We start from the raw sequence: 72,089 nt of genomic DNA, 5'->3' as shown, positions 1-72,089 counted from the left end.
AGCCTCTCCAAGGAGGCGCCAGATACGAAGCACCACGCCGACAACTTCGAGCCAGCTGAGACGGTTAAGTCCGTCCCTCTCGACCCCAGCAACGACGCCTCCAAGCAGATCCGGATCGGCTCCGAGCTCGACCCCAAATAGGAAGCAGTGCTCGTCGACTTTCTCCGCGCGAACGCCAAAGTTTTTGTGTGGAGTCCCTCGGACATGCCTGGCATACCGAGGGATGTCGCCGAGCACTTGCTGGATATCCAAGCTGGAGCTCGACCCGTGAAGCAGCCTCTGCACCGATTCGACAAAGAAAAGCGCAGAGCCATAGGCGAGGAGATCCACAAGCTGATGGCTGCAGGGTTCATCAAAGAGGTATTCCATCTCGAATGGCTTGCCAACCCTGTGCTTGTGAGAAAGAAAGGAGGGAAATGGCGGATGTGTGTAGACTACACTGGTCTAAACAAAGCATGTCCGAAAGTTCCCTACCCTCTGCCTCGCATCGATCAAATCATGGATTCCACTGCTGGGTGCGAAACCCTGTCTTTCCTCGATGCCTACTCAGGGTATCACCAAATCAGGATGAAAGAGTCCGACCAGCTCGCGACTTCTTTCATCACACCCTTTGGCATGTACTGCTACGTCATTATGCCATTCGGTTTGAGGAATGTGGGTGCGACATACCAAAGGTGCACGAACCACGTGTTCGAAGAACACATTGGTCGAACGGTCGAGGCTTACGTCGATGACATCGTAGTCAAGACGAGGAAAGCCTCCGACCTCCTCTCCGACCTTGAAACGACATTCCGGTGTCTCAAGGCGAAAGGCGTAAAACTCAATCCTGAGAAGTGTGTCTTCGGAGTCCCCCGAGGCATGCTCCTGGGGTTCATCGTCTCCGAGCGGGGCATCGAGGCCAACCCGGAGAAAATCGCGGCCATCACCAACATGGGGCACATCAAGGACTTGAAAGGAGTACAAAGGGTCATGGGGTGCCTTGCGGCCCTAAGCCGTTTCATCTCGCGCCTCGGCGAAAGAGGCCTACCTCTGTACCGCCTCTTAAGGAAGACCGAGCGCTTCACTTGGACCCTCGAGGCCGAGGAAGCCCTCGGGAACCTAAAGGCGCTCCTCACAAGCGCGCCCATCTTGGTGTCCCCTGCTGCCGGAGAAGCCCTCTTGATCTACGTCGCCGCTACCACTCAGGTGGTCAGCGCCGCGATCATGGTCGAGAGACGAGAAGAGGGGCATGCATTGCCCGTACAGAGGCCGGTCTACTTCATCAGTGAAGTACTGTCCGAGACCAAAATCCGCTACCCGCAAATCTAGAAGCTACTGTACGCAGTAATTCTGATGCGGCGAAAGTTGCGACACTACTTCGAGTCTCATCCGGTGACTGTGGTGTCATCCTTCCCCCTGGGAGAGATCATCCAGTGCCGAGAGGCCTCGGGTAGGATCGCAAAGTGGGCGGTGGAGATCATGGGCGAGACAATCTCGTTCTCCCCTCGGAAGGCCATCAAGTCCCAAGTCTTGGCAGACTTTGTGGCTGAATGGGTCGACACCCAGCTTCCAGCAGCTCCGATCCAACCGGAACTCTGGACCATGTTTTCCGATGGGTCGCTGATGAAAACAGGAGCGGGCGCGGGCCTGCTTTTCATCTCACCCCTCGGGAAGCACCTCCGCTACGTGCTGCACCTCCATTTCCCGGCGTCCAACAATGTGGCCGAGTACGAGGCTCTGGTTAACAGGTTGCGCATCGCCATCGAGCTAGGGGTCCGACGCCTCGACGCTCGTGGCGACTCGCAGCTTGTCATCGACCAAGTCATGAAGAACTCCCATTGCCGCGACCCGAAGATGGAAGCCTACTGTGATGAGGTTCGGCGCCTGGAGGACAAGTTCTTCGGGCTCGAACTCAACCACATCGCCCAACGATACAATGAGACTGCGGACGAGCTGGCTAAGATAGCCTCGGGGCGGACAACGGTCCCTCCGGACGTCTTCTCCCGAGACCTACATCAACCCTCAGTCAAGACCGACGACACGCCCGAGCCCGAGAAGGTCTCGGCCCTGCCCGAGGTGCCCTCGGCTCAGCCCGAGGCACCCTCGTCCCCCGAGGGTGAGGCACTGCGCGTCGAGGAAGAGCGGAATGGGGTCCCGCCTAATCGAAACTGGCAGACCCCGTACCTGCAATATCTCCACCGAGGAGAGCTACCCCTCGACAGGGCCGAAGCTCGGCGACTGGCGCGGCGCGCCAAGTCATTCGTCTTGCTGGGTGACGGGAAGGAGCTCTACCACCGCAGCCCCTCAGGCATCCTCCAGCGATGCATATCCATCACCGAAGGTCAGGAGCTATTACAAGAAATACACTCGGGGGCTTGCGGTCATCACGCAGCGCCTCGAGCCCTTGTTGGAAACACCTTCCGACAGGGTTTCTACTGGCCAACCGCGGTGGCCGACGCCACTAGGATTGTACGCACCTGCCAAGGGTGTCAATTCTACGCAAAGCAGGCCCACCTGCCCGCTCAGGCTCTGCAGACAATACCCATCACCTAACGATTTGTTGTGTGGGGTCTGGACCTCGTCGGTCCCTTGCAGAAGGCACCCGGGGGCTACACGCACCTGCTGGTCGCTATCGACAAATTCTCCAAGTGGATCGAGGTCCGACCGCTAAACAGCATCAGGTCCGAATAGGCGGTGGCGTTCTTCACCAACATCATCTATTGCTTTGGGGTCTCGAACTCCATCATCACCGACAACGACACCCAGTTCACCGGCAGAAAGTTCCTGGACTTCTGCAAGGATCACCACATCCGGGTGGACTGGGCCGCCGTAGCTCACCCCATGACGAATGGGCAAGTAGAGCGTGCCAACGGCATGATTCTGCAAGGACTCAAGCCACGAATCTACAACGACCTCAACAAGTTCGACAGACGGTGGATGAAGGAACTCCCCTCGATGGTCTGGAGTCTAAGAACGACGCCAAGCCGAGCCACGGGCTTCACGCCGTTTTTTCTAGTCTATGGGGCCGAAGCTATCTTGCCCACAGACTTGGAATACGGATCCCCGAGGACGAGGGCGTATGACGACCGAAGCAATCGGACCAACCGAGAAGACTCACTAGACCAGCTGGAAGAGGCTCGGGACATGGCCTTACTACACTCCGCGCGGTATCAGCAGTCCCTGCGACGCTACCACGCCCGAGGGGTTCGGTCCCGAGACCTCCAGGTGGGCGACTTGGTGCTTCGGCTACGACAAGACGCCTGAGGGCGCCACAAGCTCACGCCTCCCTGGGAAGGGCCATTCATCATCGCCAAGATTTTGAAGCCCGGAATATACAAGCTGGCCAACAGTCAAGGCGAGGTCTACAGCAACGCTTGGAACATCCGACAGCTACGTCGCTTCTACCCTTAAGATGTTTTCAAGTCGTTCATACACCTCGTTTACATACGCCAACAAAGTCTAACCATCAAGGAAGGGTCAGCCTTGCCTCGGCAAAGCCCGACCCTCCCTCGGGGGCTAGAAGGGGGGCACCCCCTCTGCGTCAAAATTTTCCTCGAAAAAAGTCTTCCACCAAAACGACCTTCGTGTCTCCCGACTATATCAGTAACAGAACCCCGAGAAACTAATAAGAGTGTATGTAAGTGGCAAGGCCGACCGAGCCGAGGGATTCCTACGCCTCCGGGATACGGATACCTCACTCGTCACCTACCACGAAAAATAACTCTTACTTGGGTAAGCAATTCTGCTACTGACGAACGAGTCCGGATACACGAAACAGGAGGAAAAGAGACACAGCTTTATATCACGACAACAAAGTGTTCAGGCCTCGGCGGGCACAAAAGACACATACATATTCAAAATAAACTGCCCCGGCGGAATCAGGCATTGCCCGGGGAAGGAGCTGCACCCTCAGCTTCGTTTCCACCCTCGGCAAGATCCGCCCCGCCCTTGGACAGCGGCGCAAGCGGAAGGATCTCCGCCTCGAAGGTGGACGCCAGCACCGCGCTCGGGCCCGCGGCGACCGCGTGGAGCCTCTGAACTTCGGCCAGGGCAGCCTCATCTTCGTCGGGAAGGTAGTACCCCTCGCTGACCCGCTCTAGGTCCACGTCGTAGTGGGAAGCGAGCACGGCGAAGGCCCGCCTGACGCCGTGATGCAGCGCCTCGCGCAGTCTGCCACGCGCGTGGTCACCCAAGGCCTGCAGGCGACTCTGAGGGGAGCTCCCCGAGGGGACGTCGTCAAGACCGAAGATCTGGCAGAAGGCCGAGATAGCCTCGGACATGGCCATGTGGTCGGCCTCCTTCTGCTCAGCCGCCTGGGCAAGTGCCTTGGCGGACTTGTCGAGGGCAGACTCGAGCTCTGCAGATAGCCAAAGCAGAAGTCTTCAAACACGAGTTGAAGAATGAAGCTGAATCAAAATCTTAAAACAGCCAAGACATACCTTCGGCTCGGGCACGCTGCTCCGAGGCTGCGGCTTGGGCGGACTGAGTAGACACGACGGCCACGGCTAGGTCCTTCGCAAGGGCTCCGGCCCGGGCAGACGCCTCGGCTAGCTGGTCTCCAAGGGCCTCAGCCTGGCTTTCAGCCTCGGCGGCCTGACCCCGAGATTGGTCTAGCTCGCCGATGACCTGGCCAAGCTCCAACTGCCGCCGCTGGGCCTCTGCGCGTGCCGCCTCTGCCTCTGCCCCCAGATCAACATAGAGCAACCGAAGGTCCGCCACCTCGGCGCTCCGTTGGGAGAGGCACTCGGCAGTCTCGACAAGCGTGGTCCTCAGGAACCGCAGCGAACCCCAGACATCGACCTCGCGGCGGATGAACGACGACTTGGCGGCGCTCAGATCCGTCAGATCCTGAGGAAAGGGAGCGAGACGTCACAAAGAATTCCTTGATCACGTGAAAGGTATGCCTGAAATCCTTACCTGGAGGATCTTGGGAACGTCCCTGCAAAGGACCTCCAAGGTCGACCGAAGCGACCCCACCGTTGCCTCGGCACACTCACGAAGCCCGTCCCAAGACTGCTCCTCTCGCTCATCGTCGAGAATGAAGAGGGGATCCGAAGCACCACGGGTCCAGAACCGGAGCGACTAACGCCGCCCGTCGGGACTGCGCCGCGCGAGGACGAGGTTGCCGCTCCCCAGGACGGGTCGCGGTTCTGTGCCCCCCTCCTCCGAGGCATCAAGTAGCGGCGCCTCGACCATCTCAGCGTCGGCGGCGATGGGTGGCTCCACGGCCAGAATGACAACAGCCTCGGCAGAAGCTGGTGCTAGCGCCGGCAACACGTCTAGTAGGCTCGAGGCCGCAGCCGCGCTAGTAGTCTCCCTCGGCACGACGGCCGCCTCGACGGAGCGGTTAGCCTCGGGAGCTCGCCCCACGGCAACTTGTGCCGCCTGAGCCCCCCGCTTTGGGGCATCTTGTGAGGAGGCCAGCTGGCCGGCGAGGCCCGGCGCGGCACTGGTTGCAGAAGCCGACGCCGTCTTGAGGACCTTCCGGGGAGCCAGACCGGTCGAACCGTGCCTCCGTTTGCTGGGAAGAAAGGGAAGAGCAGGATCAGGACACGCGAAGGAGGAGCCGGGACAAAGGTATCCTAAGATACTTACCCACTCCGGGCCACGACCAATCGTGCCTGCGGGGAGGCCCCTCGAGCCTCGGTCCCCGCGGGTACCACCGAGGTTAGCCCCGCTGCCGACTTCGGCACCATCCTTGCCTCGGGTGCCTGAGGCACCAGAGGGACGAACTGCCCAGGCGCAGCCACGACGACCCAAGGATCAGCCTCCTGTGCAGTCGGCATGGGCAACGACTCTTGGGGAACAGGCGGGTTGGCCTGACTCCCCGGGGTCATCTCAACTACCTCGGCCAAGGGGTCAAGTACCCCCTCGGCCTGCCCCTGTTCTTCGGACCGGGACCCTGATGTCCCGGCCCCGGATACCGGCGGCGCCAGCCCACTCGGGGGCTGGCTCGACGGCCCCAAGGCGGGCAGTCATGTCATCGTCTTCATCATCGTCATCATCGTCACTGTCGTCATCGTCAGGCGTCTCCGACGACGGCTCCCTCGGGAGCCCGTCCCTCTCCTGCCGCCGCCGACGCCTCTCCAAGGCATCCCGAGCCCGCGTCCGCTCACGGGCCTGAGCCTTTTCCGCGTCCTTCTTCTCTTTCTTCTTCTCCGCAGCGACCCTCCGTGCGGCTCGGTCCACCGCGTCCTCTGGGACCAGTGGCAGAAAAGGCTTGTGAAACCCCACCTCCTGGAGACGGACGGAAATCTCAGCTATGAGAACCCAGGGGGCAGTCTTACACAAGAAGGAAGAAGGAGCGGACACTCACCAGGGATATGCACCCGCGCTCGGGGCGCATCGAGGGCTGGGTAAGAGCACCGGCGTCTAGCTTTCCTACCGTGGATGCAACCCGCCTGTGGAGGTCATCGGCGGGGAGGGGGACCGAGGACATCTACGAACCCTCCAGGTCGACCCCCGGCATCATCTCCGAAAGCGACAGTCGCCGCTCCGTCAAGAGGAGCACCCTCCGGCGATGGATGGCGGCAACCACCCCTGCAGCGGTGAGCCCCCCATCTCGCAGCACCTGCAAGGCCTCCAGAAGGGGCTGGAGATTCTTCTGCCTCTCACGCGGGGCCCCGTAGCGCCAGTTGGTGCCGGAGGTGGTCACCACTCGTTGAGAAAACGATGGGAGCCTCCCATCGTCGTTTCGAAGGTAAAACCACCGGCGCTGCCACCCCTTGTTCGAAGAGGCAAGGATGGCGGGGATATACTGTTGCGCACGCGCCTGCCTCAACTGGAGGATGCAGCCACCGGCCCGCACCGCCATGCAAACTCTCCTCTCCCTCGTCGCCAAGGCAAAAGGCTCCGCGGAGAAGAGATGGGGCCACAGATCCCAGTGGGGGCCAATCCCCAAAAACCCTTCGCAAACCGCCAGGAAGATGGCTGCTTGCACGATGGAGTTGGGGCTGAGATTGTGCAGCTCCACCTCGTAGAAATGCATAATCGCCCGCATGAAACGACTCGCCGGCACTCCAAACCCCCGCTCGTGGAAAGAGACGAAACTCAGCACATACCCTGGCGGCATGGATGGGGCAGCTCCGCTAGGGGGACCAATCCACTCCGGCTGCGGGTCACCAGAGAGGGGACGAAGCAAGCCATCGGCAACAAGGGCCTCCAAATCGTCCATCGTGACGGTAGAGAAAGGCCATGGGTCGCGCGGAGGAATAACGACCACTCGGTCGGCCATCACCAAGCAAAGGAGGTGGTGGCGGAGCGAACAAGGTGCGCAGTTCCTTTCTCTGGCTATTCCCTCAGGTTGCGGAAACCTAAGCGGGAGACGAGCAGCAGAGTAAAGAACCGTCGCTGGTCCCTCTCCCGAATATATAAAGGCCCAGGCGAGACCCGTTCAACACTTCGCTCGAACCCGCCGCGAAATCCAAAACTCGGAGGCGAAACGCCCGTTCCTCGAACGGCTCGCGCACGCACAACGGCAGCCCCGCGAACCACTCGTCCCGTCGCATTAACTCTGCGGCGGGACAGGCGATACCTTTGGCAGGCGAAGCAGGCGACGCTTCACCTCCGCCATGATGACCGCGTCAAAAAGGTACGCCACGTCGTTCAAATTCATATCCCTTTTTCTCTTCCTATTTCTCTCTCTTGCTACAGGGATCGGGAAAGGGGATACTTCGAAAGGGATCCTTCTCCGTGAAGGAAGCGGGCCCCGAGCCCCCCTACTGATCAGAGGTTCGAAGGCTGGCCCCTCGGAAGGGTTCGACAGCCGCCTCAGAGCACTCGGGCTCCGCGCCCACTACTGGTCAGAGGTTCGAAGGCTGGCCCCTCGGAGGGGTTTGACAGCCGCCTCAGACCACTCGGGCTCCGCGCCCACTACTGATCAGGGGTTCGTAGGCTGGCCCCCGAAGGGTTCGACAGCCGCCTCAGAGCACGCAGAGCGAGGGATGACTCTGGGTACGTCCGATACATGGCCGAGGCTCGGGATACGCTCCCGAGGTACCCTAGGACATTTCCGAGACCAGCAGCAGCGATTCTGTAACAGAATCCCATCAGAGGGAGGCATCGAGCCCTCGGACCCTATCAAACGGGACCGGGTCCGGCAAATCACCTGCAGGTACTTTTGGAGCGCGCCTCTGGGCCACTAGCCGACCCTTATCGAACGGGGCACGGGCGTCCACTCGAATCACCCGTTAGCAACTCACTGGAGACACCATGTTTGGCGCCCTCCGAGGGCAACATGGCGCTTTCCCCCCTCCTCCTTGCGGAAAGGCGACGCAGGGGCGTATGAAAAAAGCCGAGTCTGTCCTTGACCGTCCTCTCGCTCTGTGCGGAGGCTCGGGGGCTGCTCTCGCAAACCTGGCTCCGGCCAAACCGTTGACAGCGTCAACATACCAGCCCGAGAACTTGGAACCTGACTATGCACCCGGGCTACGGCCAGTTCGCATGAGGGAACAACCAGACCGGCCGAAGCATCACGAAACGCGCTAAGACCTCGAAGGAGACAAACCACTCCTCCGAGGCCTCGGGGGCTACACCCAGCGGGTGCGCTCGCGCGCACCCACCGGAACGAAACGCAACCGAGAAAGGTCGGTCCCCTTGCAAAAAAGTGCGACAAAAGCCTCCAAGCGAGTACCAACACTCCCTTCGAGGCTCGGGGGCTACTGTCGGGGACCATAATTAGGGGTACCCCCAAGACTCCTAATCTCAGCTGGTAACCCCCATCAGCACAAAGCTGCAAAGGCCTGATGGGCGCGATTCAGGTCAAGGCTCCGTCCACTCAAGGGACACGATCCCGCCTTGCCCGAGCCCAGCCTCAGGCAAAGGCAGCCGACCCAGGAGGATTCACGTCTCGCCCGAGGTTCCCCTCAAGCAACGGACGCACCTTCGGCTCGCCCGAGGCCCAGGCTTCACGGAGAAGCAACCTTGGCCAGATCGCCACGCCAGCCGACCGGATCGCAGGAGCATTTAATGCAAGGATCGCCTGACACCTTATCCTGACGCGCGCTCTTCAGTCGACAGAGCCGAAGTGACCGCAGTCACTTCGCAACTCCACTGATTGAACTAACAGGAAAACAGTGTCGCCTGCCATGCTCCGACTGTTGTGCCACTCGACAGAGTGAGGATGACAGCAGCCAAGTCCAGCCTCGGGCGCCATAGGAAGCTCCGCGTCGCCCGACCCTAGGGCTCGGCCCCCGCCTCGACCTCGGAAGGCGGTCTCCGCCTCGCCCGACCCCAGGGCTCGGACTCAACCTCGACCTCGGACGACGATCTCCGCCTCTCCCGACCCCTGGGCTCGGACTCAACCTCGACCTCGGAAGACGGTCTCCACCTCACCCGACCCCAGGGCTCGGACTCAGCCCCGACCTCGGAGGAGTCTCTGCCTCGCCCGACCCTAGGGCTCGGACCGACCATGTCGCAGGGGGGCACATCATTACCCTACCCCTAGCTAGCTCAGGCTACGGGGAACAAGACCGGCGTGCCATCTGGCTCGCCCCGGTAAAACAAGTAATGATGGCACCCCGCATGCTCCTATGACGACGGCGGTTCTCAGCCCCCTACGGAAGCAAGGGGACGTCAGCAAGGTCCCGTCATCCCCAACAGCTGTGCTTCTACAGGGTGAAGCGCTCCTCCGACGGCCACGACATCACATGAACAGGGCTCCAACACCTCTCCGACAGCCACGTAGGCATGTACATAGGGCTCTGGCTCTTCTCTGCTAGACACGTTAGCACACTGCTACACTCCCCATTGTACACCTGGGCCTTCTCCTTATGTCTATAAAAGGAAGGTCCAGGGCCCTCGTACGAGAAGGTGGCCGCGCGGGAGAACGGGCTGACAGACAGGCTCCTACTCTCCTCTCTCTCTCTCCCTCGCGAACGCTTGTAACCCCCTACTGCAAGCGCATCCGCCCTGGGCGCAGGACAACACGAGCCGCGGTTCCCCTTATTATTCCCCTTGTGTTCCGTCTCGCGCCGACCCATCTGGGCTGGGACACGCAGCGACAATTTACTTGTCGGTCCAGGGACCCCCCGGGGTCAAAACGCCGACACTAACGTTTCCTTGCTAGTATTAATTTGAGTTGGCTCCCATACATCATCTGCATGCTTTGAGCAATTCTTAGCAAGAGAAAGATCTTTCGGACTTGAATTTAATTCTAACGCTAATCCCGGCCCTAGTGTGTGTTTAAGTTTATAAATTTCAGGTTTTGCCTATTCACCCCCCTCTAGGCGACTTTTAGCTTCTGCAGTTGAAAGTGCAACACAATTTTATTTCTTGTAACTCCAAGACACCAACGACCGCCTAAGAAATTAGCAAGTCCTTGTAGTGCTTTTCCGATCTACTTTGCAACCGGCATAATCTGAGTCAGAATAGCCAAGTGAATCGAAAAAGGAGCCTTTAGGATACCAAAGTCCTAGGTTTTGGGTGTGAACTAAGTATCTCAAGATTCTCTTAACAGCTACAAGCTGGCACACTTTTGGATTAGCTTGAAAACAAGAACACATGCACACACTTAACATAATATCGGGCCTAGATGCACACAAATAGAGTAATGAACCTATCATGGATCTATAGAACTTTTGATCTACAGGTTTACCTTCTTCATTGAGGTCGAGATGCCCATTTGATGCCATTGGGGTCTTGATGGGCTTTGCCTTTGCCATACAAACTTCTTCAACATATCTTGAGTATATTTAGTTTGGCATAGAAAGGTTCCTTCCCTTAGCTGCTTCACTTGAAATCCCCAAAAGAACTTGAGCGCACCCATCATAGACATCTCGAACCTATTTGTCATCACCCTACTAAATTCCTCACAAAATTTCTCATTAGTACTACCAAATATAATGTCATCGACATATATTTGGCACACAAATAATTCATTATCGACTTTGCGAGTAAATAAAGTAGAGTCAACTTTTCCTATCTCAAATCCATTTTAAGTAAGAAATATTCAAGACATTCATACCACGCTCTAGGGGCTTGTTTACGCCCATAGAGCGCTTTGTGGAAAAGGAACACATGATTTGGCTTTTTTGGATCTTCAAAGCCCGGCGGTTGCTCCACATAGACCAACTCTTGCAGTGGTCCATTTAGAAATGCACTCTTGACGTCCATTTGATAAAGCTTGAAATCATGGTTAGTAGCATATGCAATTAGTATTCTTGTTGACTCTAACCTTGCCACTGGTGCGTAGGTTTCCCTAAAGTCGAGTCCCTCTACTTGAGTGAAACCTTGAGCAACCAACCGCGCCTTATTCCTTGTGACTACACCATGTTCATCCTACTTATTTCGCAAGACCCACTTGGTTCCAATCACATTTTTCTTAGGTCTTTCCACTAAGGACCAGACTTCATTCCTAGTAAAGTTATTGAGCTCATCTTGCATTGCAATTATCCAATCCGGATCACCTAGTGCTTCTTCTACCTTAAGTGGCTCAAGAGAGGAAACAAATGAGTAAAATTCATAAAAAATTGCTAAACGAGATCTAGTTGTTACCTGGAAGTCGCCTAAAGGGGGCTGAATAGGCAAAACCTGAAAATTATAAACTCTGAGCACGCACTTCGCCCGGGGTTAGGGTTAGAAATAAATAATATTAAATTTAGAGTACGGAAGATAGTTCTTCTTGCTATGAGTTGCTCAATCAATGCACATAACTTTGGGAGCTAACTCAAAACAATGTGAGCAAGAGAAGTAGAGAACCCTTAGTGAGAGAGAAGAGGGGAGAAACAAATCGAATGGTGAATGATCAATACAAGTGAACACGATGATTTGTTTCCCGAGGTTCGCTTCTAAAGAATCTACTCCCCATTGAGGAGGCCACAAAGGCCAGGTCTATTCCAACCCTTTCCCTCTCTCAATCAGTCACTTAGACCGGTTAAGTGTTTCTTCTCAATCTCATGGGTCACTAAGACCCCACAAAGATCACTACACAATTAGGTGTCCCTTGCAAACTTTACAACACTTAGAGAGTTTAGAGAGAGATGAAGAAAGCAACCAAGCAACAAGAGCAACAAAAGAAACACAAGTCACCCTCTCTCAAGTCACTAAACATTTTTATCACTTGACTTGATTTTGGAACTTGGAGAGGATTGAATGCTTTGAATGTGTCTTTGGAGTGTATTCTTTGCTCTTGTATTGAATGAGGAGAGTGTGATGCTTGGATGGCTTGAATGGTGGTGGTTGGGGGGTATTTATAGCCCCAACCACTATTCTAGTTGTTGGTTGACTGCTCTGTCGATGGGCACACCGGACAGTCTGGTGGTACATCAACACAGTATTGTTCACTATCTGGTGCATGCCACATCAGCCGATCGTTGGAGTTTGGAGCTATTGACCGTTGAAGTCGTCTGTCCTTTTGCTGCACCAGACAGTCCGGTGGCACACCGGACAGTCCGGTGCGACCTGTCATCGCAGACTGTCTTCTGACGCTTCAGTCTGCGCACGTAGTCGCACAGTCGATCGTTGGGTGAAGTTGACTGTTGCTCGTTGTCTCACCGGATAGTCCGGTGGTACACCGGACAGTCCGGTGATTTTTAGTGAACGAGCGTTGAGAATTCCCGAGAGCGGCCAGTTCGGGAAGTGCTACAGCCAGGACACCGGGCAGTGTCCGGTGCGCCACAGGCTGCAGCAATTCTGTTTTGCTCCAAACGTGTAGAATTTCCCCAGGGTCATTTTCTTTTTATGTTTATGTGAACTTTATGCACCTAAGAAAAATATCCACTAGGTAAACTAGTTAGTCCATATGGTTTGTGATGGACGTCAAACACCAAAATCGATTATAGGAAATGTTGAGGCCATTTCCCTTTCATTACCCCTCTCTTGATGCTACCAAGAATAATATACATTGGATAATCTCTTTGGATGGTCTGGTGAACTCGAGGATGGGGCACCAACGGTTGTCTTTGTATTTTCCCAGCATCATCCTCTTGTTCAAGAGGAACTTCACTAACAACCACATCTTGCTCATCTTCCTCAATGCTTGGCATCTCTTGTGGTTGGACAACTTCTTCAAGAATTGGACGACTTCAGGTTGGTGTGTTTGCTTGGGTGGAAGATTTATCACCCACCACCTTTGCACCCACATCAATGACCTCATTTTTCATCCAAATTCTTCCTTCGTCATCATCCTTTTCTTTTGGCCTCACTTCACCTATTGCAAGCTTCTTTATGGCGTCACAAGGTGATTTTTCATTTCCTGCAATATCACTAGAAATATGCCCTTGTGAGCCATTAGATTCATCAAACGTCACATCTATCGCTATTTCAACAAGGTTAGTGGTATTGTTGAAAACACAATATCCGTGCGCATTTGATGCATAGCCAAGCAAGAAACCCACGTCCACTCTAGGAGCAAACTTCGAGCTCTTGACTTTCTTGTTAAGAAAAAAGTATTTGCAACCAAAAAACTCTAAAGTAATCAACTTTAGGTTTGTTACCAGTGAGAAGCTCGTAAGCAGTCTTCTTATAAATCTTATGGAGGTAGAGGCAGTTGATTGCATGATAGGCGGTGTTAACCGCCTCTGCCCAGAAGTTGTCAGGTGTCTTATATTCATCTAACATAGTTCTTACAGCTTCAATAAGTGTTCGGTTCTTCCTCTCCACCACACCATTTTGTTGTGGAGTGTAGGGAACCGAAAACTCATGTTTGGTCCCATCTTCGTTTAAGAACTCTTCAACACATGTGTTCTTGAACTTTGTTCCATTGTCACTTCTTACTTTCTTGATCTTTAATTCAAACTCATTTTGAGCTCTTCTCATAAACTTTTTCTATACTTCTTGAGTTTCACATTTATCACTCAAAAAGAAAACCCAAGTGAAGCGAGAAAAATCATCAACAATAACTAGTCCATACTTACTACCACTAATACTTATGTAGGCCACCAGTCCGAAGAGGTCCATATGAAGAAGCTCCAATGGCCTCTTAGTTGTGACCACATTCTTTGGGTGATGTGGAACGCCATGTTGCTTTTCTGCCTGACATGCACCACATACCCTGTCTTTCTCAAACACAACATTTGTTAGTCCAATGATGTGATTATCCTTTTGAAGTTTGGCAAAATTCCTCATGCCAACATGAGCTAGCCGGCGATGTCAAAGCCAACCTTGTCGGATTTTGCCACTAAACAAGTCTCAGGCGTCAGTTTACTCGTTCTGAAATTAACAAGATAGAGTTTGCCCTTCAAGCGACCCGTAAAAGCAACAGAGGAATCCTCCCTTCTAAGGATTTTCACATCAACATTAGTAAACAGGCAATCATACCCCATTCCACAAAGCTGTGAAACGGACAACAAGTTGTGACTTAATGAATCAACTAACAAAACATTTGAAAACGACTCATGGTCAGTGATGGAGATGTTACCAATACCAACCACTTCACTCTTGCCACCATCTCTAAACACGAATTCTTGTGCTTCTTGAGTTAGTTGCAAGGAGTGAAACATGTCTTTCTCCCCGGTCATGTGATTAGTGCACCCACTATCAAGCACCCAGCTTGACCCACCAGAGGAGTAGAACTACAAAACAAATCTATGATATGCTTTTAGGTACCCAAATTGAACTGGGTCCTTGAGTGTTAGTAATAGCCTTGGGTACCCACACACTCCTTTCCATAACCTTTTCTTAGTGTAGGCACCCACATATTTCACAACTAATTTGCCCAAATCCCATGTTAACATATAGTCACAAAGGTAGGAGTGAGAGATAGGAATTCTAGACTTCTCTCCATTTGTGGAAACAATATTCTTCATCTTATCCTTTGTGTTACTCAAGTTCACCTTTACTTGAGTTGACTTGTCATTGGAAGAGTGGATCCTCCCCCCAAGGCATCATATAAGGTAGTTCCTTCTATGAACTTAGGGGATCTCCACCCCTTATGCTCTATGCTAGGGTTCACCTTGTATGTGTTGTACCCAAGCCCCTTTTTCATTGTTGGGCTTCAAAGGTTTGTACTTGGGTTCAACTTCCTTGGACCCATCATTGCTAGAGCATTTCTTCAATATTTGCTTGACCTCTACCTTTGAGTTGTTCTTCCTTGCATGGTTAGTCAAACAACAAGAAGCATGATATTTTGAACAATGTTTACATGTACTAGAGTTGGAGGAGCTAGCTTTAGAATCTACCACTAAAGATGAAGTGCTGAAGTTTTTTGCATTTTTCAAGTTGCACTTGAAGTTCTTGATTTTGAACCATTAAGCTTGATAAGTTCGACTCAAGTGCTTCTTTTGCATTTGCAAGATTAACTATAGAGGTTTTAGCAATAGAATTTTCCTTTTCTTTATCCTCTATAGTTATTTTGACTAAAGACATTTCCTTAGTCAATACTTCTAGCATTTCATCCTTATTGGATAGCAACCCTTGAAGTTCTAGGTTTCTCTCCTTTTCAAGTATGAGCAAGTCTTCTTGAGCATCAAGGGTTGATTTTCTTTTCTCTAGCTTCTCCATTAGTTTAGTGATTACATTATATCCATTTAAGCCAAATTCTTTAATCATTTTATTTTTCATGCTAAGTTGATCATCAACATCATCATATGTAAAATCAACATCAAATAAATGTACCTTGTCCCCTTTTGTCATGAGACAAGTGGGAGTGAAGGAATCATCGGTGAGGTTGGTGAATAGTCGCGACGATGACGTGGATTGGACGACAATATTTGCACCCCTTCTTCTTCATCCGAGCTAGAACTCTCCTCATCGGAGTTCCATTCTTCACCAATATGAGCTTGACCATACTTCTTCTTGAAGTATCCGTTGCTCTTCCCTCCTTTCTTGAACTTGTCCTTTTTGAAGTCCTTCTTTGCTTCTTGTTCCTTGTTACTTGGACAATCCGCAATGAAATGACCGGTTTGGCCACACTCATAGCATGCCCTCTTCTTTCGTTTCCTTTGATATTTATCATTCTTTCTTACAAATTTCTTGAAAGTCTTGATAAACATTGTTGTGTCTCCATCGCTTGAACTTTCATCATCACTTGAACTTTAAACTATTTTCTTGGACTTGTGATCTTTGTCCATCGAACTCTTTTTGGAAGATTCTTGTTCATTTGCAACCAAGGCATGAGAATCCATTGTCTTGGTTGGAGCTTCCTCGGACTCATGTTGTTGGATCTTAGCAAATAGTTGATGAGGAGTCATCTCCTCATAATCATCACGATCCCTTATCATTCTTGCTAAGCTCTTGTCCTTTTCCTTGTAGGCTCCCATGAAAAGCCTAGTGACCTTAGAGTCACTCCAATACTCACTTCCTAAAACTCTTATCTTATTGACTAGGACCATCAACCGATCAAAGAGAGATTGGAGGGACTCACCCTTAATCCAATCATATCTAGCAAGCTCATTTTCCAAAGCTTCAATCCTATGTCTCTTCACTTTAGGATCTCATTCACGTGACATTTTGAGAATGTTCCAAATATCACGAGCATCCTCTCTGCCTTGGACTTTTCGGTACTCTTCCAGACATAAGCTTCCTTTGATGATGCTAACCGCTTGAGCATTGCGATGCACTTCTTGCATCATTTCCGGCGTCATCTCTTCTCCCTGGGCAAGCTTGTTCATACCTATGTTAACAATCTCCCAAAGACTCGGATGCACACCGATTAGATGTGACTTCATCTTATCAGCCCACTCATCATAGTTCAACTCACTAAGAGTCGGAAGCTTTCCGAGTGGCGTCGAAGAGAAGTTGGGAATAAAATTATGAGAGTAATCAAATTGAACTCTATTGAATTCGTTACCGTTACTTTTGGTGGATAACTCTTCGGTGTTGAGACTTACTGTTGGAACTTGCTCTCCCGGGCAAGTTGATCCAACGGGGGAGTGAAAGCAACGTAAACAAGGTTTCAACTCGAGATGGCAATTGCTCTGTTAATCCAGCCTCTCAAGGGCACTGTACGGGGGTATTTATAGGTGCCTGAGAGCCCAACGTCTCAATGTAAGGACGCATGTACCCTCAGGCACCTGGACTATCCCCGAAATATTCCTATAAAGGAGGGTTACAGACTGCCATTACAGAAAAGCCATTACAAATCGGGCCCGTAATACAGACTCTCCGTGCGGGGCCTGTTACAATGGGCCGAATCCCATGTGGGCCTCCAGGTCGGGTGAGGATGTGGGACGGGGCAACGTCGTCGTAGGCCTTCGTCTTGCAGTGTAGAGGACGAAGGGTGGACCTCGCCGGTCGTTTTGCTTCCGCTGGTGCAGCGAGATAGACGAAGGCTGGAGCGAAGGGTAGCGTCTTCGCCTTCGCCCCAACACTTACCTTGCTCATCACCTTTGACACCTAAAGCTCTACGAAGTCATCGTTGTATTCAATTTTTCCCTTTCCTTTGTCTTCCTCGGCCTTTCTTCTTGATTCTTCTTCTTCGCCCTTTTTCTTTGCATCTTCCTCTTTCACCTTGAGGAACATTTTCTCGGTAATCTTCATAGCGAGGTCAAGGATCTTAGGATCCACTTCCTCGCCGGTCGTGGTGACTAGCAGCTCCTCGAGAAGAGGATCTTCGTTGTTCCTGGGAGTCGACATGATCGTTTCCTCACGCGGTTAGGCGCTAAAAATGAGGCACGTGGCTCCGATACCAATTGAAAGTAGCCTAGAGGGGGGGTGGATAGGCTACACCTAAAATTTCTCACAAAAATTTTGAGATAGAGTCAAATTTCAAGTTGCACTGGTGCAAACTGGTTCAGCTGGTATTATTCCCGGCTGAACTGGTTTGAACCTGCTCAACTTATATTAGATAAATAGTCACACGAATAGCACGGAGTAATGAGACATTCTTTCTTATATCCTGCCCTGAAGAAGATCCACTAGAATGGGTGTCGAATCGATGTGAACCGAGTCCACAAGATTCACACATAAGATAAAAACAAAGATAGACTAACCAGCAATTTAAAACACTTCTCAAAAACACAACAAGAACACAAGAACACACGATTTCCACCACAAAGGTGTCCTACTCCTCATTGAGGAGCCCACAAAGGGCTGGGCCTTTTCCAACCCTAATCCTCCATAAGCCAACCACCAAGGTCAAGGCAATCTCTTCTTAACTTAGCTCAACAAGCGGGTAATACAAATTTCTTGGGGTTGTCCACAAATTTGGAGACTCCCAAGCAAGAGATGAAGAGAGGGAGAATAGAGATGAAATCATCAACAAGTTCAACAAACTTCACCTTACACCAAGGATCCTCCAAATGATTGAAGGGGATGTGATTTGGGGTGTGAGAGGTGAAGTGAATGCTCTTGTTTGAGTGTAGGTCAGCCAAGAATTTGTGGATGGGCATGAGTGAATCAAGAGAGAGGGGGGGCAAAGGGGTATATAAGGGAGCTCTAAAAAGTTGGTGGTTGTTGGACTTTTCTGACCAAAAACCGGTTGAACCGGTTTCCACCACTCTGTTTTCGGTTCAGTGGTCGGCTGAGTAGGTGGGTGGACGAAGCCAAAACCGGTTGAGCTGGTCCAAACCGACTGAGTTGGTTTTCAAAAAACTGAACACAACTTTTTGGCTGGCAGAGTAGAAAGGTGGACCAGGGCCAAAACCGGTTGAGCTGGTTTTCAAAAAACTGAACACAACCTTGGGGAAGGCTGAGTGGAGAATTCGACCAGCTTTTCAAAGAGCACTCATGATCAAAAATCAAGGTTTACTTAGAGGATTTTGAAGAGAATTAGACTGAGCTCATCACAACAACTTACTCATATTTTGCAGATCCCTCTTAATTGAACGGTGAATCCTACGACTCAAGATCTGTAAAATTTAAACGGTCGTCCTTCATAAACACTTGCAGATCCATATGATGTATATATTTAATCCTCAGTGTTTTACCCTTTGTATAAATATGGAATTTGTGATCCTCCTGTCTTTAAGATAACTGAATATGCTAGGAGCAAACTTGTTAGAAACTTTGTTTGTTTTGTCATTTAATCACCAAAACTCTCAGTCGGAGTTGATTGCACTTACAGTACGAAATAACATTGTCACGGGTGACAAATCATATAAAATGGCTTTTTCCGAGGGCATAATAATTACCCTCGAAAATTAAAATTTTAAATTATCTAAGCACCACTAAGTAAACTAAAACAAACTAAATTAATTATATAGTTAAATTTTGGCCGTCGAACATAACAAGCTAAACAATATTGAACATACAACAAATTTAATACTGAAAAAGACAACTAGAAAACAATATATACATTTATAAAATTATACAAAAAATTAAAAATACTCACTTAGCCGAGCCGGCGGCGGCGAGGCTAGTCCGGCTGGGCGGGGACCAGCGGGGGCGAGTCGGGGCCGCCGCCGGCGCCGCCGCGGCGGTGGGGGCGGCGGGGGCAGGTGTCAGGGTGGTGGGCGAGGGCGGGGGCCGTGACGGGCGTCGGCAGAGGGGCAAGGCGGCGGCGCTGGTTTTGGAATGCGATGGAAATGAAACAGCGTGGCCTAGCGTCCGGTGTTAAAATCTCTTATGCCCCGTGTTGGCGGTCGTCAGACATAAATTTATGTCCGACGGTTGTCAGTTAAGTCTTATGTTCATAGTCGTCGGATATAAGACAGGTGTGGAAGATGGGTAATTTTACTGTTGTGCAGAGAGATCTATGAAGCATGCAATGTATGGGGGAGCTAGAGGAAAGGCTGCCGGGACGGATATTCTGGTTTTTTTCTCTGTTGTTGTGCACTTCTTTGTCGACGTGAAAAGGAGAACGCTCTCTTGTATTGTGAGGTCAAGATCACGTTAACTCATGTCAGCCATTTGATGAGCTGTAAGCATCTTTCACCAGAGACGCGTCGTCTGGCGTTCGAGCATGACGGTCTCTAATACGTGCTTTGTTCCTTTTGTCGTCGGCAAGAATAAACAGCCTAAACTACCATATCGTAAATATATTTTTTTTCTAAGTTTTGGCTAAGGTTAAATCTTTTCGTTAAGCTCTGATGCTACTCCTGGCTGGCTGGCAGCTGAGAGCAACCGGAACACATCAGGTGCTACTACCGCTGCAGCGCTGGTAAGCCTTGGCTGGCTCGCATCCTTCCCTGACCATCATCAGCAGTGCCAGGAGGAGCTTCTGCTTTTAACGCCAAGACCACTCCTCGTTCCCCTCTCCCTGTCACTAAAAAAAGACATCGTCTCTCCATCAAGTGACAGGGGATACCAAAGCACTGCAGCAGCAGGTGTAGGTGCTGGTGGGGCACACACACACACCTGGGACTGGGAGTGAAGTCACCCACCAAAGCTAAAGGCGATCGGCCTTTTGATATGATCCTAGCGATAGCGAATAAGCCTAATCTAATTAATCCGCGTCAGGTAGTGGGGGTTCTCGCTAAGCTAGCATATGTTCCTTCCACTCCGCCGTTAAAGGTATGCATGGCCGATCGATCAGACGATGCCGTGTCCCCTCGTGGCTTTTGTTCGTCACTTCGTCTAGTCCGAGTGGCCACCGGCCGGCCGGCCAGGCACCAGGCACCACCACCGCCGCGCGCCTCCTCGCCTCCCTGAGCGGCACTACGTGCTTTCGCCTCAGAAATGACGTGCGGCACTGTGCGTGCTCGCATAGAATAATTGCTTTCCTTGGGAAACGCGGGTGGCAGCGGTCTCAGTCAGGCAGGCAGGCAGGCACTGGCGCTCTGAACCAGAAGAACTGGAGTGCAAGTAGCGTTCGACTGGATTGAATGGCTCTCCTTTTGCACCATGCATGAGACTGACCGCAGCGGTCGACCCTACCGCTCCCCCTCTCCTTGCATGGCGGCTGTAGGGGCACCCTATGGCCGCAGCGGTGCCCCCTACAGCGCCCCCTACGTGTCGGTCCCCTTCTCTCTCCTCCCCAGATCTAGTGTGTCACTGTTCATCACCCTAAACACTGTGCTGTGGGTCCACGAGTAATTGTTAGTAGATAAAAAATTGATAGTTGGTATAGAAAATGATATTTTATAGTGGTAGTGGGGTATAGGGGGAGTATTTAGGGGGGTTCCCCCTGCGGGAGATGAAAAAATAGGGGAAAAAATAGGGGGAAAAAGTGATATAGGGGGAAAAATTTAGGGGTAACAGTTGCGGATAGCCTGATGCATCCATCCGCTCACGGCACCCTCCCTCCCCCTCCTGTCCTATCCTTGGCTGTTGGCTATTTGCCCTGGTCTAGACTTCTGCCCGGGGCAAGCACTGCTACTCTGCATCTGCCTCTTGCTTGGGTGGATAAACAAGTCATCGGTACAGCCCTTTTCTATAAAGAAATCGTTGGGTGGCTTTGGACGGGAAAACCTAAACAATCAGTACGTAGGTAGTAGTAGTACACTGTTCTCTTCTCATCTCTGTGTGATGGCTGAGTAACGGTGTTTTCTTTGGCCAGCACAGCGAATCAGCGACGAAAAGAGGCCAAGATCACTGGCCAAATGTTAGCCACCACACACGATATCTCAGCCAGAAATATTTTATTTTAATATAGATGGCCAAGTTGCTGCAAAATAATATAATCTTGCACCACGTGCGACGTTTTTATTTCTTGCTAACGCATGTTTTATAGACGTTATCTTCTTTATGCTATAATATATAGATTATTTTATGAAAACAAAATATGCTTGGAGCCTATGTTCCATTTTAGTTTTGTTCTAAATATATTCGTATGGAACAGAATATGCTTGGTTAGTCATATTTGATATGGTACAGCCTGGAACAGAGAGAATCTCTACTATCTATTAAGGCTGTAAGGGTAGCCTGTCTTTTTTTGTTCTGCCTCTCCTTGGCCATTGGATCTTGTATCTCGGTTCTGTGGCTCCGTGGCCGTAGGATCACATGTCGACCGCGCCATACGTCACCCCTCCCTCACCCTACCACCTTCGGTGGCGCCCGCGTGCGCAACCGTCCCCTCACCCACCCCGGCGCCGCCGTCCCCCCACCTCCGCGGTTCTCGCGTCCCCACCCCCCACCCCCGCGCTTCAGACAATCTCCACCGTGTTCTGCCTCTCATCCGTAACCCTGAACTCCGATGCTCGCGAATCTTTGACGCAGCGATGGCAGCCGCCTTCGCACCTACTCAATCTCCATCGTCGATCCGAGCACATGGCGATCCAGGCGCAGCAGTGGGCCACCCTGTCGCCGACGCGTGACAGGGCGGGCAGCGGCGAGTGTCCGGCCGACACAGAAGCTCCCCAGCGCCGCCGCGTCCTCGGACGACGTGGACCTCGTCGTCGCCGCCTCCATGCACCACGCCGCCGCCGCTAGGTACGTGCCACCGCGAGTCACGTCGCACACCGCCGACCCGAATCCTGCCCGCTGCGATGGCGGGGTACTCGTGGAACGGCGGCCATCACGCTCGCCTCGATCCGCTCGCGCCGCCGCGACGGTAGCCCGCAGAGATGCCCTCGTTGCCCCTAGCTTTGCCTCCGGCTCCCGCTCTAGCTCCGCTTCCAAGGAGGCAAGGACCTCGCCTCCTCACGGATAGGTCAAGTCTGCCGACCGACCGGCTCGTGCCCGCCATCCTATCTTGCAAGCGCCGGGCCACGGCGATGCAGCGTGGCGCGCTGCTGACCAGGGCTGTCGTCGCGAGGCTCTACCTCGTCGTGCTCAACATCGACACCCACAAGTGCTGGGCCCGCGACTACTACAACAACTACGCCCAGTTCTGGTACGCTCGTGCACACGAAATCCCCTTGGTTCCTATGGCCTTTCATTCGCATGTTACTATGTTAGCTGGGTTGGCGACTCCGTTCACTGCGCGTCAGCCATCCGTTCTGTTGCCTGCGCAGGTACTCGTAGGCAATCAACATCACTGGTTTCTTGTACTTGTTGTTCCAGTTCGTCGCGCTCGTGGAGCTCATGAGGAGGAGCTAGCATTTGATTCCCCATCCTAAGCGTGATCTCTTCGAGTTCACCATGGATCAGGTTTGCGCCTGCTACCTCATGTCGCCTTTACCGTGAGCTCTTCTTCCTAGGCTTGCAGTTTGGCCTTTCATTACCTAATCTAGACCTCATCTAGAGAAAATTTGGAAGTCCAAATTACATGGCCCCAGAACAATGGCAGCCAAACACCAGAGGTCCAATTAGTTTTGAAACCAATTCATGGGGGTTTCGCGTGCAACATCCTTGAGATGTTGAGGGAGATTCAACCATTGCGTGGATACTTGCGCAGATTAGGATACTTGTTTGACCCTTTTTTTAATGACATGAGTTCAGAGAGGTTGAACCATCAAGGAGTTACTTCTCTTGTTCTACTTCTATCATTTCGCAATCTCAAAATGAACTCTTCCCCTCGAGTTCATTTTGTCCCACGGTTGTGCGTGTTACTGGGTCACTGAAATGGCGAGTTGTTTTTGCAGGAAGGCAAGAGAGGGAGTATGAGATGACACTCAAGAGGACGTTGCAGAGTATTTGCTTGCTCACAGTTCATCCTAACACCACCACCTCTGTCGTGCTTCAGGTAATGTTCGCCTAGCTGGTAGCTACCATGCTACTCTTGATTTACTTCTGTTGTTCTATATACAGTTCCACCATTGTTGTTGGCTTTGTTTGGTACAATGTAGTTAGGTGCATTATATAGTAAATCATATATAGTACTAATTTTGGCGAACCGATGGAAAATCAGTGGACATATTTTTACTCTTATTAGAGCCAATTATATCAATTGCACTGGAAATGCCATAAACAAAGTAAAATGCACATCTTAGTTCTCTTATTTTAACCTTAATAACTAGCTTTCTCAGTGCATCCCCAAGGGTGCAGACTTGATGTGCTTATGTGAACTAATGAACAACTTATAGTATTGATGGGAGGTACAATAATTACTAGGATAGGATGCCCACTTCCAAAAGGTTTTTGGCCAGTCATCATCTCTAAGCACATCCATTGTATATCCTCTTATGTTGGCTATCGTTGTCCATGCTCATACACTAAACATCACTTTTCCATTGTTAATCTCGCTATTACAGGTTGTGGGTGATGATGGCTCTATATCTTTCCACATGATGTAGCAGTAATATAGTTTGGCTGCTTTATGTTTATTGCATTTGTTGTCCTGCATTCAATATTAAAAGTTCAATTTTTAGGTTGTTGACTCTTTGCCATTGATTTTTTGGATAAATTCGCTAGGATCAATTAGGTAGTAACTTATAGGGAATAATGCATGAAGGCATGAGTAAATCGATCACATCAACTAGGTGTGGAATTTAAGGGAGTTGAATCTTTGTCCCTATGAACATCATGTGCACTCCAAGACCTGTAAACCCAAAATATGAGTAGCTTCATTTTTTTCAATCGAAGCTAGCCCTTGTTTCCTTGACAGTGCTTAGCTTCTGCCATGTGCAATTAATGCTTCCTGTGCTGCCCTTGCATTTGCTGGAATCCCTATGAAACATCTCATTGGTAAGTTGAGTATATTTTTAGTGTCATTCCTTCAGGTAATGTAGCTAACAAGTCACAAGCTTCTATTTACTACAGTCGTGATTGGTTGTGGGGTGATGGACAATGGTGCAGTTATTACTATAGGTCTTATTTTCTTGTTTCTGTGACATACACGTGTCAAGCGTGGACTGATAACTCATGTGGTTCTGGTCAAATTTGGTTGGTAGTTGGCCATTCGATGATAGATAAAAGGTTACTTACTAAGGGTATTGACTTCATGTGATATTCAGAAAAACTCTATATGTGCTACATACAGTGACCAACATTGTCCCCTATTGGTTGGTTAAATTCTACAAAAAGATAGGTTCCCACGCTAAAATCATACTACTCTGTTTATCTGAATTAGAAGAAGGTGCTAAAACCTTCTTGGTCAACCAAATTGTGCTGAAGTTAGTAGGTTTTGTTTGGCCTGTGTTTAAGGTTGAAGATAGCAACAGTAGTTTTACATTACTTGTAGTCTGGATGACGCAAAAGGTGCTGGTGAGTTGCCTTTTGGTAGGTTCATTGGTTTGGCCTATTCGAAATATGTTGCCGATCCACGACAACAAATCTTATACCTTGCCACTGGTTTTAGTTATACATATGTTGAAATCTAATTAGACTTTAGGTGTAGGTGGTAGAGTTATTTGGGCAGACACGCTTGTTAATCTTGCTTTTTGGGACAACTTTATGATGTGGTTGCTGTCGGCTATGCTAGAGTTTGGGCTTTGATTGAGCATAGGCCACTTATTTCAGTCAAGTCTAGGATTTGCTCCCAGGCCAATTACATTTTTGTGCCCAAATTTGGTCGATGCATTGGCCGTCGATTTGGCCACCAAATTTTCCCACCCATGCACGTTGGCATGGCAGGAAACACTCTCATACATACCCTTTTGAATATGCCATTGATTAGGCTAGATTGTGTTGGTTCAGTTTTGTCAGAGCTCTATTTCATTCTTGCAAGCAAATTTCTCATGTACTATTCAATGGTTGCTAGCTTGTATTTTTTGTTTCCTATATATTTCACCTCTGGCCTGCAAGTTTTGATGCCCTAATCTCAATATGGGAAATACCTTTGATCCAACCACATTTAACTTGATCCAGACACAAAGGGCAGATTTGTTCTTTCCCAATGCCTCCCATGCCTATTGTTCTTAGTTTCTCCTTCCCCTTCCTTTTGGCTTACATGACTGTTTCAGTAGATAAAACAAAACACATGCATACATGAACACGTGTTGTGAAGAGAAGGAAACAGATAACCTAAGAATATTGTCCATGGAAAAATTGAGGAAAGCCTATGCAATCATCCTTTGTACATTAAGGGATCAACTCGAAAAAAAATTAGTGCTTTCCAATGGGATTAACACAATCATTGTTGGCAGATAAAACAAAAAATATATATAATCCATACTCTGGTTGGTAGCATTATCTTGGATTTGCAAGTCACACAAGATATTTTTTCTCTATCTACAAAAATTGGCCAACACCATACCAGTTATTTAAAAAATACAAGGTAAAGTTTATAAATCATGAGTAATGTGCAATAGCTCACTAACATATACATCAAATTGGACATGAATGGGATCCTAATTCTAATTAGGTCAAAAACCTAACACTACTGGGAGAACAGTACGGTGATTCAACCTAAGCCACATTCTTGACTGCTTAAAACTCAACTTCATCACCACCTCCTTGCTCCATCAGATGTGGACACGAGGAATTGCTGTTCAGGATGTGATCAGCACAATTGGAGGGCATCTACTAGCAGTTCATCTACTGCCAATTTGCGTCCACAAAAATTTTCAGGACATTACTCTTCTTATTCGTTGGTTTTACGGTAGCGTCAGTCTGTATAATATGATTCCTTTTTTGTAACAAGCGATGCATGTTCAGTATGTTTGCTCTAAATGTTGTTTACAGTTCCGGTACCACATTTAGTTCCGGGGTTTTGAATCTTTGTGGAACTTGGTAGATCAATTGGTGCTTGCCATTGTAGTTTTTCTTAAACTTCCTGTTCAATATTAGTAGGGTGGTGACATACACGCATGGAATATGTAGAAATAGAGTAAACAGATAGAGCTTGAAGAGTGTATGGGCACTGCATTGGGAAAAATAGTCGCTATGGTTGATAAACTTTATTTTGGATTGAAAGTTGAGGGTTATCCTATTGAATTGAGATGGACCTTAAACAATTTTATATATAAATGTGTCATGTGTTACACTGGTTCTTATTTTGACTTACAAAGAACGAAAACAATTTAGAATTTTGGGTTTATTATTGGTTATTAGGATAATTGTGAACTAAGTCAGTTACCTGTTTACTTGTTCTATCTGTTGTGGTAGATTTGATTTTGTTTAGAAATATCTTGTGATTTTCTGGCTGCTTTTCTTGAAGATAAGAGTGAAAGAAGTCTAAGTTACGGCAGCTTTAGGTCACACACTAAACTTTGCTTTTGGTTCTTCAGCTACATTTGCTAGGATGATTATAACATCCATACCATGTCTTTCCAGGTTCTCATGAGAATGTAGTTCGATATTTCATCTCTTGGTTTGAGAATGAGCAACTTTATATTCAGATGGAACTATGTGATCGCTCTGTATCTATGAATCAGAAACAGCCACTGAAGTGTAGGGAAGCCCTGGAACTGTTGTATCAGGTTTGTGGCTTTGTCTTTCACCAAATTTATTCCATCTTGGTCGTTGAACTTGGTCTCGTAGGATAAGGCTAATTATCATATTCCCCTTATAGACTGTATATGCTTAAGATCTTATATTAGTTTCTTGGTGCTTAAAGCAAACACCTTTGGTTAACTCAGTGCCTGCATGTCCCTTTTAAGATGCGTGTAGAAATAGATGTTCATGCTTGTTTACCTCAGTCGTGAGCACAACTGTCGGGCATTTTTTGTTGTGAACGATTGGAACAGTTTGGACATTTTTGTTCAGTTGACCAGATTAAGTTTTGCAGATTTATGTGCAAGTATTAGATTACGTTTGAGTAAGATATTGGGTCCATGAGTGGGTTTATGAGTAGGTTTCTTGGTTTCGGTAATAATCAAAATATTTTTTTCCCGGGAGAGAGTCGATGGGTATGTTCTTCAAAAATAAGCACATGATATATATTAGAGTTATCTGAAGCGAGATATTAGTAAAACATATATAGCATTTTTTTATTATTGGTTCATGCCTTCAACACTGTCATGTGTTCCCAAAGATGGAATTGATGATTTGTTAACCTCTGATTGGTCAATGAAGACAACAGATTTGTTTTCCCATCAGATGAGTAAACAATGCTGCAAATCTAACTCGACCACTCTGTAAAGGATTGTGAAATGATAGAAGTAGAACAAGAGAAGTAACTCCTTGATGGTTCAACCTCTCTGAACTCATGTCATTCAAAAAAGGGTCAAACAAGTATCCTAATATTGACAAAAAGCTTACCCTTCCAATTCCAAATGGAAGGGTAAGCTTTTTGTTCATTTTGTTTTTTGTCACTGAATTTAGAAAGTGCATCCAGAAGTGTGATGTTTGTATTCTCTTTAACTGGCACTGTTGTCAACTTGTTGTTGGTTGGTGTTATCATTGGAAAAGCTGGAGAAACTATTAGGTATATCCAACTTCAATCAGGAGCAAAGATTCAAGTCACAAGAGACCATGAAGCTGAACCTGGTGCACTGACAAGGCAAGTTGAGCTTTCTGGCAAACTTGAGCGGATAAGCAAAGCTGAACAGTTGATCAAAGAAGTTCTGGCAGAGGTATTACTCATTATGCTCACAGCCTTTTGTTTTGTTCTGCATTTTTCATCTATGTTACAATGTTTGATCTTGCATCCCAGGCCGATGCTGGGTCATCCGGTGCTGGATCTGGAGGCCGGAAATACAATGCAACACAGCCAGGTGCTGAGACGTTCCAAGCTGTTCATTTATTCTCAAATCATTTTGGTCTACTTATTTTGATATTGACCCATGTTCCAATGTTATTCTTGTCCTTACATATTCTTGAGTAGGTTATTCCTTTGCATCTGCCTGCTGGTGATACTTCAACTGAAAGAACTGTGCATATTGATGGTACTCAAGAACAAATTGAAGCTGCAAAGCAACTGATCAGTGAGGTTACCAGTGAGGTCCGCCTTCTTTTCTCGTTGTGTATATTCTTGTTTTGTAATTGCTTTGCTGTTTTGCGCTTTATCTATCTTATTTAGGTTGCTTCTGGTTCATTCTGTTTATTGTCTCATTTTATGATTTTCCTCGGTTCTTTTTGAAAATTTTGTTTCTTTTGCTTATTGTTGTCCTACATTGATTACACTGCGTCTTCGCTAATCAATGTTTGAAACATATTGTTCGTGGGTACATCCTCAGCATGCAAGGGAATTGTTATATGTGTTCTTCCCTGTTTCCGAACATAACGTATTAATGGTTTTGGACAAGGTTCACAACTTAAGTATATAAGTAAAGCGAAGAAACATATTTGTAAACTAACTCTGTATTTTCAGTGTCCTACTAGATATAACTCTGTATTTTCACTTATAACATGCTTTATGGATTATGTGAGCTGACGTGCTTTATCTGGCATCTGTATCATTTCAAAATTTTCATCTGATCCTCCTGTTTCTCTGGAGCACAATGGATACATATACATTGCTTTCTCATGGCTTGTTTGTGAGAAAGAATTTCTCTAAACAGACCCAGGTCCCCAGGTGTTTTGGTTGTTTATGGTGGTCATGCATTCCAATTTAGGTCCTTTTGTTCTAGACTATGAATAATGTTTCCCCTGGTGGCTCACACCCACTGCTCACTCCTTCCTTCAAGGGCTTAGGAAAATTTTCACATTGAATTGATTTAGATTTCATGGGTGAACTTATATCTTGCCTCAATGAGCGTTCTGGGTATAGTGAACAACAAGATGAAATTCCCAATGATAATGCACTGTATGCCTCAACATGTCTGCAGTGCTACATAGTTGTGTTTAACGTCTGGAGGAGCCACCTTTAGGCACTAAATGTGGATCTACAGGATTTCTTTGTGCAGCTTTATAACCTCATACTATAGTATCGTCCTAACAGGTTTTGATCACTTACTCTTGATGATAGTTATAAGGAAGAACTCTCTGCTTTTTTTAATCTTTAGTTATCATTTGTAGAACAATCCAAGATAATCTGCTACTGTATTATTCTTTCCAAACAAAGGTACTATTGGCAGATAGCAAAGTTTTATCACTAACCATCACATGCTTAAAATGCATATCATGCATTTCATACATTCTGGAGATGGATAGGTTCTCTTTGGGAAGGCAAACAACAGGATATGCTAAGAGCTTCTGCTTTCATCAAATGTTTAGCCACATTTGCTCTCTCATTTAGCTCTACAGAAGTGATAACAGGTTTGTTCTGGAGGTCTATTTTTTGTTTGTCCCATTCTTTTTGAGCTGATGCCTGCGAAGCTTCTATAACATCTAAGATGATTGATAGTAATAAGGGTGCTATGTTTTCATAACTCTATATCGACACTTTGTATTTATTTGATCATGTCATTCCTCGTCTTTTATCTATTAATAATACCCCAAAGCTACGGATCCATATTTAAGTTGTGCACTCGCTTCAGTCCTTTGGGTACATGTGTGAACTATAAAGTGTTGTGTTTATTTGCAACAACTTCAGCTAGATATATGTGTGAATTATAAAGTGTTGTATCAGTGCTGGTTAACATGGTAGTTGCCATGTCATTTTTTATCTCTCCGTTTCGCTAAAATACACCATCAAATCATTCTTTTCAATTTGAATCATCTTCTTTTGAAAAAAATTGTCATTTTAGCTCATGCACCTGCACCTCTTTGGGATGCTTATGTTTGCCATCTATTTTTGAAGCTAAGGCAAAATTGTAAACTACCATTGAAATGGCATTGAATATTGAACAGACAAAACCATTACCAAATTGCAAGATAATTAATTGTACAATTGTAGAAGGAGCCCCTCATATTATCTGGAGAGCTGGATGTTGACCTAGATGATTTTAGCTTGGAGAAATATTTATCTGCAAAAACTCTTGCTTCTTCAAGGTCCTTCCAGATAGATAGCTATCATGGATCTGGAATGGTTTCATTGGCTGACCTGTAAGTTTCTTGTTTATTCTGTAATTAGATACTTTATTTACCTGGTTATATCAGAAATGATACATCACTTCAGCATGTATTTCAACAACTATTTCTATGTAGTATTAATCAGGTGGCTGAAGTGTGAGTAAAATATCCTTTATACTATAGTATATTGCTCTGTTATTTATGAAAAAATTATTTCCATCATCTTCCCAATTTCAATCACAAGACTGATTGTGAACACATGCATTTCACGTCTGCATCTGATGCCTCAGACTCAGATGATGTTGAAGAAGAAGATGATCGAAGTGATGCTTCTGCTGATGACAAACCGACTACAAAAAATCCCACAAGTAGTCCTCTAGATTATATATTCACAATCATATGCATCTTTATATCTCGCATAGAGATCTATGATTGACTAATGGTCGGCTTCACTCATTTATTTTTATACTTATGCTTTTGCATTTATTGACTAATGGTCGGCTTCACTCATTAATGGTCGGATCAAGTTGTGACAGATGATATTTCAAGTATATGGTGGTATCACAACTCAACCGGATGTACAAGAAAGAGGGTGGCTTCTAGATGGTTATCCAAGGAGCTTTAGTCAAGCGCAATGCCTTGAAAATTTGAAAATAAGACCGGATATATTCATTGTGCTAGAAGTAAGTCAAAAACTAACTATTTATGATGAGTAGTGTATACAATAACATGTGCTTCTAATATTTAGTTTGACGGTGATATGTCGGTCTGTTCGATTGTACTACAAAAGTGTTAGCCATGCCTTTTGTTTTTAGGAATGATTGTAATTCTTTTTTAATGCTATATTTGGTTTGTGTAATTCTAATAGATCACTAGATCAGGATGTCCACAAAATAAAGGATCTTCGAACTTTTTTCTTTAAAAACTTTTTATCTGAGCTTAAATGTCCTCGATTCAGTTTTTTTCAAATAAGTATTATAAATTTTTTATAGTCCATGGTTTTGTGCAGTGAATTGATACATTAGCTGCAAAAAAATAAGCCAGTGACTTGTTAAAGTAGGATCTTATATATATTCAGTTCTTTTTTAGTCCATATTTTTTCATGAACTATTTTTTTACTTAGATAACTTCTGTTGAACCAATGTGCTTGACTGCATGGCTGTGTGTAATACAACAAATACCAGTAGAGTAGTGTCATGTATGCATTTGTGGATATATTATGCATTTTTTGTAGAAAAACTATACTTTTAAACGAGCGAGAACATAGTACCATGCTTTTATTGTTCTCCTGCTCTTACCTGACATTGTGTTACACAATGATACAAATAACTTTCTTTTGGGGCAGTGTAGCCACAAATGCCTTTATCCCCTTCCATTCCGATTTTTTTTGTTGAATTCGGGTTCCTGATGATGTTCTAATCTACAGATGTGTTAGAAGACGACCGGATCCTGTGTGACTGGCAATATTTACCATTTAAAAACTATGCCCCCCTCCCCCCGTCGCGAAAAATGTTGTTTATGTCCACCCAGTAACTTTTTGTTTTGTTTCATGTCATCTGAAGATCAAAGATCCTAAGAAATAGTTTCTGGTTTATGGGTCTAGCAGAGCCAGAAGTGAGCACCTACAACCCTTTTAAGTTAAGCAACACAAGTTGAATTCATGGGAGCATGTGATTTGTTACCAAGATCCGTTGTATATACATATGACTTATCAATGATTTTCAGGCTGTTGTAACTATCCAGTATCGTACAATTGACCTGTTACCTAGGGGGAAACACTGCATGAGTGTTGTTGGTATCCTTGTCTGGTGAGCGAAAATCTCTCTTATCTTTTGTTTCTCTTCGTTTGATTTAGTCCAGTCATTTCCTTAAATTATTTATAGATATGAGGCAGAGTGGGTGATTCTATTGCAGGAGGAGGAGGGAGTGATTCTCCTGGAGGTGGAGGAGGATGAAGTGGTGAAGACTTCAAGCCAACTCCAAGTGCCATGTTGACCTCTGCCTCCGCTCCATGCACACATCCATCCCAGTCGTCTTCAAGGTCCAGACCTCCTCCCTGCTCAAGTTCCTCGTCAGCACGTTGCGCGGTGTCGTGTCATCGCTTTCCTCGGTGTCCATACGCGTGGTGCGAGGCATCCCGTCACCTTTATGGGCACATCGTCCATATGTGACCCCCTTCTCCATATAATTTAAACAAATTTTACTCTTTTGGGCTCCGTGTAATTTCATTGATAAAATCTCTACTACTTATTAACGCTGCAAAGTTAACCTATCATTCCGTGTTATATATATTTTTATTGGTATTATATGATCCCGTTGCAACGCACGGGCACTCACCTGGTATATATATATATAGCTAATTGAAGTGTACTATCAAAACAACAAGTTTATCTGAATCGTACAAATCTCTACTATATTAAACCACTAGTTTCTAACGGTCGTCCCACGTCAATATTTTTCAAAAAACAAAAATCATACATTTCTTTAGAATCAACACGCACTCTTATAATCTCTTCTCTACTACTATAATAGGATAGTTTATATAAAAAACAAGGTGAAATTTTTTATAAGTGAGTGTTTGAACCTTGGTTGTTGGTTCTATATTCACACCCACATAATCAATAAAAAATATATATTATGTTTTATTAAAAACAAAATTTATCTTATGTAATATATAAAAACCGTATGGGCATATGACTAGTAAAAAAATATAAACACGGGAACAACTTAACTTTGCCCAACCCAGGCCAGAACACCGGCGCCGGCCCACCTCTGATCCAAATCCAACAGAGAAGTAACAGTGGCCCACGCCCGTCAACCATAGAAAACAATTGGCTGGAGCCCTGACACGTGATCCGGTCCACGGGATCCATCCACGCGGCCCAACACTCGAACCACAAGATCCAGTGGACATCAGCTCGGATGATGGGCTGCTCAATTTCGTGCGTGCGTTTTCACCATCACCGGACGGGGTGCACCTCCTCGCCGTTTCGCTGCACCTGCACGGGCACGAGAGGCGATCACAGCTTGTCGGGCGTGGCGCGGCGGCGGCGGCCGGCCGTCATGGGCATGGCCTCCCACTTCCACGCTCACACCGTCCTAGTCAGACGACAGCCGCAGTGACCTGGACCTTGGCTTGGAATGGATGGTAGAAAGAACATTTCTCTTCTCCCGTGGAAAAGAATAGAGATGGGCATGGACCGTGACTGGGAGAATCCTTGCATCACCCAATGACATCGTCCGGAAGACGGCCGCCTCCCAGTGTGGCCACCACTCAGTACACAAGTCAATGATAAGCCCCGCGGCTCTATCTTTCTAGTCTATAAAAATTCTACAAAAATGTTGGATAAGTCCCCTAGGTGTCATCCACTGGTTTAGGCTTTAGAGTTTACATAACTTGATAACTTGATAGTTAAATAAATAATAGTCAAACAAAGATTTTTCTTTTAGCTAAGATGGATACTATTGTATGGTAATAGTTGTATGATACGTATTTTACCCACGGATACACATGTACGAGTATTATTCACATGTATCTGTACCCGTCTAAACACCGGGTAAAAATTATTGTCATTAACATATCTACATATAAAAGAAGTTATTTTATAACTATATTTATATCGGATAAAACCGTTAGGTATTCGAATTTCGGATATTAGTAGACTTTGGCTTTCGACGTCCCCGTAAGGCCCGCCCCTTTCGTGTCGTTGTCAGCGCCCCTCATAATTATTACTACCTCCATTTTTAAATAGTTGACGCAGAATAGTTCATTTTTAACTAAAAAGCGTCAAGTAAAGAAAAACGAAGGGAGTATTTTTTTTCCCTGAAGCAGCAAACGCGACACGCACCCTTTCGAGTCCCCACCGCACCAAATAGGGATGAAAACGGTACAGGAAATTCCCATACTGTCCCGTTTCGAATACTGTTTTTTCCGGTCGTTTTTGGATTGTTCAGAAACCGATTAGAAACGGTACGAAAACGATTTAGCTAGTTTTTCGATCGTTTTCGTATTTTTCGTTTCCGAGTTATGCTAATACTGTTTTCTACCATTTTATATAATATGAGATAGATCTAGCATATAATTTATTTAAGTTATAGAGTTTTGTTGCGTTCAAGTGAATGAATAAGCGAAAAGCAAATGTTATAATTACTCTAACTAATATGAATGATGAAAAAGAGTTGTTTGTGTATTTCTAAATCTTAAAAATTAGGTAATACATCACTTTATTATGTTTTTAATAAAACTATAAAATAGTTATCTTTCCGACTATAGTTTATCGTTTTCGATCGTTTTCGAATAACCGATAATTCTGATCCCGTATTTCGACTGTTGGTTTTCGTTTTCGTTTTCGTTACGACCAAAAAATATGAAAACAAAAAAATTTAGCTATTTTTTTTATCGTTTTCAACCGTTTTCATGTCTACCACCAAACTCCCTCGATCCCCGCCCGCCCACTCGCCGGGCCCAGCCGTGTGCAACATATAGATGAGCAAACGGGCCGCCCGGCCCGGCATGGCCCGGGCCCGGGCCCGGGCCAGGCACGACCCAAATCGGTACGGCACGACCAGGCCCACGGGCCGACCGGACCAGGCCTGCACAGTCCTGCGTGCCTGGCCAGAGGCCCAGGCACGGCCCTTTGGGCCATTTTTCGGGTTGTGCCAGCCCGAAAAGCCCAGGCCCAAAAGTGGATCGGGCCAGCCCGAAGCCCGGTGATAGAAAAATCATAATTCAACACAGTTTAAATAGAAAACAGAGATCAAATTGAATTCAACACAGTACAACAAAATATACAGAAATTTTGAGCTGTTAGTGTAATGCCGCCTCATTAAAAACCTTTCTAGGTAAAACTCACACCTCGTGAGAAACCCTAGAAAGGAAAAAAGAGTACGGCCAGCTCAGTTTATAATTCAAATGTTCAAAGTTATGGTTAGGGTTAGGGTTAGGGATTGGAATGGTCGACTGCCGACTGGTGAGGTAGTGAGGAAGAGTGACATACCTGCCAAGCCGGAGCCCGGAGCCGGAGATGAGGGTAAAGTGCACGACGACGGACGACGCGAGAGGGAGAGCCGGAGAAGAGGAGATTAGGGTTAGGGATTGGGATGGCCGACTGAAGACAGAGAGAGCCAGAGAGGGACTTATCTGCCAAGCCGCAGCCCGGAGCCGGAGACGATGACGCGGGACGGCGGGAGGGAGAGCCGGAGTCCGGAGAGCGGAGATTAGGGATTTAGGGTTAGGGATTTCACCGGTGCAGAGCCGGAGCCTGGAGAGCGGCGCCGCACGGAACGGATCCGGCAAAGACTACGGCGACGACCAACGGTGAGGCAGTGAGCAGCAGGCGGAGCGAGCAGCGACGGAGAGATCGAGGGCGAGAGGCGAGCGAGACCACGAGAGGGAGAGAGCCGAGCGAGCGGACAGCGGAGAGACGGAGCGGAGAGTGGCCGAGTGGGGGTGGGGCCAGCCGCGCAGCGCGAGAACGGGCTTATGCCCCGCTGCCGCTGGCCGCTCCCCGACATCGGGTCGGTCTGTGCCTGTCGTTTTTAGGCGGGCCGGGCCGTGCCGCCCGGCGGGCGTAGCCGGCAGCCCAAACACGGCCTCGTTGGATGGTCTGGGCCGGCCCGGGCACGCATCCAGCCGGGCCAGGCCATGCTTGGGCCGGGCCAAAAAAACGGGTCGCGTGCCGGGGTGCCGGGCTCTAGGCTGCATGCTCATCTATAGTGCAACACGTGCGCGCCCCGCGCGCGGGCACCATATTCTATTCGGATACGGAAACGGAAGGCAGGACGAGGCAGACACAAGCACGCGACGTGCTCCGCTCCCCAGTCCCCAGTCCCCACACACGGCAAGCTACGCAGGCTCGTGCTCGTCCCGCGCCCCCGCGAAAGAACTGATGAGCTGCCCGGGCCAGGCCAGCGGGTGGCTGCTCGACTACGGCCTGGTGGGGGAGGAGATCCAGGGCTCGGAGTTCATCTACGGGCCCGTTCGGCAGCATGGGATCAATTCCAGAGCTGTTACTGTTCCAGGCCAGGATTTAGTGCATCCGGGTCTTTCACTCTTTCCAACCCAAGAATTAATCCAACTGGAATGCTTCCAGCTCCAGCAATTTTACCCTGTTCGGCAGCAACAGACATGATTTTCAGCAGCAACAGATAAAGATTGAAAGACTGCTGTTCCAACAAAGCAACATACTTTGCAACAACAGTAAAACAAAGCAACATACTTGTTCAAGTATACGAGTGGAAGCGTTTTGTTCAAGTATACGAGTGGAAGCGTTTTATTCAGTTCAGCTAAAAAACCGTGAAGGCGTCAGAACTTTGTGAAGATAAGATCAGCTCAGCTCAGCTCAGCTCAGAATCAAATACCAACATGCGGCTTCTGATTGTAGTACTGATCTTCTATGTGCATTTCGTTTCGTAAAATCGGCAAGCGAGTAAACATGTCCTCTTAAAACTAACGTCGGGCAAAATTTAAGTTCAGTCGAGAGAATGCACTAGTGGGTCAGAGAGTGCTAGAGGAAGAGACGACGAAGAAGAAGAGAAGGTAGAGAAGACGTACGTGACTGAATCGTCGACGTTGCCGCCGCACTGGTTGAAGGACATGACGGCCTGGACCTTGAGCCCGGTCTTCCTGGCCATCTCCATGAGCTCCATGTACCCGTTGAAGTTGAACTGCCCGGGCCCGTCGGCCTCGGCGATGCCCCACCAGACGTCCACCATGATGCCCTCCACCCTGGTGCTCTTGAGCGCCGCCAGGCTGGCCTCCACGGCCTTGCGCCGGTTGAGCGAGTTGTCGTCCTTGCGCACGGTGTCGAGCGGCATCATGACGAAGACGGGCACCCCGGCCCTGCTCCGGAGCTCGGCGGCCACGTCGGCGTGCTCTGCCTCGGGCGTGGCCTCCACCAGCGCCTGGCACGCCAAGGGCGCCTGCGCGGCGGCCGGGTCCACCGTCTTCGTCTGCAGCTGGAGCGCCGGAGCGGGGGTGGGCGCCGACGCGGGCGGCGGCGCCACGGTGGCCGCCGCAGCAACGATGGCCGAGCGTGGCGCCGTTGCCGCCGCCGCGACGACGGCCGTGCGTGGCGCCGCCGGTGCCGCCGCCACGGCCGCGCCGGTCTGGTGGGACAGGTTGAGCGCCATCATTCATAGCGGTTGGCTGGATCCATCGGCTGGCCGTGGTGGAATTGGATGAGTCTAGTGGATCTTGCAGCCGCAGTTTTCAGGAGGAAGTTGCGGCACCTGTACTTGGTGGCGCCCTTGTCCGTGGACACAGGGACGCAGTTCTTGCTGGTGGCGGCGTACTTGGTGAGGAGGTCGTCGCAGGTGTACACCAGTGCGCCTTCCCAGTGGAGATGGAACACGCCAAAACCAACACGGTGCGAGAGCGGAGAGGAGCGAGATCGAGGGCGAGAGCTTGGGGCAGCGAGAGCAGAGGATAGGAGAGGGAAGGAAGAGAGCAGATCCTCACCGGGGAGAAGGCAGCGGGGAGGGTCGTCGTCGGAGCTGTGCGTCGCCGCCGTGCCGGTCGCGTCAAAGCCACCGCCGCGCCGGTCACGTGTGCCCAGGCTTCGATCCGGAGGGTACCACACAAGGGTCGGTTCCGGGCCGTTAGGTGAAGGAAAATTTTAATCCGAGCCAGTTTCCATTCCAATTCAGGCCGAAACGAACAATATAAATGAGCTATACCAAATTCCAAACCAGGCCCATTCATTCCACCCGGAATAAGGCCTGGAATGGGCTGAACCTCTGAAAACGAACGAGGCCTACATGGTCGACGACCCGGCCGTCTCCAGGTGAGGGAGCTGCCTCTTTCTCCTGCCTTTTTTTATGCTGGCATTGACTATTGCCTATTGGTGGCTAACTGTTGATCGATTGGTTGTTTGGTTCGGTTTGCGCTTGCAGCGTGAATGCGTGATACTGGGGTTCGATGCTCCCAGGAAGGAGTCCGGCGCCAACAAGAGGCAATACTTCCCTTCTTCCTTCATTTGGGCTGAATTCTGCCTGCATAGGAGCCTGCGGAGAGACATACATAATCATTAACGGCTTGGAATAATTTCTTGTTTGTCGATAGTATTACCTCCTGCTCGAGTGATCTGGCATGCAAATTGCTTGATTAGCAGTGCCCCTATTTGGTTGAGAAGGAACTAAGGTAGAATAGAACTAGTAGTAGTATGAACGGCAACCTGTCTATTAAGCTTATCGCTGTAAAAGAAAACTCACAGCTTACTCGATTTCAGGTTGCAGTGAAAAGATGCAGCGTTTGCAGACATGTCTAGCAAAATCTGCTTCTCGTAACCAGATTCCGCTTTGACCCTTTGAGAGCTACGACTTGTGCGAATTCAGTCCATGGTCTCCCAGTCAGAAAAAAAAAAAACTGGCACGATATTATCGTCCGAAAGCGGAAAGTGTCCCGAACAACAAGGACTGGGAGCAATCGCATACTTTCCGTCCTACTCTGTTGCCGCTGAAGTTCCGTGAGGATAATTCATGGTGTGTTTGTTTGTGGAGTCACTTTATGTCTCTATACTTTATGATATGATGCATTATAAGTTATTTCACCAATTTTGGTGGAATCAATCACCAATTTTGGTGGAATCAACCCACTCCTCATGTATATACTGATTATTAGCTTATGAGTAATGGGTAATGATGGATCAAGTCATTCTATTCCACAAACCAAATAAAAAAATGACGAGTGAGAAAAAAATAGATCACTTTATTCCTTAAACCAAACACACTCCTAGTAACCGCTCACCCCGCACAGCGGCACACTGTCCGCCGGTCGCGTAGTCGATCTACCAGCTCACCCACGGCATCATCGATCGGTGATGCGTTGCCGTGTAGAATTTGACCAAAGCATGCCTGAAGAAAATTTTCGGGTGCTGATTGTGTAGCATTCTTTATGCTTGTGGTCGACTCTATGCAACAGCTATAATGCTAAGCAATGAAGGTGATATACTATATCAGACTAGTGTGGTAGTGTTTACCGTAAAACAGTAGACAAATACCATTGCCTAGAACTAGAACAACGCAATTTTGGGTAATTGTGGCCGACATGTGATGCACGATATTTTAGTAACAGCTATTTGCAGCAGTACAGCTGTGGCTACTGCAGCCAGCTTTTGCTGTCGTTACAGTATGCCTACAGTATCCAAAATACCCGGTATCAAAGAACCCGGTTAGGACAGCACATAAACCTTGAAATATGTAGAATCATAAGAAACAAGTCACCAACAAAAATTGTTTGTGTTCGACCGCAAAACAAATATAACCGGTTCCTCTTGTTTAACCTAGGCACCCTCAGTACATCAGTGCTCTATTACTCCCAGCACTGCTTTATTGGGGAGGTGGGGTGGCCTCCAAGCTCACCACAATGTCTACACAAACAATGACTGAACATCCATGGATTCACAGTCCTCAATCGAAAAGATTCACCATTCTATGCTCCTGCCTGATGAAACTATCAAACATCACTGGATAGACACGAATCCTGATCAAGCACAAAAACAGCCTGCATAGTTGCATAGGTTTAGTTTGCTTCTGCTACCTATCATTTAAAAGTACCCCAAACACCAAATGACTTGTTACAGCTTTATATAAAAATAATAATCAAGCTTTATGGAAAATAATCATTACTTGCCTCATTGTAAGGGAAGGTTCTTATGGGTGTATGCAACATTCTTGTCACCATTCACCACTTGCCCACTTCCTCGCATGATCCTATAGGTTAAAGTTGTTCATCCATATATCCATAAATATACAATATTGTAGTAACCAGTATAACCAGTCTAGAAATAGCAGAGAATTAGCAAACTTCTACAAGACTGTACAAGAACATTTAAAAAAACTCGGCTAGGGAGGGAATGGCCGTCCTCCCATTAAGAAGATCGAAACAATGGTTTCGACCAAGAAAATCCCCGAACCCTGGCCTCCCATCATTAACGGACCGGCGTCAACCATCCACTCTACAACGGCCCAACAAAGGATGACGCACAGGACATCGTAACTCGAGAACGGATGAGGCACAGTGGGGATTTTTTTAACCAAGCCCGAAAATCCGCCCCCGAGGGGAATCGAAACCGGGACTTGGAGGTGCTACTCGGAAGCCTTAACCTCTAGGCTAGATGCCCTTTCGCTAGCATAAATTTACACTTAGATTGTTCAAGAAGTGTTTTTATTGTTGAGATGTAGTCTCCAAGTTCACACAGATGACCCACCAGATTGAACATATATCATATAAACTAACATAGCTTCCATACATCGGTGTTCTAATTCTACCAGCAGGTCAGCACTGCTTTATTGGGGAGCTGATGTACACAAGCACATACATGGTGACCCACAAACGATCAATATTTTGTATATTGAGCATTCAAATGCGTAAATAAGCAACCCATGTATATCATATAAACTGCAAAAATAGGTATGTTTTGCAACGTGCAGTCTAATATCCTTCCATCAGTCAATACACTAGATACATGCCTGCACTTTCAAAGGAAATTCTAGCAACTGCAAGTCTCAGTTTTACACTTCTGATAACGCACATTGCAGTACAATTATTAGGAAATGGGGGGTACAGGAAAAGAAAATTATCTGAAGGGTAATGATCAAATGGAAAGCCACTTACCAGCGTGTTGTTAAGAGACCTTCAACACCCACAGGCCCGCGAGCATGTATACGCCCTGTGCTTATGCCAACCTACTCAAGATATTCAAGGTAGAAATATGAAGATAAGAACAGTAAATGATCACCAGAAAAGATAACATAATGCATGCCGATGTAATCAAATAATCCCATTTACTCCAAAGATAGGGCGTACCTCGGCACCCAATCCAAAACGAGCCCCATCAGAGAATCGTGTACTCGCATTATGAAATACAGCAGCACTGTTGCAATTGTAGAAGTGAAATATAACATCAGGTATCAATCATCATTGAACTCCAAACAAAATAACATTGTACACAGTGGCGGCCAAAACAAAGGACATTTATTAACCGACTGCACAAACAGTAAAAATGAATAAAAAAAGAGGCGCTGGTAACGTACCTATCAACTTGACGCAGAAAAGTTTCTGCTACTTTATCATCTGTGGTGATAATGCAATCTGTATGTGCACTGTAACAAAAAGAGCAGATAACCTCTAAGTGAATATCATGTTTTTGTTTTTCAATGAGGGAGGTGGACAGAGACAGAGACAGAAGAGTCTAAATACCTTCCATAACGATGTATATGGTTAATTGCTGACTGTACATCATCAACGAACTCAATTGTGCAGGCCATAGAGCTATATTCATGATGGAATGAATCTGCTTTCGGAATACACAGTACTTCATGTGCAACAGGCCCTCCATAAATAGCAACTCCTGTGATACATCATAAGTTTTTTTTAAGGACAAAGCGATCCACAAGTTCATAGAAGTATAGAACTCCACCTTCATAGTTTCAACAAGGCAATAAGGGATCTAAAACAACAAGCGTTAGAGATCAACACAACCTGATCTATCCAAAATAATAAGAAATCTCCAACATACAAAAGTCGTAGGCATCTGCTAACAAAATTCTAACAAGAGTTGGGTGTATTACTTGTGTGTGCTTTATTCTTCCCTGCAAATATACTTCTTTTCATGTACTAACTACTAACAACTTATTTTTGTGCGGTTTTAACAAAGCCATATTATGAGAGTTACAAAAGATTCACTACAACGGTACAGCTCACTTATTCCACATCTGAATACAAGGTAGAACAATGCAAAAGTAGCAATTATCCTCTCCAGATTCAGGACACACATTACTAGTATCGACAAACACGGAGCAGCTATACTTTAAGGATGAGCAAGTGAAGTGAAACTCAAACCTTCTGTTTTGAGTGATAGGAGTATATCATCAAGACCTGGAGCCTTTATAAGGTCTTTATGAACAAGCAATGTCTCCTGCAGAAAACAAAGGTAAAATATGTTATATCTGAATCAGGAGTAACCATATCATGAGTTATGCTGAAAAATATCATATCTGTCACAAAGTTCTACTATGGAAGTAAATTTATTATCAAAAAGAAAAGGTGAGTTACAAGGAATCAACATCTTAATATGGACTGTAGTTACATATTAAGTTAATTTGAAAGAGAAAACGGTTAATGGTGAATCAAGGATGACATGTCCATATATGACTATGAAGAATTTTCTTCATAAAAGAAAATACAAAATACTGGGATGAATGAAGAGGCACAGAGTGGCTCAAGTGGAGCACGCTCTTGTCTAATGTATGTAAAGGTTTTACTTATTTCTCTTATTGTGAATAACGGATGCTATGGATGTAACATGGACCAGTTGTACTATAAAGTAATGAGAAGAGTAAGGGATTTTCTCTCATGACACACCCACACCCTATTTAATTTAAAACAGTTAATCTGTGAAACCCCACATCAAGCAGCTCCTTGCCATGGTCCTGTAAACAATGCAACTATCTTGCAGCCTAAATTCTTGCTTCCACAACCTCCAAGGAGTTTATTAATCTGTGCAAAATGCTTCATTGTTCCCTGATAACTTGAATCTTACTGAGAAATTAACAGTTGTAGAGATACAAAGCAATCCATTTTACGCATTCCGAGTTCCTGAGTCTCGACAGTCATAAACCAATGGCCTGTGCAAATAGATGGTGGCGGGAGGAGTCCCAACTATTGTTGTGCAGTTGTGCTCTAAACTGTCTGCATTTGTGATTCCATTGTCACTAATAATAAACTCGTGGCAAACAGGAGAGCTGCAACAGGAACAGAACACAATTGACAGATACATCACCTGCTCTAACGAGGGAAATACTAACATGGAAACGCTATGGGTGCATTTAGGGCCCGTTTGGCACAGCTCCAGCTCCTGATTCTAAGCGAGGATCTGGAAGAGCCGTGCCAAATGGCTATTTTTGTAAACTGATTCTCGTGTGGAGCCGAAAGATCGGGAGTCGTTTTTGTGAAGAAAGGCAGGATCTAAAAAAACCTGCTCCACCCTCCCTTAAAACAGCTCCTCAACCAACCAAATATAGATCTCCCCTTAAAGTTTGATCGAAATTACCCGCAATTGCCATTGGACAAAAACATAACGAGCCAATTTATGGATTAAACATTTGAGACCATTTTATGCACTACTATGATGGAAATATTTTATATGTTATTGTTTCATAATTTTTTTCCGTATATGTATCCTACTTATTGGTTTGTAACAAAGTTGAACTGCAAAGGGTAAAACAGACAATCGCCACAGACCACCAACTTTCAGAAGACAAGAATCAGTTTACTTGCCAAACGGTTTTAAAAATGATTCTGATTCTCTAGGAGAATCATGAGGATCAGCTCCTCATGAGGATCAGGATCTGGAGCTAAAGAAGCAGGAGCTGGAGCTTTGCCAAACGGGCCCTTAGTCTGTACAGTGGAAATTCTCTTGTTCATTCATGTTTCTTTCTTTTCTATAGATTTTTATTGATATTTTTCTAAAATCCTTAGTTTCATGGAGTGCACAAGTTATGTTGAAAAAGAAAATTAAGGGCAAAAGACCTCTAGATGCAACAATCAAATGTACTAGAGAAAAAATTGATGTTCAGCGGCATGACTTGGAGGCCCTGAAGAAGATAGCGAGTTATAGGACAAGTATCTATATGAGAAGGCCTTCGGTGCTAAGCAAGAGCTCCTCTCAGAGTGGCGCATCCAGCTGCTGGAGCATGCCACCCTGTCAAAGCTGGATTTCTTGCCCAGCGGCAAGGCATCTGGTTCATGGTCCAGGTTACTGACCTCACAAACTCACCCGCCCATGCTTGACAAGCATTGCACTGTCATCCTCTAGGCAGTCAGGCTGCTCCAGGACAACTACCTCAAGTTCATTTCCAAGAAGGTAACAGCTTTGCCCGTGTCAATTGAATTTTTTATAGCTGCATAATTAGGATTCAACATTGCCACAGTGATCTGAAAGTTTTGTTTGGTAGTATGAAAGTTAACAATTTTATGTGATTGTAATTTAATATTGGGAGTGCATGATTGGGCCAAAGCTTATTCCTTAGGTGCATTGATAAAGGTTCAACCTCCCTCTGTGCCTGCCTGATAGGTACTAGCCCTGCTTCTAATTTGGGCTCCACTGGTTTGCCATCATGCATGCTTGTGATTTGTAAATGTGTGCCTCTGTTAATGGTTGTTTAAGGTGAGTATGGGTACGATGGCTATAATGGGTTCATGTGACACAGATAGTCGCACATAAACCACTTGGCTTTGCATTTACTGATTGTGACGACAGGAGGGATGTTGAGGATGCTATTCATGATCATCTAGATCATTTTTTGGCAGTGTCTTTCGGTTGAACTTGTTTGAAGCCCTGCCCAACCTGGACATTTTTTAGTTTAGGTCTAAAAAGAGAAACCCTAGGGTTGTTTGAAAGGGCTTGTTTCTAGGCTTGGCATTTTTGGGTCAGTGAAGCAGTTAGTATGGTTGTGGATTTGCATTTGCTACTCGGCATTAGGTCTTATTTTTTGCCAGCACTAACTCAAATTGTATTGCTGAAACTTAAGTGTTGCTTATATATTCCGTTGGTAACGGATACTATTCTGCTTCAATTCCCTTCTACATTGCAGATTCGCTACAGGCTTGGCTCTTGGCTAGCCAAGCCTGCAGTTTAGGACTTTGCCAAAACTGCATTTGCCATTTAACAGGCTTCTCTAATTCCTTTTTTCTAATTACTTGGTACAAAGCAGTTTTAAATTAACTAATCTGCCTGAAGGAGCTGTAACCCTCGTCACCTCTCCAAGACGCAGTAGTCCTTCACCAGCTCATGGGGGCAGTAATAGCAGGTCACTGTAGTACAACTAGGACAGATATGAATCTTCCTTGCTAATGCCATGTAAATCAGTGAAAACAATTCGGAATTGTCATCAACTGCATAACTTTAGTTCACGTTTGAGACTTTATCTAGCTTATTGTGATTGTCTTGATTATCTTGTCAAAGAACTATTAAGATTTGGATACATTACTGGATGATCATGTAGTTTCAGAGAATGCTGCACGTGTGATAATGACAAAGTCAAGCAACAGCCACCCTTGCAAGAGGAGCAGTCTAGAGCAACTCTGGGAGATATGGTAGTTGCATCGGGTTTTCTAGCAGCAGCAGGGGAGGTGACACCGTGACAAAATAGCTGCTGCAGTCTGAATGGGCATTGAAGGGGATTGTTTTTGAAATATGTTCTGAAGTGAGGAATAGTAACAGTTTTGGATGTGATTGTATCAACGTCTAAAAGTATGTGTGAAGAGTCATCCTGTTTCGATCTAAAAGTAGTTGCACAATATTTTGTTATCAATTTAAAAGTTCCTACTCAATTTGAAATTTCATACAATGCAAAAAGAACTTGTGGGTTTATTTATGTTTTTGTAATATGTTGGTGTAATATGATTGGGCTGATTATTAAACAGCATCATAAACCAAATATGTTCATTGGCATACACGCCTAGTTGTAATAAGAAATTAGACATACCATAGCATTGCAGGCTGCTGGGTAATCAGTTTTGGCATCCATCACTATTCGTTTTGCCATATTCATGTCAGCTGATTTGTCAATGTATACATGACAAATACCATCTATAGAGAAAAAATTCAGAAATCAAACCAGTCCGTATATTTTAGTATTGTAGTGGACTGTTTGTACCAAAAACAAACTATTGGAAGATAAATTTACCCGCATGACCGAGGACAGGTATCTTAGTTGATGCTTTGATTTGCGAAACCAGCTTATTGCTGCCTCTTGGAATGACAAGATCAATGACATCATCAAGCTGTAGAACATATTATGAGTTTAGGCTTATCATGCATATTGGTAGAATCATTATTTTCATGATATATTACACTTACCTTTAGTAAATCAGCGATTTCATCTCTACTTGTAACAAGGCCAATAAGTTTTTGACCCACGTTGTCAGGAATTGCGCCAGTTATAACCTATAAAAAAATTTCAGACACCAATCTAAAAACATGTAATGTCAGCATGAGAAAATACCTTATGTAATACTGTGTTCGATCTCATGGCTTCTTTTCCACCTTTCAGGAGAAGACCATTGCCACTTCGAACTGCTAAAGACGCAATCTACACAATGATATCAAAGGATGAAAGCTACCTTATAGATATGCCTAAGTATTAAGCATGAACATTTCACATGGTGAAAAGTAACTGAAAATTTTATGATTAAAAACTACCTGGACTAAGGCATCAGGCCTGGACTCAAAAACAATCAACAGCACACCCAGAGGGCAAGATGTTTTTTCGAGCACTAAGTCTTCAGCAACCTGAAACAGTACTCTTGCAGATGTAACATTTGTCTTTGGTATAAAATATGTCAGCTTTTCCTTTGTTAAGAGTTTATAAGCAGTCACCTCTGTTCTTTTGAGTATCTGGTTGATTGGGTCTTCCATATTTGCAAGAGTGCGTATGGATTTCGCAAGGCTTGCTATCTGTAACATGATGAAACATTACCTTAATCAGATGAAAGAAAAACCCAAAGAAGAAAAAATGCACAATAATCCAACAAATAAAAATACAAGGAACAGGAGCTAATATAGAATCGTCATTATAATGTCAATCTATCAACCAAAGATATGCTGAAATATATACTAGAGCTACCTTTTCTGGCTTCAATGTCAATCTATCAACCAAAGATTTCTGATATCCAGCATCTTGTGCTGCAGATACATCAGCTTCATTTTCAGTTCTAATTAGATCCTCATTTTGTTCCAAAGCATCTGCAATGTCTAACAATATTTTCTTGCGTTCATCCGATGATAAATTCTGTTCCATATGTCCCAAATTAGTATAAAATATTCAGCAAAAAGTAATGGGTTGGTGTCTTCCAACATGCATTGTGTTAATAACATACCTGCAGACGCCTTGAACATTCTCTTGCAGCAACAGCCATCTCACGAGCACTAACATCCTTGGATGGCTCCCACAGACTTGCATCCTTATGGAAGAGAGTACCAATCTTCTCTCCTTGGAGAACTCTAACAATGCTCTGAGATGCAAATCCACTTCAAGAATAAAAAGGAAGTTAAACCAATTCGCTATCCATCATACAGAGACAAACATAGATTACAGCATATGAAGTTTACTTGGTTCTCTCAAGGTGACAACTGATGAAATGAACACTGTTAGACAAGCATTACTCCATCCATTTTGCAATGTTTGTCCATAGCATACCAAGCGCAGAGACTACTGAAGTATTGTTCCAAGAAAAATTCAAATTAACATGATACAACTACTCTTCTTTCAACACATCTAATTAGGGGAGAGTGGAAACATAGCAATAACTACACTCCTGATATCCTCAATAGACAAACAATGTGCAACACATTTTCCTAAGGCCATGAACAAACATTGAAAACAGATGGCGTATTTGGATTTGAACAGCAGACCTTATTATATGTAAATAAAATCCAACATAGAAAAATAAGTGAACATCACAAGCGAGGATTCAGCATAACAGTCTAAGGAAATATAATGATGTGCAGCTCTCCTGCGCGTTCGAGAGAGAAAAAAGTCTAAGGAAATATTTCACTTCTGAAAACCAATTCTTCACATCATTAAAGATGTAAGAAACACTCGAGTCAAATGTAGTCTACACCCAAAAATAAACACTTGAGTCAAATGTAGTCTACACCAAATATGTAGTTAATCACACCACCTATCAACTGTTTTGTCTAAATTCCTTATTATTGGTTGCATGTCACAGGGAAAGTTTGATAGATCACAATCACATGGGAACATATAAATGAGCAACGAAGGGCAGTTTTTATTCTCGATAAAGAATGAAAAATGCAATACATACCTTGTAATAACAACAGGTGTGCCACTGTTCGAAGCCACAAAAGCAGCCTTCACTTTAGCTGTCATTCCTCCTCTACCTACACGTGACTTATCCCCAAAAGTTATTCCACTGTAATGTTTATCTTTAATGTAGGTATGAATGATCTTTGATCCCGGTTCGCTTGGTGGACCGCTGTATAGACCATCTACATCACTTAGTAGAACAAGGAGATCTGCTTTAAGTTCAATAGCCAAAAGACCAGCTAAACTGTCATTATCCCAGAATATACCAGATGAATCCTGTAAAAAGGAACTGTTGGTGAGCATCACAAAATGCTATTGAGACTTTAACAGACTCCTGCATTGGCTAAGGTACAGGTGCATGAGTATCATGATATCACATTTATCAAGAAGGCATGCATGGTACAACACAAACCTCATATGGAGCCTTTCTAGTGCTGATGGCATCATTTTCATTAAATATTGGTACAACTTTAAGGTCTAATAGTGACTCAACAGTTTCACAGAGCCTCTCCCGAAAGTTTGGATTCTCAAAATCACTATCTGTCACAAGAAGTTGCGAGGAGGACACATCAAGCTGCATCACGGGAAGGTCGACATTAGAAACATATGGACAAGGCACCGAACTAATGACAAATTTCCATATCAAGTTCACAAACACACTTGGGTAAATAGCATATCATAAAGAGCCATGAGGCCACTCTGACCAACAGCAGCGCAAGCCTTTCCATCCAGCTCCATCTGTGGCTTTTGCAGATCAGCAAAGCTGCTATTGACAAGCTTCCTGTACTTGAGCCTCTGCTTCCCCACACCAACAGCACCTGAGGTCACAAGGATCACCTCGTATCCTAAGACATTCAGCTCTTTTACCTGCATTGCCAAGAATCTTCCCAGACTTACACTAGTTGATATAACATTATGAAAGTTTTAATTAGGATTGATACCTGCTCACAAAGACACCCCAACCGGCCCACAGCCAGTCGCCCATCATCACCCCTCGTGACGACTGCAGTGCCCACCTGTCACGAAAAAAGGTAAGAATCAGCTGTAATCAAAATCAAAAGGAGATCCAAATTAATTCCTGAGTCCTGACAGATGTGTAACTCTCAGAACTTGCCAAACGTATGGTGGTGGGGTGGGATAGCACACTGGTGTTGTCAAGCTCAGCACAAGTTTCCCCTCCCACCCCGCAAAACTACCCCCCCCCCCCCCCCCCCCCCCGCGTCCCGGGGAGCATTACTTCTCTTTCCCTTTGCCCGTACAAATTCATAGATAAACTAACCCAGGTAAAAAGAACAGAGAACAAACAATAAGGGAATTCGAACGAGTTGATTCGCATGCGAAAGAAGAACACATCAGAATTCAGACAAGATGGCTTCTGCCTTCTATGCGCATTTCCCATCTGATAGAAATCATATAGCAAACTAAGATTAGGACATCCGAATTCAAACATTGGAGTCAACGTATGAACTTACACCACCAACCCGTCAACTCGACTATAAGGGTAGAAGCAAAATATAAAACCCAAACAAAACCCTGCTACCTCACAACTTACTCAGACGAAGAGGCTCGACGAAGAGAACCCAAAATCGAACAAGGTTATTCAAGAATTATTCACGCCATACAAAAACACGATTAGAAAACACAGCATAATATGAACAACACAATGCAAATAGCACCAAACAAATCGCGGTTTGGATCTAAAACAACACGCCAATCGTACGATTCAATCACCTTGATGATGACGCGTTTGACGTCCTTCATGAAAGTCCGGGTCCGGTCCGCGGTGGCCATGGCCGCCGCCAACGCTTTTAGATCGACGCCGCTCTTGGTCCTCCGTCTCCTCTCCCTATCAGCCTCCGCCTCTCTTGTCCGTTTTCCTTGCGGGGGCAGCTCTATCGTCACCTCGTCGCCGCAATCGCCAGGAAGGCGGATGAGAGAGGAGAGGGTTTTTGAAGTGGTGAGACGGACTGGGTGAGGGAACAAAAATGGCAACAACCTACCTCAGTCAGGATCCCGTGTGCCTGCGGCGGCGGCAGTCGAGTTGAGTTTATCTGTTCGGGACCTCGGGTGAGAAATCAACGGATGACGATAATCGGGGCCTCGGGGGAGCAACCGGATCCATCGGATCTGCGATGAATCTTGGGCGCGCGTATTAGGTGTACGAGGAGGCAAACTATTTTAGGGGTGAATACGCTAGAGGGTAAAATTAGCTAAATATATTCAAACATCATATCTAATTCAGCTATTAATTATTTTTAGTAATTAGCTACTAGTTAGCTACTTAGCTAGCTATTTATTATCTAGCTAATTTCACTATTGGAAGGTATTTGAATGCACTAGAGATAATAGTTAGTGTCTAAAATTAGTTGGAGACATCTAAACACCCTAACTAATAGTTCAACTATTAGTTATTTTTAGTAAATTAGTTAATAGTTAGTTATCAATTTATTATCTAGTTAATTATACTAGCAATTTTTAGCCAACTAACTATTAGTTCTATTGCATTCAAACATCCTCTTAATTTTTTAACAACTAATTATTAGCTCTATTACTTTCAAACACTCCTTGGTAAAAACTTAAAACAAAATGTTGGAAATAAAAGTATCGGTAAATTTAGTCTGTTTTGAATAATTTTTACTCTTTTAATTTAAAAGCTGATTTTTTTATAAGACTTGGTTTGTGGTTATTGCTTTTTTGTTATTGTTTTATATAATACGGACTTTTAGTTTGCTAGCATACCAAAGGCCACAAAAACTTCTCGAATCCTGATTTTATAATGTCAGTGCATTGCGATGACACACATTCTTGTTGCTATAGGATTGTCGAACGTAAATGGAAGAGATCTCATCTGTAACGATCCTTCTAGTCGTCGATCAGGACGAACAAACGAGATTAGAGGATGATTAGTTAAATTAAGCGAGGTGGATTGATTACAAAGAAATATAAAGCTTTTTAAAAGTGTTGACGCTCGACGAAAATTGATGCTTTATATAGTAAATATTAGTTTCTTAAGCGAGCTTGACTACTAGATTGTTTGTTTCGGCTTTACCTTAATAAAAACTAGCAACAAATAGAAACAAACAAATCATTCACTAAAAAATATAGGGACTTTTAACACCTTCTATCCTCTTCTTCATCTACTATATAAAAGCACTGGTTCACGCATTCACACCCAACTAACAAACATAAACACACATTTTGTGTTTTATTAAAAGAAAGTCTATCCATGTGATATATAGAAACAGTAGTAATACACCGGCATATGACTGTAGTCGTGCATAGGCATATGATTAGTCTCTTCTATATAAAAGCACTAGTTTCTAGTGTTCCCACAGGTGTCACTCCCTTCCCTACCGTTTTGATAGTCGCCTAGAGGGGGGGTGAATAGGGCGAAACTGAAATTTACAAATATAAACACAACTACAAGCCGGGTTAGCGTTAGAAATATAATCGAGTCCGAGAGAGGGCGTGAAAACAAATCGCAAGCAAATAATGAAGTGAGACACGCGGATTTGTTTTACCGAGGTTCGGTTCTCTCAAACCTACTCCCCGTTGAGGAGGCCACAAAGGCCGGGTCTCTTTCAACCCTTCCCTCTCTCAAACGGTCCCTCGGACCGAGTGAGCTTCTCTTCTCAAATCAAAGCTGGGAACAAAACTTCCCCGCAAGGGCCACCACACAATTGGTGCCTCTTGCTTTGATTACAATGGAGTTGTGATCTCAAGAACAAGTGAGAAAGAAAAGAAGCAATCCAAGCGCAAGAGCTCAAATGAACACGGCAAATCACTCTCACTAGTCACTAGGGCTTTGTGTGGAATTGGAGAGGATTTGATCTCTTTAGTGTGTCTAGAATTGAATGCTAGAGCTCTTGTAGTAGTTGAGAAGTGGAAAAACTTGGATGCAATGAATGGTGGGGTGGTTGGGGTATTTATAGCCCCAACCACCAAACTTGACCGTTGGCTGGAGGCGTCTGCTCGATGGCGCACCGGACAGTCCGGTGCACACCGGACAGTCCGGTGCCCCTGCCACGTCATCACTGCCGTTGGATTCTGACCGTTGGAGCTTCTGACTTGTGGGCCCTCCTGGGTGTCCGGTGCACACCGGACAGGTACTGTTTGATGTCCGGTGCACCGGTATGGGCATGTCTTCCGAGAATTCCCGAGAGTGAAGAGTTGGAGTCTGAGTCCCCTGGTGCACCGGACAGGTACTGTTCACTGTCTGGTGGCACACCGGACAGTCCGGTGCGCGAGACCAGGGGTGCTTTCGGTTGCCTCGTTGCTCCTTTGTTGAATCCAAAACTTGGTCTTTTTATTGGCTGAGTGTGAACCTTTTTACACCTGTATAAACTACATACTTGGGCAAACTAGTTAGTCCAAATATTTGTGTTGGGCAATTCAACCACCAAAATTATATAGGAACTAGGTGTGAGCCTAATTCCCTTTCAATCTCCCCCTTTTTGGTGATTGATGCCAACACAAACCAAAGCAAATATAGAAGTGCATAATTGAACTAGTTTGCATAATGTAAGTGTAAAGGTTGCTTGGAATTTAGCCAATATAACTACTTACAAGATATGCATGAAGTGTTCCTTTCTATTTAGAATTTTGGACCACGTTTGCACCACATGTTTTGTTTTTGCAAAATTTTTGTAAATTCATTTCAAAGATCTTTTGCAAGTAGTCAAAGGTAAATGAATAAGAGTTTGCAAAGCATTTTCAAGATTTGAAATTTTCTCCCCCTGTTTCAAATGCTTTTCCTTTGACTAAACAAAACTCCCCCTAAAAAAGATCCACCTCTTAGTGTTCAAGAGGGTTTTGATATACCATTTTTGAAATACTACTTTCTCCCCTTTTGAACACAATAGGATACCCATTGATAAATACTTTTTGAAAAGCACTAAGTTTTTGAATTTGGTGGTGGTGCGGTCCTTTTGCTTTGGGCTCATTTTCTCCCCCTTTTTGGCATGAATCGCCAAAAACGGAATCATTAGAGCCCTCGAAGTAATTTCTTCCCCTTTGGTCATAAGTAAATGAGTTAAGATTATACCAAAGACGAAATTCGGTCCTTTTGCTTTTGAGCTTTTACTCTCTCCCCCAAGGATGAAGTCCTTTTCTTTGATGCTCATTTCTCCCCCAAAGAATAGAGAGTTGCTCGGAGTGATGGCGAAGTATGAGTTACGGAGTGGAAGCCTTTTTCTTCGCCGAAGACTCCAATTCCCTTTCAATATACCTATGACTTGGTTTGAAATAGACTTGAAAACACATTAGTCATAGCATATAAAAGAGATATGATCAAAGGTATTCAAATGAGCTATATGTGCAAGCTAGCAAAAGAAATTTCTAGAATCAAGAATATTGAGCTCATGCCTAAGTCTGGTAAAAGATTGTTCATCAAGAGGCTTGGTAAAGATATCGGCTAATTGATCTTTAGTGTTGATGTAAGAAATCTCGATATCTCCCTTTTGTTGGTGATCCCTAAGAAAATGATACCGAATGGCTATGTGCTTAGTGCGGCTATGCTCGACGGGATTGTCGGCCATTTTGATTGCACTCTCATTATCACATAGCAAAGGGACTTTGGTTAATTTGTAACCGTAGTCCCGCAGGGTTTGCCTCATCCAAAGCAATTGCGCGCAACAATGTCCTGCGGCAATGTACTCGGCTTCGGCGGTGGAAAGAGCGACCGAATTTTGCTTCTTTGAAGCCCAAGACACCAAGGATCTTCCCAAGAACTGGCAAGTCCCCGATGTGCTCTTTCTATTGATTTTACACCCCGCCCAATCGGCATCCGAATAACCAATCAAATCAAATGTGGATCCCCGAGGGTACCAAAGCCCAAACTTAGGAGTATAAGCCAAATATCTCAAGATTCGTTTTACGGCCGTAAGGTGGGATTCCTTAGGGTCGGATTGGAATCTTGCACACATGCAAACGGAAAGCATAATGTCCGGTCGAGATGCACATAAATAAAGCAATGAACCAATCATCGACCGGTATACCTTTTGATCCACGGACTTACCTCCCGTGTCGAGGTCGAGATGCCCATTAGTTCCCATGGGTGTCTTGATGGGTTTGGCATCCTTCATCCCAAACTTGGTTAGAATATCTTGAGTGTACTTTGTTTGGCTAATGAAGGTGCCTTCTTGGAGTTGCTTGACTTGAAATCCTAGAAAATACTTCAACTCCCCCATCATTGACATCTCGAATTTCTGTGTCATGATCCTACTAAACTCTTCACATGTAGACTCGTTAGTAGACCCAAATATAATATCATCAACATAAATTTGGCATACAAACAAGTCATTTTCAAGAGTTTTAGTAAAGAGTGTAGGATCGGCCTTGCCGACTTTGAAGCCATTAGCAATAAGGAAATCTCTTAGGCATTCATACCATGCTCTTGGGGCTTGCTTGAGCCCATAAAGCGCCTTAGAGAGCCTATAAACATGGTTAGGATACTCACTGTCTTCAAAGCCGGGAGGTTGCTCAACATAGACCTCTTCCTTGATTGGTCCGTTGAGGAAGGCACTTTTCACGTCCATTTGATAAAGCTTAAAGCCATGGTAAGTAGCATAGGCTAATAATATGCGAATTGACTCAAGCCTAGCTACGGGTGCATAGGTTTCACCGAAATCCAAACCTTCGACTTGTGAATACCCTTTGGCCACGAGTCGAGCTTTGTTCCTTGTCACCACACCATGCTCATCTTGCTTGTTGCGGAAGACCCATTTGGTTCCTACAACATTTTGGTTAGGACGTGGAACTAAATGCCATACCTCATTTCTAGTGAAGTTGTTGAGCTCCTCTTGCATCGCCACCACCCAATCCGAATCTTGAAGTGCTTCCTCTACCCTGTGTGGCTCAATAGAGGAAACAAAAGAGTAATGTTCACAAAAGTGAGCAACACGAGATCTAGTGGTTACCCCCTTATGAATATCGCCGAGGATGGTGTCGACGGGGTGATCTCGTTGGATTGCTTGGTGGACTCTTGGGTGTGGCGGTCTTGGTTCTTCCTCATCCTCCTTTTCTTGATTATTTTCATCTCCCCCTTGATCATTGCCATTATCTTGAGGTGGCTCATCTTCTTGATTTTGCCCTTCATCAACTTGAGCCTCATCCTCATTTTGAGTTGGTGGAGATGCTTGCATGGAGGAGGATTGTTTATCTTGTGCATTTGGAGGCTCTTCGGATTCCTTAGGACACACATCCCCAATGGACATGTTCCTTAGCGCGATGCATGGAGCCTCTTCGTTACCTATCTCATCAAGATCAACTTGCTCTACTTGAGAGCCGTTAGTTTCATCAAACACAACGTCACATGAGACTTCAACTAGTCCAGTGGACTTGTTAAAGACCCTATATGCCCTTGTGTTTGAGTCATAACCAAGTAAAAAGCCTTCTACAGTTTTAGGAGCAAATTTAGATTTTCTACCTCTTTTAACCAGAATAAAGCATTTGCTACCAAAAACTCTAAAATATGAAATGTTGGGCTTTTTACCGGTTAGGAGTTCATATGATGTCTTCTTGAGGATTCGGTGAAGATATAACCGGTTGATGGCGTAGCAGGCGGTGTTGACCGCTTCGGCCCAAAACCGGTCCGGTGTCTTGTACTCATCAAGCATGGTTCTTGCCATGTCCAATAGAGTTCGATTCTTCCTCTCCACTACACCATTTTGTTGAGGTGTGTAGGGAGAAGAGAATTCATGCTTGATGCCCTCTTCCTCAAGAAAGCCTTCAATTTGAGAGTTCTTGAACTCCGTCCCATTGTCGCTTCTTATTTTCTTGATCCTTAAGCCGAACTCATTTTGAGCCCGTCTCAAGAATCCCTTTAAAGTTTCTTGGGTTTGAGATTTTTCCTGTAAAAAGAATACCCAAGTGAAGCGAGAATAATCATCCACTATTACAAGACAATACTTACTCCCGCCGATGCTTATGTAAGCAATCGGGCCGAATAGATCCATGTGGAGTAGCTCAAGCGGCCTGTCGGTCGTCATGATGTTCTTGTGTGGATGATGGACTCCAACTTGCTTCCCCGCCTGGCATGCGCTACAAATCCTGTCTTTCTCAAAATGAACATTTGTTAATCCTAAGATGTGCTCTCCCTTTAGAAGCTTATGAAGATTCTTCATCCCAACATGGGCTAGTCGGCGGTGCCAGAGCCAACCCATGTTAGTCTTAGCAATTAAGCATGTGTCGAGCTCAGCTCTATCAAAATCTACTAAGTATAGCTGACCCTCTAACACACCCTTAAATGCTATTGAATCATCACTTCTTCTAAAGACAGTGACACCTACATCAGTAAAAAGACAGTTGTAGCCCATTTGACATAATTGTGAAACAGAAAGCAAGTTGTAATCTAAAGAATCTACAAGAAAAACATTGGAAATAGAATGGTCAGGAGATATAGCAATTTTACCCAATCCTTTGACCAAACCTTGATTTCCATCCCCGAATGTGATAGCTCGTTGGGGATCTTGGTTTTTCTCATATGAGGAGAACATCCTTTTCTCCCCGGTCATGTGGTTTGTGCACCCGCTGTCGAGTATCCAACTTGAGCCCCCGGATGCATAAACCTACAAAACAAATTTAGTTCTTGACTTTAGGTACCCAAACTGTTTTGGGTCCTTTGGCATTAGAAACAAGAACTTTGGGTACCCAAACACAAGTCTTGGAGCCCTTGTGTTTGCCCCCAACAAACTTGGCAACGACCTTGCCGGATTTGTTAGTCAAAACATAAGAAGCATCAAAAGTTTTAAATGAAATAGCATGATCATTTGATGCACTAGGAGTTTTCTTTCTAGGCAACTTGGCACGGGTTGGTTGCCTAGAGCTAGATGTCTCACCCCTATACATAAAAGCATGGTTAGGGCCAGAGTGAGACTTCCTAGAGTGAATTCTCCTAATTTTACTCTCGGGATAACCGGCAGGGTACAAAATGTAACCCTCGTTATCCTGAGGCATGGGAGCCTTGCCCTTAACAAAGTTAGACAAGTTCTTAGGAGGGGCATTAAGTTTGACATTGTCTCCCCTTTGGAAGCCAATGCCATCCTTGATGCCAGGGCGTCTCCCATTATAGAGCATACTTCTAGCAAATTTAAATTTTTCATTTTCTAAGTTATGCTCGGCAATTTTAGCATCTAATTTTGCTATGTGATCATTTTGTTGTTTAATTAACGACATGTGATCATGAATAGCATTAACATCAATATCTCTACATCTAGTGCAAATAGAAACATGCTCAATATTAGATGTAGAGGGTTTGCAAGATTTAAGTTCTACAACCTTAGCATGCAACATTTCATTCTTAGTTCTAAGGTCGGAAATGGTAGCATTGCAAACATCAAAATCTCTAGCCTTAGCGATCAAATTTTCATTCTCTAATCTAAGGCTAGCAAGAGAAATGTTTAATTCTTCAATCCTAGCAAGCAAATCATCATTATTATCTCTAGGATTGGGAATTGAAACATTACAAACATGAGAATCAACCTTAGCACTTAAAATAGCATTTTCATTTCTAAGGTTGTCAATCATCTCACGACAAGTGCTTAGCTCACTAGATAATTTTTCACATTTCTCAATTTCAAGAGCATAAGCTTTCTTAACCTTAACATGTTTTTTGTTTTCTTTAATTAGACAATCCTCTTGGGAATCCAAAAGGTCATCCTTTTCATGAATAGCACTAACCAATTCATTCAATTTTTCCTTTTGAGCTACGTTAAGGTTGGCAAAGAGGGAACGCAAATTATCTTCCTCATCACTAGCATTGTCATCACTAGAGGATTCATATTTAGTGGAGGATTTAGATTTAACCTTCTTTTTGCCGTCCTTTGCCATGAGGCACTTGTGGCCGACGTTTGGGAAGAGGAGTCCCTTGGTGACGGCGATGTTGGCGGCGTCCTCGTTGTCGGAGGAGTCGCTTGAGCTCTCGTCGGAATCCCATTCCCGACAAACATGGGCATCGCCGCCCTTCTTCTTGTAGTACCTCTTCTTCTCCTTTCTTCTCCCCTTCTTGTCGTCGCCTCGGTCACTGTCACTAGATATAGGACATTTAGCAATAAAATGACCGGGCTTACCACATTTATAGCAAACCTTCTTGGAGCGGGACTTGTAGTCTTTCCCCCTCCTTTGTTTGAGGATTTGGCGGAAGCTCTTGATGACGAGCGCCATCTCCTCATTGTCAAGCTTGGAGGCGTCGATTGGTTGTCGACTTGGTGTAGACTCCTCCTTCTTCTCCTCCGTTGCTTTGAATGCAACGGGTTGAGCTTCGGATGTGGTGGCATCATCAAGCTCGTTGATCTTCCTCGAGCCTTCGATCATGCATTCAAAGCTCACAAAATTCCCGATAACTTCCTCGGGGGTCATTTTGGTATATCTAGGATTACCACGGATTAATTGAACTTGAGTAGGGTTAAGGAAAATAAGTGATCTTAGAATAACCTTAACCACCTAGTGGTCATCCCACTTTACGCTCCCGAGGTTGCGCGCTTGGTTCACCAAGGTCTTGAGCCGATTGTACATGTGTTGTGGCTCCTCCCCTTTGCGAAGCCGGAACCGACCGAGCTCCCCCTCAATCGTTTCCCGCTTGGTGATCTTGGTGAGCTCATCACCTTCATGCGCGGTCTTGAGTAAATCCCAAATCTCCTTGGCGCTCTTCAACCCTTGTACTTTGTTATACTCCTCTCTACTTAGAGAGGCGAGGAGTATTGTTGTAGCTTGAGAGTTGAAGTGCTCGATTTGGGCCACCTCATCCTCATCATAATCCTCATCCCCTACGGATGGTACCTGCGCACCAAACTCAACAACATCCCATATGCTTTTGTGGAGCGAGGTTAGATGAAATCGCATTAAATCGCTCCACCTAGCGTAATCTTCACCATCAAAAGTTGGTGGTTTGCCTAATGGGACGGAAAGTAAAGGTGTATGTTTGGAAATGCGAGGGTAGCGTAGGGGGATCTTACTATACTTCTTGCGCTCTTGGCGCTTAGAAGTGACGGAGGGCGCATCGGAGTCGGAGGTAGAAGTTGATGAAGTGTCAGTCTCGTAGTAGACCACCTTCCTCATCCTCTTGTGCTTGTCGCCTTTCCGATGCGGCTTGTGGGAAGAAGATTTTTCCTTCTTCTCTTTGTGGTGAGAAGAAGATTTCTTCTCCTTCCCTTTGTTGGAGGAGCTCTTCTTCTTCTCCCTCCTTTTGGTGCGGGACTCTTCCGACGAAGTGCTCCCGTGGCTTGTAGTGGGCTTTTCGCCGGTCTCCATCTCCTTCTTGGCGTGATCTCCCGACATCACTTCGAGCGGTTAGGCTCTAATGAAGCACCGGGTTCTGATACCAATTGATAGTCGCCTAGAGGGGGGTGAATAGGGCGAAACTGAAATTTACAAATATAAACACAACTACAAGCCGAGTTAGCGTTAGAAATATAATCGAGTCCGAGAGAGGGCGTGAAAACAAATCGCAAGCAAATAATGAAGTGAGACACGCGGATTTGTTTTACCGAGGTTCGGTTCTCTCAAACCTACTCCCCGTTGAGGAGGCCACAAAGGCCGGGTCTCTTTCAACCCTTCCCTCTCTCAAACGGTCCCTCGGACCGAGTGAGCTTCTCTTCTCAAATCAAAGCTGGGAACAAAACTTCCCCGCAAGGGCCACCACACAATTGGTGCCTCTTGCTTTGATTACAATGGAGTTGTGATCTCAAGAACAAGTGAGAAAGAAAAGAAGCAATCCAAGCGCAAGAGCTCAAATGAACACGACAAATCACTCTCACTAGTCACTAGGGCTTTGTGTGGAATTGGAGAGGATTTGATCTCTTTAGTGTGTCTAGAATTGAATGCTAGAGCTCTTGTAGTAGTTGAGAAGTGGAAAAACTTGGATGCAATGAATGGTGGGGTGGTTGGGGTATTTATAGCCCCAACCACCAAACTTGACCGTTGGCTGGAGGCGTCTGCTCGATGGCGCACCGGACAGTCCGGTGCACACCGGACAGTCCGGTGCCCCTGCCACATCATCACTGCCGTTGGATTCTGACCGTTGGAGCTTCTGACTTGTGGGCCCTCCTGGGTGTCCGGTGCACACCGGACAGGTACTGTTTGATGTCCGGTGCACCGGTATGGGCATGTCTGACGTCTGCGCGCGCTGCGCGCGCATTAAATGCACCGCAGGGAGCCGTTGGCGCCGAAAAGAGCCGTTGCTCCGCTGGTACACCGGACAGTCCGGTGCACACCGGACAGTCCGGTGAATTTTAGCGGAGCGAACCCGAGGCTGGTGAGTTCCGGAGACCGCGCTTCCTTGGAGCACCGGACATGTCCGGTGCACACCGGACAGTCCGGTGAATTATAGCGCGCCGGCTTCCGAGAATTCCCGAGAGTGAAGAGTTGGAGTCTGAGTCCCCTGGTGCACCGGACAGGTACTGTTCACTGTCCGGTGGCACACCGGACAGTCCGGTGCGCCAGACCAGGGGTGCTTTCGGTTGCCTCGTTGCTCCTTTGTTGAATCCAAAACTTGGTCTTTTTATTGGCTGAGTGTGAACCTTTTTACACCTGTATAAACTACATACTTGGGCAAACTAGTTAGTCCAAATATTTGTGTTGGGCAATTCAACCACCAAAATTATATAGGAACTAGGTGTGAGCCTAATTCCCTTTCACGTTTAATGGTAAAAAAACTAAAAATTATACACAAATGAGGATTTTAAACCATGGTTGTTGACTCCAAACCCACATTCACACCCACATAGCTAAAATAACATGTATGTCTTTGTATTTTATACTCTATACTAGGTATATCGTGCATTGCCACGGGGCGGGGGAGGGGGTGGAGCGGCGCCTAGACTGTAAATATAATTATTGTTTATTTCTAAACACTAAAGTACATGTGGTCTGGTGGTTAGTCCCAAATTTCTAGAGCAGAAAAGGGGTATGGGTTCGAGTGTTCGCTTTGCACTTTTTTTGCGTGTGCTGGGCGTGAGGAGGGTGAAGCCATGGTAGCACAGATGCCCACATTAGGTTCTTAATATCTCTACTACTCTATATGATCGCATTGTGGGCGTTCACAGCGGCATCACCGTGCCCCCGCCACACTCCCCACGCGCGACGTCTCCATCACGCCATCACCGCCCTTCCACATGCGTTCCCCTTCCCCACGCCCTGCGCCACCATCCCGCTATCACCGCTCACCCGAGCCATCACGCCATCACCGCCCTTCCCCACGCGATCCCCTTCCCACGCACTGCGCCACCATCCTGCCATCAATGCCGCAATCCCCACCTCTCCCAGCCTCGGCGACCCGCCCCCCGGAGCTCCATGGAAGGCCATGGAAGGCACGATCCAATCTCCACGAGGGCGAGTGAAAGTCGCCTAGAGGGGGTGAATAGGCAAATCTGAAATTTATAAACTTTAAGCACAATCTACGAGCCGGGTTAGCGTTAGAAATAAAAGCGAGTCCGAAAGAGAGGGCGAAAACAAATCACAAGCAAATGAAGAGTGTGACACGGTGATTTGTTTTACCGAGGTTCGGTTCTTGCAAACCTACTCCCCGTTGAGGTGGTCACAAAGACCGGGTCTCTTTCAACCCTTTCCCTCTCTCAAATGGTCACCTAGACCGAGTGAGCTTTTTTCCTTAATCAACGGGTCACTTAGACCCCTCACAAGGACCACCACAACTTGGTGTCCCTTGCGTTGATTACAAGTTGCTTGAGAACAAGAAAGAGGAAGAAGAAAAGCGATCCAAGAACAAGAGCTCAAAGATCACGAGCAAAAACTCTCTCTCTAGTCACTATTTGCTTGGAGTGGAAATGGGACTTGGAGAGGCTTTGATTCTATGTGATTTGTGTCTTGTATTGATTGCACTAGCTCTTGTATTGAATGTGAAGTCTGAAAACTTGGATGCCTTGAAGTGTGGTGGTTGGGGGTATTTATAGCCCCAACCACCAAAGTGGCCGATGAGGAGGCTGTCTGTCGTTGGGTCCGGTGCGCCAGCCACGTCACCCAACCGTTAGGGTTCGACCGTTGGAGCTCTGATAGGTGGGGCCACCGGACAGTCTGGTGGTGCACCGAACAGGTACTGTTCACTCTCCGGTGCGCCTTCTGGCGCCTGCTCTGACTCTACGCGCACTGTAGCGCTTTTACAGGTTTCCGTTGGAGTCGACCGTTGCGCTGTAGTCGTTGCTCCGCTAGCACACCGGACAGTCCGGTGCCACACCGGACAGTCCGGTGAATTATAGCGGAGTGGCATTTCCAGAAACCCGAAGGTGGCGAGTTCAAGTTGATCCACCCTGGTGCACCGGACACTGTCCGGTGGCACACCGGACAGTCCGGTTCCCCAGACCAGGGCAGCCTTCGGTTTTCTTTTGCTCCTTTCTTTTGAACCTAATCTTGGACTTTTTATTGGTTTGTGTTGAACCTTTGGCACCTGTAGAACTTATAATCTAGAGCAAACTAGTTAGTCCAATTATTTGTGTTGGGCAATTCAACCACCAAAATCATTTAGGAAAAGGTTTGACCCTATTTCCCTTTCAATATCCCCCTTTTTGGTGATTGATGCCAACACAAACCAAAGCAAATATATAAGTGCAGAATTGAACTAGTTTGCATAAGGTAAGTGCAAAGGTTACTTGGAATTAAACCAATTTATATTTTCATATGCATGGATTGCTTTCTTCCTTTTAACATTTTGGACCACGCTTGCACCACTTGTTTTGTTTTTACAAATGTTTTGGAAATTCTTTTTCAAAGTCTTTTTGCAAATAGTCAAAGGTATATAAAATAAGATTTCAAGAAGCATTTTCAAGATTTGAAATTTTCTCCCCATGTTTCAAATACTTTTCCTTTGACTAAACAAAACTCCCCCTTAATGAAATTCTCCTCTTAGTGTTCAAGAGGGTTTTTTCAAATTGAAAGAATGTCAAATATTTTAGATACCACTTTTGAAAAACTCCTCCTTAAAATATAGATATCAAATGAGATAGAATTTCTTAGAGGACTACACATTTGAAGAATACCAATTGAAAACAACATTTAAAAGTTGAAATTGGCGTGGTGGTGCGGTCCTTTTGCTTTGGGCTAATACTCTCTCCACCTTTGGCATTAATCGCCAAAAACGGAGGCTTTAGAGCCCTTATTAAATTCTCTCCCCCTTGGGCAAACAATATATGAGTGAAGGATTATACCAAAGTGGAGAGCGATGTGGAGTGATGGCAAAGGGTAAATAATACGTTGGAGTGGAGTGGAAGCCTTGTCTTCGCCGAGGACCCCATTTCCCTTTCAATCTTATGACTTAGCAAGAAATATGCTTGAAAACACATTAGTCATAACACATGAAAGAGATATGATCAAAGGTATATAAATGAGCTATGTATGTAAAGTATCAATCAAAATTCCGAGAATCAAGAATGTTTAGTTCATGCCTAAGTTTGGTAAAGGTTTTCTCATCTAATGGTTTGGTAAAGATATCAGCTAATTGTTCTTTGGTGCTAACATAAGCAATCTCGATATCCCCCCTTTGTTGGTGATCCCTCAAAAAGTGATACCGGATGGCTATGTGCTTAGTGTGGCTGTGCTCAACGGGAGTATCCGCCATGCGGATTGCACTCTCATTATCACATAGGAGAGGGACTTTGGTTAATTTGTAACCATAGTCCCTAAGGGTTTGCCTCATCCAAAGCAATTGTGCGCAACAATGGCCTGCGGTAATGTACTCGGCTTCAGCGGTGGAAAGAGCCACTGAATTTTGCTTCTTTGAAGCCCAAGACACCAGGGATCTTCCCAAGAACTGGCAAGTCCCTGATGTGCTCTTTCTATCAATTTTACACCCTGCCCAATCAGCATCTGAATATCTTATTAAATCAAAAGTGGATCCCTTGGAGTACCAAAGACCAAACTTAGGTGTATAAACTAAATATCTCAAGATTCTTTTCACGGCATGTTGGGGACTTGTTCTCAAATGCTATGAATTAAGAACAAGGAAACACAAAGTGTTAAATGTTGATACCCTTCGTTCAACGAAGCATTATTCCCTTAAGGATTAATGAACTTTGAACGAAGGTTAAAGGCAATACAATTACGAAGGTCAAATCTTCGTAATAGATTGAATAAAGTAATATAGAATATGAAACGTCAAAGGTAAATAAATTACAAATGAACAACATTACTTTCATATTGATTTAATATATTCAAGCATTGGATACAATTATACCTTTGCCTTGACAAAGATTGATTCCCGAATGATGCGGTTGCAATTACAGGAATCCGTGAACAGTAAAGGAATACTGTTCACTATTTATAGGCACGGGACACAGCCTGTGAGGAATTACAATTATGTCCCTTATAAGGAATTACAACAGCGACTCAAACATTTATGGACTAAAAGGTCATTCTACTCTTAAGTCGGTTTGTAATTCCGAAGCTTCATACTGAGGAACCTTCGGTCATCACATGCGGACAGCTTCAGCCGAAGCTGTTTCTCCCTACAAGGCCTTCGGCGACGAAGCATAGTCCCAACAGTAGCCCCTTCACGGTGCTAGATCGTTTTTCGTAATGAGCTTGATCCGTGAAAAAAGTCTCTTAGGCTTCGGGAAGCCGAAGGTCCGAAAAACACCTTCCCTGAGCTCGTTGTCGAGAAACGATTTAGTTTCCGAGCGCGTAGCGGTCCCACCTTGCAGCGGGTGCAAGCAACTGTTCGCCTGGTGTAAAAATCATGGCGATTCACCTTCTTACCTGCATCACTATATAAACAGACGAATAGGTGTGAAGTTACCACAACATTCATTGCTATTTGCACTGTTTTGCTGCCAAAATTTTTAACCATAGCCGAAGCTTGACTCTCGGAATCAAACGAAGCTCCAGTTTGAAGCCTACTTCGTCAGAAGAAAAAGTACTTAGTTCCCAAAAAATTCAGAATTAAATGGCCAGAGTGCGCTCTACCGCCAGGGTTGAGCGTGAAGGAGGCGAAGCTGAAGGATCGGAGACTGTTCCCATCTCCGAAGCGATGCAACGATCCGGACTGGTAACCTCGGAAGGAATCCGTACCGCTGAGACAGAGCAGACTGTCCCCATCTCCGAAGTTGCTGCCGACGCAGAAGAAGGAAATATTGAGGAAACTGATTCCGAAGATGATTATCATATTGCCATGCCAAGTAAGCCCAGCCACTTGGACTTCGGAAAGTCAACTGTCTCTAAGGCTGATCTCTCCAAGATGGTGAAGTCGGGTTATTTCAGTGAGAGTCAGAAGAAGCTACTTCGCTTCGGGGGGGAAGAAACTACCCCGAAGCCAGAGAAGGATGAAATAGTCATTTTCAAGAGCTTTCTAAAGGCTGGGTTGAGATTCCCCCTTCATAGGATTATTGCAGATGTATTGAAGAAGTTTGGGATCTACTTTCATCAGTTGACTCCTAACGCTATCGTTAGGCTTGGTGTTTACATCTGGGCCCTCCGAAGCCAGGCGGTGGAGCCGTTTGTCGACAGCTTTTGTCGAGTTCATGAGCTGCATTACCAGACGAAGGCTAGAAAAGATGGGTTGCATGATAACTTTGGTTGCTATAATTTTGCCTATCGGAAAACCACAAAGTTTCCTGTAATCAGCTACCGAAGCAAATGGCCGGCAGGCTGGAAGTCAGAATGGTTTTATGTGAAAGTTGACGAAGACAAAGAGAAGCTGGTACAAAGCCCTCTTGAATTGATCTTCGGAGAAACAAGACCGCGATGCCAAATGTCATTAGAAGGTCCCACTTGGGCTGCACTGGCTGAGTTTAAAATTGTTTCAGAACATATCAGCACTAGGGACCTGGTTCAAGAGTTTTTGGCCTTCAGGGTTTTTCCTACTTTAAAAGAATGGGAAATGCCGAAGCTAGAGGGGGAGAAGAAAGAAGGGGAACTTGTGCGGTTACCTTACTATTACAAGTTTAAGAAATACTTTAAAACACCTTGCCAATAGTGGCTGGAAACAATTGAAATAATGTGCAATGAAATACTCGGTAATTACTCCAAAAAAGAAGATCAGTTGATGACTGCGGCCTTCGGTACCCGTCCGAAGCGAAGACTGAATCGAGTGCTGGACGCCTTGGGTTTTGAATACCCTGACTACGAACAACTGAATAAAATTGTCGAAGGCCGGAAAAGGAAAAGGGTAGCCAAAGCTTTAAATGAAGATGAGAAAGAACCACCAAAAGAGAAGAATATTCTGAAGAAGAGAAAAATATCATCTCCAAAGCGAAAAGTATCTGACGAAGAAGAGACTCCCGCATCACGCTCTGCCACTGACGTAGAAGAGATTTTGAAGGTAATGACTGAATCCCTGCCTGTGAAGCTAAGTCCATTAGGGCCTCAACTGACGAAGTTTTTTCAGAAGGAAAAGGAGCCCGAAAAAACGAAGAAAACAACTAAAACAAAGAAACAAAGAATCATCGCAGTGATCGAAGTCATTGACAAGACACCACCGAGAGCTTCAGCTCGGAAGACACCAGCGGCTGAGGAAATATCAATTGTTGAAGTCGCACCTTCGGCAATCGCGGCTACCGAAGCTACCTCAGCCGAAGATTTGAACTTGGAAACCACAATCGAACATATCGACAAAATACTGCTAGACATGGCCACAGAAGAAGCTACTACTGCCGCCGAAGAGACCATGGCCGCAGTGTCTGGGAAAGGAAAGGAAATAGCTGACGATACTTCGGAGGACGAAACCTTCATGTTTCAAAATTTAGTTGGACAAGAATTGTCAAAAACCGAAATAGAAGAGCTTAAAGAATATGCCAAATCTTGCGGATATAAACCAGGAGCACTCCTCTTCGGGGGTATTGACGATGAAAAATTGGGCTGTATCCGGGATCAAACTGGAGCTAAGATTATCAGTACTCTATCAAAGAGTATCGGTTTTCCGAAGCTGGAAACGGATATTAGCCGCTACCGACGACAACATATCGTTGGTAGTTTATTTTATTCCAATTTCAAGGTGAACTACTTTTCCCTTGTCTTTTATTGTTTTTAATAATGAAGACATTTCTAACGAAGGTTGTTTATGCGCAGAGTATGCTGTTGAGTAAGGCTTTGAAAATGCAGCAGGATCTGGAAGACAAAAAACACGAGGTTATAATTGGAAATTTAGAGAGCAAAATAAAAGAGCAATCAGCTACTATTGAAAAGAAAAACTCCGAGTTTCAGACAACTGAAGGCTTATTGGCAGAAGCCGAAGCTAAAATAGCAGAATTTAATACGAAGCTTCTCTGCCAATCTGAACAATTTGAACAAGAAAAGCAAGAACTTAATGCGAAACTTGAAGCCGAAGTCCAACAAAATTCAGATTTGAAAAAATTATTGGCAAGCCTTCAAGACAAATGTTTGGAGTTTAGCAATAAATGTATTCAACGACTGAGAAAGATATTCCACTCAGTTGGGGCTAGCAGTGAGAAATTCATCCCGTCAACTGAAGATTTACAAAAGACCTTCGAACATATTGAGTGTGAAATTGATGAGCTTGACGAAGTTATAGCCGGGCACGGTGACTTCTGTGCCTGGGTAGCTTCTCGGGGCACTGCTGCAGCTTTTCTGAAAGCTGGCTGTGACCATGGAAAAATTGTTAATAGGCCCAATTTCACTCTATCACCATCAATTTTAGATGACATTCCTGACCTCGCCCGAAGCATTTCTAATAGATTTGTAAAGATGATATGGACAAAAGGCGGGCGAGAAAAGGCTGGAGACGAAGCTCGGAGTCATCTTGAACCAGTAAGAAATCATACCTTGTGTTTACCTTTTCCTTCAAACTTGGTTTTGACTCACAACAACTTAATTCATTTAGGGTGACGAAGCCGAGACCGATGCTTAAAGAGTATGACGCCGAAGCTGAAGCCCCATGAAGATCAGTAGGAGTAGACTGCAGAAAAACTCAAGAAACTTTTGAAATAACTTTTGTAAATATGGCTAAACTGTTCTTAATGAATTTTGTTCATACCTTGTAATATGCTCTTACCCTTCCGTTAATGTATGAGGTGCTTTGATGTGGACGAAATTATCTTTTTGAGCCTAAGGTGAAAAAACACCTTCCCTTCTTTTCGTACACAACGAATCATAAAAAACAGCTTTTCCTTTCTATCGAAGCTCTTCTTTTCATATACGACGAAGTACAAAAGACAGTTTTTTCCTTTTTGCCGAAGCAACCACTTATGCTATGATGATGGTTATCCTACATATGCCTGGATGAATGTTTATGAATGCAAATGTTATGATGTAATGTGGTGTGCAAATGAATGTCCAAACACATATCCGAAGCCGTAATCACAACCGTTATTTTCTTAGAAACAATCACATATCAGCGCTGACTTTTCGCTGTAAGCCTCCCTTAGGAGCTTCTTCGCCTTTTACTTTCGGCGGTATCAGCGTTGACTTTTCGCTGTAAGCCTCCCTTAGGAGCTTCTTCGCCTTTTACTTTCGGCGGTATCAGCGTTGACTTTTCGCTGTAAGCTCTGCATTCCCTTTGGAACGACTTTTGAGCAGAAAACTTACACTGCGCTCCCTTTGGAGCGACTTCTTTAGTAGCTTCGTCGTACTCCGCATCCCCTTAGGGACGGCTTTCGAGCTTCTTCCCTGTTTCTTTTTTCCTTTCGGCACTCGATGGTGCGTTCTCAGTTTTTACATTTACATCTCTGGGGGATTTTGCTCTTATAGAACTGAAATAAAAAGAAATTACATGTGATGGCCCCATTAAAAACCTTTCTCCCCCTTCAGAAAGGAAAAGGGTGCCAAAAAAGAAAAATAAAAAATATATAAAAAATTACATCAAGTTATACATAATATCGCCGAAGCTCATCCGCATTCCAAGATCTAGGAATGTCGTTGCCGTCCATATCCTTCAATCTGTATGAACCAGGTCTTGACGAAGATACTACCAAAAAAGGTCCCTCCCATTTCAACTGCAACTTGCCCACTGTATCTGGGTTAGCCACTCTCCGAAGCACCAAATGTCCTGGCTCAATATTCTTTAGCCGAACCTTTCTATCACGCCATTTGATTGTTTCGGCTTGATATTTATTGATGTTCTCCACAGCTTGAAGCCTGATCCCTTCTATAGCATCTTTTTCCACAGAATGATCAGCTTCGGAATCTGATTCTGTCGAAGCTACTACTCTTATTGATCCAGTTTTAGCTTCCTCCGGAGTTATTGCTTCGTCACCAAACAATAATTTGAATGGAGTAAAGCCTGTTGACCTTGATGTTGTTGTATTTTGGCTCCACACCACTTTGATTAATTGATCTGGCCATTTTCCCCTGGGTTGATTGAAGATTAACTTCATTATTCCTGTCATTATGATGTCATTAGCTCTTTCAACAAGTCCATTTGACTCCGGATGTCTAACTGATGCGAAATGGATCTTCGTGCCAATTTGATCACAAAATTGTCTGAAATCTTCGGAGTCGATCTGTGTTCCATTATCTATAGTGATGGCCTTTGGTACTCCGAAACGACAAACAATATTCTGCCAGAAAAACTTTTGAATGGTGGTCGAAGTTATTGTGGCTAAAGGCTTTGCCTCAATCCATTTAGAAAAATATTCCACGGCCACTACAACATATCTTAAGTTTCCTTGGGCCGGTGGTAACGGACCTAACAAGTCAAGGCCCCACCTTTGCAATGGCCAGATGGGTTGTATCAGCTGAGTTAAAGACGAAGGTTGTTTTTGATCTCTTGCACATTTCTGACAACCTTCGCACTTTTGAACTAATTCCGCTGCATCCGAAGCTGCCTTCGGCCAATAAAACCCTTGACGAAAAACTTTTCCAAGTAACGACCTAGATCCAATGTGAGATCCACACAGGCCTGCATGTATTTCTTTCATCAATTCTATGCCTTCGGCTCTGGACAAACACTTGAGTAATGGAGCACAAACTCCATGCTTGTACAACTCCCCTTTTATCATGACATATGGATGAGCTCTTGCCTCTACCCTCCTGTTATAAGTTTCGTCATCTGAAAGGAAGTTACCCTGAAGGTAAGAGATGATCTCAGTTCTCCAGTCTTCACTATAAACAGGAGATATATTGAGGACTGCTCTTTCAAGAAGCTCCACTGAAGGTGCTTTTATTGTTTCGAAGAACACATCCGAAGGTAAGGGCAGCCCCTGTGCCGCTGACTTAGCTAGCAAATCAGCATGCTCATTTTCTCCTCGAGGAATATTTTTGACAGAAAATCCTTCGAAGGAGGCTTCAATCCTTCGGACCGTGTCTAGATATTTTTCGAGCTTCAGATCTTTAGCCTTACAACTCTTGTCAATATGACCCGAAACAACCTGGGAATCAGTTTTAAGAATGGCCCTTCTAATTCCCATTGCTTTTAACTTCCGAAGACCCAAAAGCAGGGCTTCGTACTCAGTAATATTGTTTGTGCAACTAAAATCGAGTCTTGCCGCATAACAAGTTTTAACTTTGAATGGTGAGACCAACACAGCAGCTGCTCCTGCTCCGAAGGTTCCCCAAGACCCATCGCAAAACACTGTCCATACTTCGGCATCTTTATTTGTTTCTTCATCCTGAGCCCTTGGCGTCCAGTCGGCAATGAAATCTGCCAGCGCTTGAGACTGGATCGAAGATCTATGCACATAATCAATGCAAAATTCATTGAGCTCTGCAGCCCATTTTCCAATCCGTCCAGTAGCTTCTCTATTTCACATAATATCCTTCAACGGTTGCGAAGAAGGAACAACAATATTGTATGCTTGAAAGTAATGCCGAAGCTTTCTGGATGCCATCAAAACAGCATATAACACCTTCTCCAATTCTGTATAGTTTTTCTTTGATACACTAAGAACCTCAGATACAAAATATACTGGGACATGCTTTTTGACTTGGCCATCAAGCTTCTCCTGGACAAGTGCTGCACTTACCGCTGAGTGCGAAGCTGCCACATATAATAACAAAGGAGCCCCTGGTGTTGGTGGAGTTAATGTTGTTAGATCCATAAAATATTGATTCAGTTCCTCGAAGGCTTTTTGTTGGCTTGGTCCCCATTGAAAGACTTCGGCTGATTTCAGCACTTCGAAGAATGGTAAATTTCTCTCTGCTGATCTAGATATGAATCTATTGAGAGATGCCAGCCTCCCCGTTAATCTTTGGGCCCCCTTTTTTGTATTTGGTGGCTCCATTCGAAGTATAGCTTCAATTTTACTTGGATTAGCTTCAATTCCCTTTGTTGAAACCAAGCATCCAAGAAATTTCCCCTTCTTTACTCCGAAGACACATTTTTCTGGATTCAGCTTTAGACCAGCTTGTCTAAAACTGGCGAAGGTCTCCTGCAAATCAACAATGTGATTTTCTTGTTTCGTGCTTTTTACAATGATATCATCAACATAAGTTAGCACATTTCTGCCTATCTGAGACTAAAGAACCTTCGAAGTCATTCTGCTGAAACTTCCTCCAGCGTTCTTGAGCCCCTCAGGCATCCGAAGGTAACAATATGTTCCACTAGGAGTTATGAAACTGGTCTTCGGCTCATCCTCCTTCTTCATCCAAATTTGATGATAGCCTGAATAACAGTCTAAAAGACTCATAAGCTCTGACGAAGCTGCTGCATCAACTAAGGAGTCTATCCTTGGCAATGGGAATTCGTCCTTCGGACAGGCCTTGTTGAGATCCGTAAAATCGATACACATTCGCCATTTGCCATTGGCCTTTTTTACCATAACAGTGTTAGCTAGCCATTCTGGGTACTTTACTTCTCTGATAACTCCTGCACTGAGGAGTCTTTTGACTTCATTCTGAGCTCCTTCGGCCTTGTCATCAGACATTTTCCGAAGCCTCTGCTTTCTGGGTCTGAAGGATGGGTCAACATTGAGCGAGTGTTCAATAACATCCCTGTTAACTCCGCAAAGATCATTAGCTGACCATGCAAAAACATC

General features: G+C 45.5%; 1 protein-coding gene and 1 pseudogene across 3 annotated transcripts; one reads left to right on the top strand and one right to left on the bottom strand.

Moving 5' to 3' along the window:
* Nucleotides 1–22,002: 22,002 nt before the first annotated feature.
* LOC103637116 (CASP-like protein 4A2) lies at nt 22,003–23,909 on the top strand (annotated as a pseudogene).
* A 15,652-nt stretch (nt 23,910–39,561) lies between these two features.
* Nucleotides 39,562–50,412, bottom strand: LOC778431 (proline responding1). 3 transcript variants are annotated; one of them, XM_008657998.4, is made up of 20 exons: nt 49,954–50,369; nt 49,164–49,238; nt 48,883–49,089; nt 48,635–48,796; nt 48,221–48,498; nt 47,273–47,423; nt 47,020–47,184; nt 46,773–46,850; nt 46,596–46,685; nt 46,399–46,485; nt 46,254–46,340; nt 46,081–46,177; nt 45,880–45,983; nt 42,233–42,308; nt 41,591–41,741; nt 41,425–41,493; nt 41,198–41,264; nt 41,006–41,076; nt 40,022–40,101; nt 39,562–39,928 (listed from the first exon to the last, which is right to left on the bottom strand). In XM_008657998.4, exons 1-19 carry the CDS (start codon nt 50,011–50,013, stop codon nt 40,023–40,025), a joined length of 2,154 nt encoding a protein of 717 aa, XP_008656220.1. In that variant the 5' UTR covers nt 50,014–50,369; the 3' UTR covers nt 39,562–39,928; nt 40,022. The 3 variants fall into 3 exon arrangements, with proteins under 3 accessions (XP_008656220.1, XP_008656221.1, NP_001306625.1); XM_008657999.4 differs by having other exon boundaries at nt 39,564–39,892; nt 40,018–40,101; nt 49,954–50,412; NM_001319696.1 differs by having other exon boundaries at nt 39,610–39,892; nt 49,954–50,190.
* Nucleotides 50,413–72,089: the final 21,677 nt, after the last annotated feature.

This window comes from Zea mays, chromosome 8 (assembly GCF_902167145.1).
Source record: "Zea mays cultivar B73 chromosome 8, Zm-B73-REFERENCE-NAM-5.0, whole genome shotgun sequence".
In the NCBI taxonomy this organism is placed as follows: Eukaryota; Viridiplantae; Streptophyta; class Magnoliopsida; order Poales; family Poaceae; genus Zea; species Zea mays.
Note: the sequence above shows the minus strand (reverse complement) of the source record. Positions and strands in the feature narration are given on the sequence as shown.

Bases quoted from the DNA above. Each gene is read 5' to 3' on its own strand.
- LOC778431 (XM_008657999.4), bottom strand. From the start codon at position 50,013: ATGGCCACCGCGGACCGGACCCGGACTTTCATGAAGGACGTCAAACGC. The intron at 48,797-48,882 runs GTGTGTTTGTGA...CCCGTGATGCAG, and splicing joins ATGATATGCTATTTACCCAA to CTTGATGTGTCCTCCTCGCA. The intron at 42,309-45,879 runs GTATGTCTAATT...TGTTTTCTGCAG, and splicing joins CAGCAGCCTGCAATGCTATG to GAGACATTGCTTGTTCATAA.